Consider the following 70,991-nt stretch of genomic DNA (forward strand, 5'->3'; position numbering starts at 1 on the left):
GGTGGCTTATCTGGGAGGGCAGTTCCCACTGCTCCATGCACCCCCGGGGGAGGCATGGGGGCATGTGCCCCCCTCCCAGCACTGCTGCCACCTGCCCCGCCTGGCCCAGTTTGAGCCTGTGAGTGCTGGGAGCTGCACATACACCACGTGGAGCCCCACGCTATAGTAGCAGACTAGTTGGGCTGTACTCCTTGCCACCATATGCAGTGCTGGCCAGAGCCATGTGCTGCTGGGCAGCCGTGCTTTTGCGAGCCATGAGCACCCGCTTCTGCTGTCAGCAGAGGGAGGGCATGGGGGGGGGGGTGTTCCCCCTTCTGTCCTCATAACTGACAAGTGCCACACATCCACATCCTATGCCAACCCCCCACACTTGCACACAGCCAACGTACCCTATTTCCCCCCTCTGTACACCCCACCATATACATTGCACCCACCCCCCCAACCACACCCCACACATAACATACAAGAGTAAGACTTTATTGTTGCGTTATTGTGCAATTGCCTCTATATATACTATGCAAAAACAAATCATGACAAATTTTTGTAGTAAAACTAAAATATATTATAGAAGCTGTTTTTATTTTTTAGTGTGTGATTTGGTTTTTTTTCCGATTCCAACTTGAAAACCCTCCCCTCTCAAAAGGAGTACTTCTAAGGGGAGGGACTTCCAGTGCCAAGGGTCAGGGATTAGGGGGTGGGACTGCTGGTCCCAAGGTGGTGACTGGGGGCTGGGCACCTGTCAAAGGGTAGGACTACCCATGTGGCCCTCAACAGCTCGCCAAAACTCATTAAACAGTCCTCCAGCCAAAATAATTGCCCACCCCTGGCTTAAACTTTGGGTGGACCAGGAATCAAAGCAGGGTGCATCCTCAGCAGTGGCCCCCCACCCCCCAATCTGCCCCTGCGTTGGAGTGCCCCACATGTCTCCCTGCCCCTCAGTGGCACAGCCTGCCTCTGAATGGGCATACAGCTGCCTGGCACTTGGGAACTTTTGCCAACAAGTAATCAAAACACATGCTTTGTGCCTGTAGTAGAGGAACCCTACCTCCTGCTACTGGGAGGAAGCAGGGGGAGAGTTATAGTAGGCAGGCTGGGGAAAGACTGCTTATAGGGAAATGGGCTGTATGGTGCAGAATGCTTGTATTTAGGCAGGTAAGCAACCCCAGTGCTGCTAGCAGAGCAAGTATAGCTGGCAGGGAGCCTAGCTGCAAAGGCATTCGGGGCAAACAGCTTGGATAGGGACACAGGACTCACTCAGCCTGCAGGCAAGGGCAGGTGAGGCTGCTGATTGGAGATGAGTGCAGTGCCTGGGTCCTGTTTCCAAAAGGGGAGGAGAAAAGGGCCTTACAGGCCTGAGCCTGGGGCTAGGAGCTCAGATTGATCCTGTTCATGCCAGAGGAAGGGTCTGTGTTGGATTCTTCAGAGAGCTAAGTGGGTATAGTGTTACATAGCTGTTTTTCTTTAGAGTTGTGTTAACTGGAGGTCCAGACTGTGGCTATGGGGGAGGCATGCACCAGGGTGCCAAGGGGGAACTCTGTGTTTAAGCCCTGTATAGGGCAGGGGTGTAGTGGGGCTGGGGCCAGGGAGCCAAAGCCCATGATAGTGGGCTGAACTGAGGGCCCCAGTGAAATAGGGACCGAGACCAGAAGGCGGCCAAGGCTCGGACAAAGAGATTAAGGCCTGAGGGCTAGACAGTATGGACAAGGCTGAGAAGTCGCACAAAAAATAATGACAGTGACTCCTGTGAGGTGCGGGTGTGGCTACAAGAGTGGTTGGAAGTTGCAATTAATGCCCCAAAGGTGGGTTTAGTGCCTGAGAGCATGGATAGAGCCAATAGGTCAGCTAGACCACATGTGGCTCCAGGGGGCATATACCTGAGGACTTTGGGGAACAGCTTCCTAAAGTAAAATACAATTTTGGTCAAGGCATGGCAAGTGGAAAGGTACTGCAGTTACTCTGAAGAGTTGAGGGAGATGATTAGTTTGACTGCTAGAGGCATTATGCTGTACACTTGGGCAGTGACAGGACTGGCCCCCAAGAATGACCAACTGCCAGAAGACCAGGGGCCAGGTCTAACTTGTCTGAGTTTGGTGATTGTTGTAGTAACCCCTTTTTTCCTGCATGTGGCTCTGGCCCATAGCAGGCAACACCCTATCTGGAGCTGAGCCAAACAGCCCAATGGCTTCCAGCCTGGTTTGAGATAGAGGTCTGCATGCTGGGGCCTGTAGTCCTCTGCAACTCTACCTCCTTACTGATGATAAAGATCCCAAGTCTGTATTTTATCAGACTTTAAGGCAGCCTGGTGCCTTGCAAATTAAGTGTAATGGCAGAGTCTCAGCAGCCAACCAGAACTACCTGGTATGTTGTGAGGCACAGAGATAATGGATGCTATTAAAATATCCAGAAGGGAACAGGGCATTTAATTATCTTTAAGAAGACAAGACCCTGAATGTTAACATGAGCTATAGTCTAAGTAAAAAAACAAACAAACAAAAAACCCTTCCCCTTCGCACACTGGCTGCTCTGACTGTTTGTTTTCTAATCCACTTGCAAAATAGTAGTGAGGACTAGCATTTTCATTGAAAGCCTGCTGATTAATCCTCACAAAGGGCTCAAGTAGTAGTTATTTTAAAAGTCTGTTTTTATGGATGGGGAAATGGAGGCAGCAAGGTTAATGCCGAAGTATTTGTAGGCATCCAATTTTAGATCCTCTGGGCCAAATTTCCAAGGTGCCCAACATCTAACAGCTCCCACTGTTCTCAGTTGGGCTCCTAGCGGGGAGTCCCTGTTGTTCTTGGTGGGAATGAGTACTTAGTTTCTATCAAACTTGAATCCTAAGGTCTAAAGTTAAAGAACTGGTTTTTTAAGCAAGTCCTTTCTGGTTAGTTTTCTTTATTTTCCTCCCCGGTTGTGTTACAGGCAGGACTAGCATTTGAGGCTTGTCAATCCTTAGTCCTGCACCAAAGCTTCCTAGCTGTGTAGCTCATGCTGACATGTGTGGCCTGGTGAGCAGTAATTTCAGTTCTTGCCTCCTGTGAAACCTGTGCTCCACAGAACAATCCAATGCAGGCTAACATGGGGCAGAGGCAGAGCCCTGTGGTTCTGCAGTAAGGCAGGGGGGTGGCAGCTTCAGCTGGGTTGCTCATGGAGAGGCCAGGCCAGCAGTACAGGGGCTGATTTTTCTGTATTCTCCCTTCCTCATTTGTGCTCAGGTTGCCTCCCTGTACCTATGCACTGGTCATGGAGGGGCAGTGGGCATGGGGGGAGGGGATTCCAATGACTGGAGGCACCTCAACACATAGGCAGCCCAGAGGGGCCTCATTTTCAGAGGATAAGTGATCAGAACCGCATGGAAACCAACTCCCTTGAAAGAGGCTCCTGTGGGCCTTCCCCCATCCCACATTGCTTTGAAATTTGATAAGGACTTAATAACATACCTATAGGGCCAGAGGGTGGCCCTGCTAAAGCCCCTTTGAGCTGCACCCAGAGAGCTACAACCACAGAGCAACACAGCTGAGGACTGTGCTGCTCACAGATGGGCAAAGGGCTGCACATGAGTGTCATGGAAATTTTCTGAGTATGTGCTGCCAGTACAGAAGAGGTTAAACTGACATGCGAGGTTTGAAGCTGTGAGTGGAAATTTCCAAGGCTCACCCAGTCCTTGCCCCCTGGGTGACCTGTGGAGCTGTCAATCATTGTTGACCTACTTTCCCCACAGACGCATGCTCAGATTGTGTCAGCTCCTGACTGAGAGCATGCTCAGTCAGAACCTGACATGAGGTAATCGGACTAGAAATTTCTCTGCGGAGAGCACGTTGATTGGCTACCAAATTGATATAAAAGTTCTGTGAGCCCCTCCCTCGGGGGGAGATCCCGTGGACTAGAGATAGAGGCTGCTGCTGCAGGGACTGTTCTCTGAGTCAGGCTTCAAGGCCTATTGATCTCCTCCTTTGGCTCCGTGGCTTAGTCCTTCGTATTACTCGTTGTATTGCGGTTTTGACTATGTTCATCTGGCTCCTGACTTACCTTTCGAACTGATTAACGGCTTACGATTTCGGATCACCCTCTGGACTTTGTTTAACCCAGTTCTGAATCATCGACCTCGGCTTCCTTCACCAACTACGACTCTGCTCATCCCTCCAACTGACGTCTCCGCTGCTTCATCTTCTGGCTCCTGACCTCGGCTTCCTCATTCAACTACCCGATTTGTCCACTGCTGTGGACTGGCGTCACGCGGTTCATCATGACCGTGTTACAGTTCGTTTTTGTTGTTTGTGATCCCCATTTATGAGCTGTTGACCAGCCCTGGGACTAGGTCTTCGGACTGAACCTCGTGGGCCAACAGACCCCTTTGTTGTTAATCGTTTGTTTGTGTTCAGAACTGTAATTGAAGACCTTTCTGCCTACACCTGAAGTGTAAGTCAAATAAATTCACCTGTTTTTCTAAATCTGCTCCAAGTCCCTAACTCCAGACTCTACGCCGCTAATCCCACCTGTCTGTATTTCATTGCCACCCCGGCCCACCGTGACCTTGGGGCCCGATCCTTCGGTTTTCCCCGACAATGAGCAAAAACATATGATGATAGACGGAGCCACTTTTTGGGGTTGGCTGAGACGAGAGTAGCAGGAATGGGGTATTAGTGAGATCAGCGTGAGCTGTTACCTCCCCTGTCGGTCATGCTCTGTAGACATCACACACATGGAAGCATGAATGCAGCTATGGAGCATATGTGAGTGTCAGGTATGTATTTGAGTATATGTATACAAGTGTCAGGCATAAACATAAAGGTGTTTATGCTGGGCATACTGAAGTTGGACATAAGGTACAGAATGAGCAGGGCACTGTGGAGCTAAATAGTGAAGGGCTTTAAAGGGAGAGACTAGGGAGATCCTGGCCTTCCCAAGCTTTGCCACTGACTCTCAGTGGGACCAGGGTCTCCCCAGTGTTTGAGAAGGTGAAACCATTGGAGGGAACAGTTGTATCAGCAATCCTAGCACTGCAAAACTATGCTAGTAAATGCGAGCAGGAAAGAAACGAACCGTGTTAATGGGCAGACCAGCAGCCAGATCACTTGCATGTGCTCTTGATCACCAAAGTGACTCTCTCCTCTGATTTATTTCCCCCCATATATGTCAGGAGCAGTTTTGAACCAAACTTCTGGACCCTTAAGGAACTTGACTCATGGTTGCTGTTAGTCATGTAAGCATGTTCCTTTCTACTGTGCCTCCGAGTGATTGTCTGAGTACATAGAGCCCTCAGACAGCAAGTTATCTGTGCATGTCACCAGGCACATGGTTTGGAAAAGCTTTTGTGTGGCTTGAGGGGTTACCATGCCACACGTGGGCTCCTGCTTAGCTTCTTTGCTCTTACTCCAGTGATGGCTGGGGTCTCTGGGTTCCCCCTTCCTAGGGTGCAATAGGGGAGGCTGAGCTGCCCATCCTGCACATGCAGCAGGGGAGGGTGCTGGGCTGCACAAGAAGAGAGCCAGGCTGCCTGTGTTGCATGCTGCAGGGGGTGGGCTGTCTACACAGCATGCGCAGTGGGGAAGGGAATGCTGCGTGCATGGTAGAAGAAAGCCAGGCCACCTGTGCTGCTGGGCAGGCTGCCTGCACCATGCATGTGGTAAGGGAACTGTGCATGTGGTAGGGGAAGCTGGACTGAGCATGAGATAGGTTAGCTGGCCTGCATGCACAGTGGGGGGGAACTGGGTTGTGCATGGAGTGGAAAGTTTTTGGGGGGGCAGTCTCCCTGGCAAGTGCCCCCTGCATCTAACCCACATTTCATGAGGCCCCCCAGCTGCCCAGAAGCTGGACAGCCCTGACCTAAAAAGGGCTTTTGGGCTTTTAGACATTTAGCCATCCTGAAGCAGAGTTATGCTGTGTTGTGCGAGACCTTGTGGCTAGAACCCAGGACAGGCCTTGGACTTCCCTGAAGAAGTATCTGTTGTGGGGAAGAGCTCACTTCACTGGTGAGGCTGGGAGTTAAACAGATGCTAGAAATAAAGTTAACAGTGATCATTCTTTAGGATGCCTCCCTAGCCAGTATGGTCACCTAACTTAGAAAGCCCTTGACGTTTCATAGCCAGCTTAGCAGACTCATCCCAGGTTCATACTGACAGTAGAAGTTACAATATTCAACCTGAAAAAAGTATGAATATTTAATAGGGCAATGGGACTGGTCCAGACCACCTAAGGGATGTGCAAAATGTTCCACCCCTTGGGTACAAAGGGGAAACCGGGCAGCCCTTGCCAAAAGGTCCACCCAGGTTCAGTGGCATGCCAATGGGTTGGATGCAGAGATCCTGGTGGAAGGCTGTAACATGTGTTGTACAGGAGATTAGGCTGGAGGCTCACAGTGCTCCCTCCTTGTGGTGGAAATAAGAGTCCTACTACAGATGATCAACTTAATAAGCATAGGCAGAGCAGGCAACCTGACCTAAAGCAGATAATGTCTCAGTTAAAGAGGAGGCCTTTGCTAATGATCTCTGGCTCCTATGCACTGTTCCTGGTGATCGGTTTGGATGAGAAGCATGGAGAAAGAGAAGGCAGGGGAGAGCTATTGACAAGATTCACTTCTGTGTTGTTCTCTTTGCTAGCAGAAGCAGTGAAATGCAATACAGGAGAGGGAAGAAGCTGATGTAGGAGGTGCACAGTAGCCAAAGTGCAGAGAAACTCCTCATTTCCACAGCAACCATGATGTATGCAATAATGAGCTGAGTCAGGACCCAGGTCAGGGCTTTATACAGCAACCTTGTACACCGGGATTTTGTAAGGTTGCTTAGAAAGGGGTGAATCCGGTAATCAGCTTCCACCATTACTGCCCAGCACAAGAAGCCGAACACCTGCCCTGGGTGGAGGCCATGCCACCAGGCTGAAAAGATGAAAGTAGCCAGCAGAGGCTGGGTTGGGCTGCGCTGGAAGATTAGTCTCCTCAGCCACTGGGCAGTACTCCTGTTCCAGGTCCTGGTGAACAAGGCTATTCTGTGTGTGGTCTCCAGGGTCCACATAGCTGTGCCTGAGAGGTCTCCATGGGTAGGGTCATGTCCAAGAGCCAGCCCAAAGCCTGCTGCGTTGAGGAGAGATTCATCGAGGGCCCAGTGAGAATAATAGGCCAGTCTGAAGAGAAGAGCTGAAATCCATACAACATGCACACAGCCAAAGTGAGTACAATATGCCAGGCTGGTCAGTGTGCCCTCATGTCCTGTCACAGCTAGTCTCAAAAGCTGCAGAGTCAGAGCCCAAAGACCTTTCTGGCCAGCAACCCAAAGGGACTGTGTGAAGCATGGTAGACTTGAGCACCAGATCTGGGCCTGAAATCTCTTAAAAGAGCACAGGGGGCCTCCCAGCAGGGCAGGGAAAAATAGCAGGTAGCTGCAGAAAGGTAGTGCTCCCAGCAGGGGCTCCTTCCTCCTTCTGTGCTCAAAGGTCACTGTTACTGTCCCTTCATGGATGTCCAGAGCCAGTGATGTGACCCTCTGGGTCAGCAGCATGAGAGAAGAAAGAGCAATCGACAGCCTGAAAAGGAGATGAGTGAGTAGGACCTTCATGTGTGGAGTCTGTCAACATGCCAGCCTGTGAGGGGCTGCCTTCAGCTAGAGCTCTGTTGGCACTTTGGCTGTAGGCATCATCTATGGTGCTCACAGGGCCCCCTTTGCACTCTGAGCACTCGGTCAGCAGCCCCCACATTTTGCCTGCCCATTTTCATTATCCCAGGCAGATGGACAGATGGCTGAGCCAGCCTTTGCTGCTTATCTGCAATCTCCATCCCCCCCACCCCCAACTTCCAAACTCTGGAACCCCTGGACTGCAGTTGCATCAATGCTTCTGACTCCAGCCTGAATCCCCAGTTCGCACACCCTGAACATGAAACACAACTGTTGAGTTATTTTCTGGGCTCTTATTTCTGTTCCTGTATGTCACATTGGAAGCAAACAACGACAGTACAGCAGGGTGAAAAATGGACCCAGCACAATCGGTGCAAGCCAGAGCAATGCTCAGCTCTATGCCTGCTACTGGAGCACTAGGAATGTGGTGAATTTTGAATTTCACCCCTAAAAGCTAATCAAAGAGCTGTTAAGTTCTTGATTGCTATGCAAGGCTAATGCGTGACACCCAACAGAAAGCAAACTGTACTTAATGCTGGAGAGGAGCAAGAGAATCTCGTTTCTAAAATGTTAAAATGCACACAGCAGAACAAACTGTGTTGTTCTTCCCAGCGTGGTGCTGTTTGCTGTACTATTTCCTGTGAAAGAGCCTGCCTAGAACTAAGGGACACAGACCATGACTAACAGGGGTTTCCACCAGTAACAGGTTTATTCTACTCTGTCACCCCCTGCCAGCTGTAAAGTTAGGAAAGGTCTTGATATGATTTCACTATAAGCAAAAATCTCTTGGTGGAGGAGATGGACTTGTACTCTGGTACTTGTTACCTGATGCATGGGGCTTCCTGCAGATAATGCTCTCTGTAGTGCAGCCCAAGGTGGCAGAGTGTCTGCCAAGACATCTGGAAGACAAACACCCATGTGTGGACCCGCCGTGGGCTGACTGAGTGGAACATGGCCACGGAGCATAAGGCTGGGATGAAGAACAACAAGGCATACAATCCCATGGCAGCACATGCCATAAGGAAGCCTCCAACCAGAAGAACAACATACCTAGAAGGAAGCAAAGACATCTGTGAAGGTTGCTGTATCAGGTTCCTGACCCCCCCCTACCTTTACCTAACCAGTCAGCATCTCCTTGGAAGCAGGTAAGCCTGCCATGCCACTCTGTGGTGGTTGGTTTTTTTTTTTTCCTGCAGTGCTTGAAGAGGGCCATTGTTACAACACCAGAAGCCATGTACTTCAGGGTCCTTGAAAAATAGGGCACCTGGTCCAGTGTGTCCTACTCCATATCCATTATTTCTAACTTACCAGGGCTTATTGGAGAGAGCTGAACAATCTCTCTTCAGTAAGGAGGTCTACTTTCTGCTTTCTTCTGTTTTAACCATCTATTTGATACTTTCTATCCACCACGTGGGAGATGGGTGCAGCTAATCCAGTCCCTGAGGGGACTGAGAAGTTGGAAAATGCTTGTCCTAGGAGCTAGCCTTTGTGTCCTGAACAGATGGCAACAACTTCACTGTGACCGTAAGTGACCACTTGTAAGCCTTGTCCCATTGTCCAGACAGGCAGCCTTCTAGAAAGGATCTACATCTGAGATGAGGATACAGGTCCAGGTGATCCTGAAGTCCTGCAGTTTGAACAGCATATTTCTTTAGAGAGAGAATGATAGTGATGGCTTTCTCAGTGGCTGTACAATGACAGAGTACAATCATCACCTACTCATCTCTGATCTCCTGTTGGCAAGTCTTCAATGGAGGCTGTGGCCAAAAATCATTCAGCCTTGAGTACCTAACAGGGAACAACCTGATTTCCAAAGGTACAGGTGTCCCACAGCTCCTCTGATGTCAACTTTTCTACTTAGTTACATACCTTTGTTTCCTCTTTCTGAGGAAAATTGACAGCATCAAATGTAACAGAGAGGTTGGAGAAAAATGATTTAAGACAGGATGTAGCCATTCCCTAAAGTGCTGTCATTTGAATAATCTGTAAGAGAGATGACATAAGCGCCTGGCATCATCTGTCTGACTCTTCATTCTCTGAGACATTTGCTGATAAAGGGATTTCCTACAATCCAGCATAATTCAGATGTGGTACAGAAATGGGTTCCCTGAAGCATCAGACCCTCTAACTTGTAGAAGACCTAAATAAACCTAGTGCAGTTTTCTTTCTTCTTCCCTTCCTAAGACTACAATCCATAATTGTTGCCTAAATACCTGTCTTCAGAAGTGCTTGTAATGTAAAGGCTTTTTAAAAATAGTACAAGTCCACTGAAAGTGTTTAAATTAGGTGCTTATGAAACTCCCACCATAGAATCACAAATGTGTTTGCTGATTCATGATTCAACCTGTGATTTGTACTTGTACTTTAGAAACTTGGCAAATGATTGTTACTTTGTGTTTCATTAGGGCTTTACACTTTTTTACAAATTTTTCTTTATGAGGAAGCTGAGGTGCACAGAGGTTGTGGTTTGCCCCAAATCATGTTATGACTCAATAGAGGAGCAATGAATAGGCTCCAGAAGTTCTGTTTTCCAGGTCTTTGCTGTAACCAATTAAAGAAGTTGGCAAAATCCTCTTTTTTTGTGAAACCCACAGTTAACGTAAAACGTGTTTTTTATAAAAGATCAAACGGATAAACATAACATAAATACAAAAGCATACCTGGCACTTGGAGAGAGATACCCAAAGCTGCAGAGATAGTGAAACAGAACAGCAAACGGAAATGCCAGCATCTGGTACAAAATGGTAGGGTTAAGAAGAAAGGGATCTGCCCACTCCATGGAGAGTCCCGTTTTAAAGTGTCAGTTCTTCAGTAGAGTTCAGATCCTGTTGTACCTAGATAAAGAACTGAAAATAGCCTCTCATCAGCTGCTCTTTATAGGGAGCAGGAATTCCAGGTTAATGGAGGCAAATCAAGAACAGGACCTGAGATAAACAGAGCAAATGTCAGCCAGAGATCAAAGCAATTGTGCCTAGGAAACTGGAGTATTTGCAGTGACACACAACAGTATGCAAAGGAAAGAGGGCAAGGTAAAAAAGCACCTAGGAGCTTGTTGTCTTTAAATCCTGGTTCTGCTAAGCATTTATGTCTCAGGATTTGTATTTTATATGGAAAAATACATTTTCATACTTGTTCTGCTATGTTCCTGAATAATCTTCCTGGCTAGAGAGAACTAAAAACCAAGATAAGAGAGTTCTTTTTCAACACACATCTTAACTACCAAGCTATTTTAATGTCTTGAAAATGGAAGAAATTACTGCAGAGATTATTAGACTCCTGAAGCCAGCCTTTCACTTTGCCTTTGTGTTCTATGACACCCCCCTCACCCCCCCACAATGACTGGTATTACACCAAAGCTGTTGCAACAGCAGAGTGAGGCCAGTGGGAAGATAGTGGTAGCATAACTGTGTGACTAATGGAGAAAATCAGAGCAACAGTCAGGGGATACAGTACTTAAATCCCACCTCTCTCCCACACCCATCATGAGAACTCACTCCACACTGCATGGGCACCGTGATGTATACCTGTTTTAACAGTGGTTCCAAACTTTTTTGCACATCACTTTATTCCTGAAGGATGAAGGTTGCTAGTTCTCAGGACTGCCTGTGCTGCTCATGCCCCACCCCACCACCAAGAGGGTCACCACCAACCTGGCCAGTTAGCATTACAAATGACACCAAAACAGATATTGGCAAACCAGGAAACAGAGTTTCCTATTCACCCGTATGCTTGGACATACAATATGCTTACATAAGAGCAAAAAAGGACTGGACACATGTCAGAGTCCAACACCAATTATCCTGGGGGGGAAAGTCTAGGATAAATCTTACACCAGTTATACTGGTGCAGATGTCACACATCTGCAGCTTGCCCTCGAGTAGCCATTTACTCGAGGCAGGGCACAAGAACTGGCACCCTGCTACCTAGTGGTGAATCACTACAATAATCACATACTGGATACAGCACCCCAGATTGGCTGTTCTCCTGTCTCCTCTGGATCCTGGTGTAATAATTTATAGTGGTATACAAAACTGCTGCAAGTTACAATGATGTATGTATTTCATGTGTCCAGGCCTCTTCAGTCATGCAGCATTGCCTCAGTCCCCTTTGACTTATGCCCTGGCAGCAGTGCTCCGCCTTTTGGTCCCACAGACCAAATGAGTGTGGTGAGGCCAGTTTATGGGCAGGATCCAGCCCCATGTGCCAAGATCAGACCCTGGGGCTCAGCACTGCGCCTGCCATGCCTTAAGCACAGGAATTAGTCCCCAGGGGTGTGGATAACACAGCACTATGGGCTGGATCTGGCCTGCAGGCCAGTGGCTGAACAGCACCCCTGCCCCAAAGCATTGGGGTCCAACCTTTTTCATAGGTGTGCCACAGATATCCCACATCTTCCCTAATTGCCATTCTGGTCCCCTTCCCCTGCCCAATCAACTGCTCTGTTTTCTGCCCCTTGTCCTATGCTCCCTCCCTAATCTGTTCCTCTCCTTTATGATCTGGCTCCCTGCTCTCTGTTCCTTGCCTGATCTGCTGCTCTCCTTCCTACTGCCTGATCTGTCTCTGTGGTACCTGTCTACTTCTCAGTCTTCTGCATGCAACACACGGAGACAACGTATATCACAGGTTGGCCACTCATGCCCTAAGGAGTCCTGCAATGAGACCTTAGCATCTTTTCCCCCTCAGCCCCTGCCAACCTGCAAGGAATCAGCATGAGACTATGTGAACGGGAGGGCTGTCTTAGTGTGGTCTCCCTTGCCTCCACAATGGTAGGTGCTGCGTGGGGGATTCTGAGGTCTCAGTGGGTTCTGCTGTCTTTTCATTCCCACTTGCCTAATCCCCTTGGGCCACAGTTAGGGTTGAGTAACTGCACTGTATGTGTAAAAGTTCTGGTTGTGTTGGGACTTAGTTATGCTAAGCTATAGTAAGCTACGGTGCCAAAGAGTGGTATGGAGAAAGGGGCCTTGCGACTGCTGAATGACCTGGTAAGAAAGGAAAAAAAAATACACTAATGAGAAGAAAAACATGGAAGGGAGTATGAAAACAGAAGCTAAACAACTCAAAGACAAATATAAAAAGTAAGAACTTACTAATGAGATGGAGATATGTGCAGGTCCATAAACTTAGCAAATGAAACAAGTAGAGAAGAACATCTCAACAAAGAGATAAGAACTGGCATGAAATGGGGGCATGAGGGCAAGCAAGTATAAATAAAGGGGTTGAGAAGCATGTCCGTTGTAGAGACCTAGGGGAGTGTGAATAATGTATGGTGTCTCTACATGTCAAGGACAAACTGCATTAGGTTGGACTGACCAAATGATGTGCTGTCTGACAATAAACCTTTCTGGGCTTTTGCCACTGAACCCGTATCTGAGCCGTGTTTTCTGCATCATCTTCAGAATCTGGACGGTGGCTTGCTAGCATTGGCCTTCCACAACCCACAGACTCCACCAGCCTGTATATCAAAAGTGACAGCAACCAGGTACCACCTGAAAAACACTCCACATGCCTCCAAACAGCAACATGTGAAGTGTCAGTGCAACTCTGCATCTCCTACTTTGCCAGCAGTTAAGGGTGGCAATTAGTTTCCAGCTCTGGAAGGACAGGCACAACACTGAGTACCAGTGAATGCTGGCAACCTTCACTCCAGGGGAACTGTGGTTTTTACATGGAAATTGCCTTTTTAAAAGAAAGCATGGCATTAAATATGACAAAACAGTGGTGCAACTGGGTAAAGCAGATGGGTGCTAGTAGTAGGCTCTGAAGAGCACCTCAACTCCCAGCTGTAGGCACCAGTTAGCGGGGATTTAACAGGGGCCAAGTCCTGTTACAGAGAGTAGGACTAGGCGGTAGAATTTGAAAACTGCAGAGCCCCAGATAATGAGCTTGGAAGAATTAGATAATGATCTACTGAGGTGGCCCCAGCCCAGAAGGAGGAGGAACCAAGGACTATATAAGACTTGTATTAGAACCAGAAGGGCAGTCTGCCTTGGGTGGAGCTGGAGGTAGGAGCTCCTTGCTGGGAACTAGGCTGGCTCAGGCTGTTTTGTGTTTTTTTTTTAAAGGACCTTCTCTACACTGACTGAAGCTGTCTGGGAGACTAAGGAAACTGAACTGGGAATCGTCAGTGTGCAGTCACCTACCCTGGAGGTTTTCAAGATGAGACTGGACAGTCACCTCATGGGGGTCACTTGACCTGTTACCTTCCTGCCTGGAGTGTGGGCACTGGACCTGATGATCTGCAAGGTCCCTTACAGCCCCTAACAATCTATGAATACAAGCTGGGGGCGAGGCTGGGAAAAAGGCATCCCAGGTGCAATAAATTGTATTTTGGCTGGGATTTATGTTGCTGTTATGGCCGTGAAGCATAGGAGTGGCTGAATGAGCCTTTTGAGGGTGCATGCAGAAAGTACTACAACTGACATGACTGTTAGAGGCTTTTCCTGGGGCTCCAGGAATCCCAGATCCATTGAGGAGACAAAAGGATTGATAGCTTGCTGGGACTTTCTAGTGCTACAGGGTTTAAGTCCTTTAATCAAAGTCCATCAGAGCCCATAGGGATTCTAGGTCGGGGGGGGGGTGTGAACCTGGAGTCCCAGACAAAGTAATCATTGGGTTAACAGGCACTCTGGAGAGTAATGGTCGTAAATGCAGTAACAGCTTTTCAGGTGTTCCCGGGCAACCTGAATTGAATGGGTCAGAAGCAAAACCAGACTCCCCAGGATCAATAGGTGTGTCAGGCTGTCCCATCACTGAGCTGTACAAAAAAGGTATCCCAGACAAGGTCATATGGACTACAGAATGCCAGAGAGGTGGTTTCTGTTTGTTTGTTCCTTTATTTTTATTCTCTAAAGGACTTCCTAAGGAAGTATTGGGTGATGAAAGGTACCAGTGCCAAGCTGAAGTGGAGCTTAGCCCTACAGGACTACAACATGCAGGGGATTCACATTAAGAACAATAAGAATTTGATCACCAATGCTTTGCCTTGGAAAACAGTAGGTGTGAAATTCCCCGTTGCAGTGATCCAGCCCCTCAATTTTTTAAAGGTGGGGGAGAGGGGATGAAAAGGGGTTGTGTGTGCTGAGTCTTAGCTTGTAGTTCCTGTTGGGAACACTTTGGGGGGCTCAGTGTAAGTATATGTTGCTGTACATTTGTTTTATAAAGCAGAACATCTTCATGCTCTCTTCACCCCCAGAGGCAGGTGGCAGCAGGCCTCAGAGACAGCTCCCTACTTGGTTCCCCATAATCTCATTTCATTGGCTAAGTACAGACAGTCAAAAAGCCTGGGGCTGAATTGATTCAGTCCTTGCAGGTTAGTCTAAACTGCACAAATTAAATTGAATCGGAAGTGAACAGACATTTGCGTTTAATTTGGGAAATGCAGCCACATGCCTACAGTGGCTCAGGCCAGAGGCTGGGGTGGTGGGCTCTCTAGCTGTATGTTCACATCTTCCTGCTGCCCGAGGTCTCTAGGATTTGAAGTCCAGAACTACAGCAGCAGGACTCTGCAGAGTTCTTCATCACTCGCTCTTCCTACTTCCAGGTGCCTCTGGGATTTGTAGCCCACAGTTGCTGCCAGCCAGCCAGTAGTAATTTTTAGTGGGGGAAGAGGTGTTTAATCCCACACTGTGGCCCCAAACCCTGGCCAGGGTTTGCCGGGTGGGGGGGAGGGGCAGTCCTATCCCCATCCCTCTCCCTCCCAAACTGGGCTGCATCCCCATCTAGGCTTGCCCCCTGCCCCCCACTGTCAGCCAGCCCTCCCTGCTCCAAAGAGCACAGCCCAGTCCAGGGCTGGAAAGCATGCTGGGGGACTGTAATTTAACCAGGAAGGGGTCTGGGACAGAAGTTTCATAAACCGGTTTGACCCAAACCAGTTAAATCTGACACTACATTCAACCAGGTTTATCTTAAACCAGCTTCAGCTATTTTGAAATTTGTTTATGTGCACTCAGCTTCTGTTCTGTTAGAGGTTTAAACCAGTCTCTGATCACTTAAACTGGTTTACATGTAACTTCTGTCCTCAGCCCTTCATGTGTTTGGATGAGTGTTGTCACCAAGTCAATACTAGAGTTCTCTAGCTGTTTTGTTGCAAGTGGTAGCAGACTGGGCCTGAAGGGAATGAGTGAGGCTCAGAGAGGGAAGGTCCCAGGGAGGACAGGGAGAAAAGGAATGGAACAATAAAAACTGGTTGTTTTGAAATGGTCTACTGTGCTGTTTGAGATGTGGGCGCTCGGGCCTGTCCTCTGTAAAGAAGAAAACACTCCCTCTTTCCTGGGAGATGACCAAAAAAGGAGGTCTCGGGGGTGGGGGGCGGGCTGTTACAGATCACTGGGGAAGCCAGTGACTGAGAAGAGCCAGGGTCTCAAAGCCAAAGACTTGCCCTGTGTGAAACCATGCTAGTACTGACTGCTGGGGTCCTCTTGGGAGAGGGAAACCAAATAAGGCTGCTTCTTGGGGAAACCCGAGGAACAGCTTTCCTCTTCCCCCTCAAAAGGGGTGGTTAGATCCTATGCAATGCATGCCTTTTAGATCACCTCTTGACACTTTGTACTAGGAGTGGCATTCTTTTATACCTTGTGGGTACATAGAAAATGTGGGAGGCATAAAAAAGTTTTATGGGTAGGAGTCTACCCAACTTGAAGGTAGGTGGTTGACTTTTTTGTGGGCAAATTGCAGCAGGGCCTGCCCCCATGCCTTTGGAGGGGCCCTCGTGGCCCCACCCCTCACTGCTGATTTTTGGAGGCACAGGGTTGCAGACAGGCAGGCCTCTCACCCAATCAGCAGTGACGAGTGGGAGGGGCATCTTGCCTTTGTGCCAGCACCCCGCTTCCTTTCCCCGCCTCACCCCCAGCAGGCTCCCAGCTGAGAGGTTGCTGGTTCCCATGGGGGGAGATAGCACCTTTTTATTTTTAATAAGCCCCCACACACACCATGGATTTAGCAGACATTGCTGCCCAATTGTGATTTCTGCAAAATCATGATTTGAGCAGGCCCTTAGTTATAGGAATATCCAAAACTTAAGTGGCACGCACTTGCTTTCTTGCTCTGGTCTACTGACATGTACACAGATTCCCATACTTATAACAGGAACACCTTTGTGCCCACAAGGCAAAATGCCTTGCATGTGTGCATGGGGGTGTTCAGGGGTCCAGACTGGTTTGTGCATCTAGCTTCCCACAAGAGGGGGAGGAGCTATGCCCTGCCATCCACATATACACAGTGGTACTTTTCATACAGGAGTCTGTACAGAGCCTGAAAAATCTCAGGAGCCCCTGAGATGCACACATGGAGATGGACAGTATCTGTGTAGGTGTCCAAAGTTTAGCTGGGGTCAAAAAGGGCAATATGGACAACTAGACTAAATGGGCATTCTAGTGTCAGGTGGGTGCCTACATCTCTGGGTGACCAAACTGCTTTCCCCCCCTCCCTGTTTAGATGCAATTGTTCTGGATGTCTATAGACAGAATCCAGCCAGCAGTCCTCAAAGGCCCATCTTCAGTCCCAGACTTTCCTTTAAAAGGGCTTGCATGCAAGCTGTCCACTTCTAGCAAAGCAGGGTCCATGATGGAGGGCACACAGCTAGTGCAGAGAAGAGTAAGACACTGATGTGCACACCAGCCTCTTTCTTTCTTTCCCCTCCTCCCCAGATGCTGCTGACCACAGATGAGTTTGTGGCCCAGTACCTGAGGAAGCTGAGCAGGGAGAGGCTAAGACCCCCTGCCCCCACCACTGAGTGTGACCACTTAAAGGAAAATTATAGTACTGCATCAGCTGCAGGGGTGGGGAAGAGGGGCATGCTGCATGCCCTACCTCTATAGAGGGGAGGGGTGGATCCCAGGGCCCCATCTCAGAAGTGTATGGCTGGTGTAGTGTGGGGCTTCTGGCCTGCCTGAAATCGGACAGCCTTGTCTTAATCCTAGCTGCAGCTAATCTCTGCATTGCTTGTCTAGGATAGCATCAGGTCCTGGATATCTAATAGAAATGATGCAGATGACCAAAAAAAAAAAACCCACCTAGAGGAGTTTGCAGCCACAATCATCTGTTTAGCTCATATCCATAGCTGGTTTGTTCAGTGTGAACTGTAGTGGGATGTTTGTATTCATTTCTTATGTTTATACTCATGCAGTAGCACCTACTGTGCCTCCTACCATTTCCAGTTTACTAGGAGACTCAACCCCATCCTGGTAGACCATGCAGTGGCCTCAATTATTCATGCCATTGTTGTCTCCTGGTTAGGCTTTAGCAGTGCATTAGACCTTCCTCTCTTAAGAAACTTTAACTAGTTTGTAATGCTGTGGGGCATCTCCTTTGCAGTACATGCTCCTGCAAGCATGCCACCCCCATCTTTAGATGCTGATACTGGCTTCCCAAATACTGAATCAAGTTTGAAGCCTGTCTTATCCACCTGGCTTTCTCTGGCCTGGGCTCAGAGTTTCTAGAATGGAAGAGTCCAAAGATCATGGTCAACAGCACTACCTGTGGCATAGTATAGCTCTCTATGGTAAGGGTAAAGCTCTCTGGAGTCAGTCTGAGACTGCAAAATGGGCTCCCCATAAGCAAGACCCACCTTAGACCTCAACACTTTGTGCCCCGTGTACTTCTCTAAGTTGTATCTTTTAATATGAGCACAACAATGTGCATTAAAAAACCCAAACAAAGCCCTTTCTTCCTCTCCCCACCCAAAAGCCCTACTACACTGCTCTGAGTCTGTGGAAGTGAGAGATTAAATCATATGATAACTATCAATCAAGCTGCTCAATGCTCTAGTACAGTGGTGCCCAACTTGACTGGCCCACAAGTGCAGGACCCTATCGTCTGGCCTGTAGGGCTGAAATATGGCAGCAGCAGCAGCATTCATTGCTGTAGCCCCTGAAGTCACAGCAGCAGCTGCTGCTCCTTCCTCCCTCACATTTCCAGCCCAGCGGGCCAGTTGATACTGCTCTGTATTATAGATCTTGCCCAAGGGGCTCTCTCCAAAAGCTATAGCAATTAAAGCTGCCACCACTCACTACACCATCGAATTGCCTGTGGGGAGTCCCACAAACTGGAGGGGACAGGTTTGTGGGCTGAATCCAGTCTGCAGACTAGACCTTGATCACCTCTGCTCTAGTGAAAGATATTCAATTGCTGTAGCATTGTAGCTGATCCAAGCAGGAGCCTGGGCTTTGAACTGCATGGCCCTGGGCAGCTCACTCCTTAGTACCATGTACCTGGGACATGCCCTTGCTTTTATGATTTCCTTTCTTGTTTTGAAAATTTTTCACATTCCAATCCCAATCAGCCAAATCAATTCCAAATCTGTGAGTCAGTCAAGAACCGTAAGTGTCCCTACTGCTGGCAAACGTATTCTTTCCATCCTAGGCTACCAGCGTGCCTGTCTGTGCCATACTTTGAACTGGCCTGGTCTCAGCTGCATGCCTCATCTTCAGGAACCCCATCCTATTCATCAGGGTGACATGTCCCTTCTCAGAGACCTGCCATGGCTTCTGCTCAGAGCACTAAAAGGAGGTCATGCGGTCACTCAGGCCCCAGGCCCAAATGAGACCACATGCACAGTAGAAAGCCCATCCTGCGCACAGATGTGGAGTAGGCAGCTGTTGCACAGAAAGCTGGTGCCCTGTAGCTCCTCCATGGCCGTCTTGTGGAAGGGGCATGGCTGTGCCGACAGCAAGGCCAACTGCATGGTGCTGACACAGTGGGAGCACCTGGTCCCACAGCCATGCACCCCGCCACATGGCACAGGACTGCAGAGGAGCCACGTTCCCTCCCTCAAGCCACCGGGCCAGGAAATGCTGACAGCCCGTCCACCGGCTCGGACACTCGGGTCCACGTGGACCTGAGGCGGGTAGAGCTCGGGAGGGGCGCTCCTCTCTGTGCCGGTCTGTCAGCACAGCCACAGAATGGGAGGCGGCAGGGAGAGGCAGCCGGGCCTCGTAGTCTGAAATCAGTCAGCGGGCAGGGGGAGCAGTGGCGGGGAGTAGCGGGGGGACGGGCACCCCCCGAGAGCGCTGGTGCCCCTCCTGACCGGCTCTCTTTCTGAGATATAACAGTTATATATATAAGATCTCTCTCGCCTTAACAAACGTTGAGGTAGGGAGGGAAGGATCAAGCACCAGCCGCCCTCACCGGGCCACCCGCAGCACCCACTGCCGCGCCTTCCCGCTCCGGCGGCTGCAGAGCGCGCATGCGCGCAGCGCCAGGCCGGGCAGCGGAGCGCCGAGAGCTGCTGCGGGGTCCCCGCCCAGGTGCGTGGATCGAGCGCCGAGCGGCGGAAGATGTCGGAGAAGCTGCAGAAGAGGTGAGACCAGCAGCCACCCCCGCCTCCCGTCAAGGCCTGTGCGCACAGCCCCCGCGATTGGCGCCTCCCTGAGCAACAGCTGCCCGGCTCCGGGGGGCGCGGCGGGCGGCAGCCGGAGCTACCTCTGCCGCAGCAGAGACTCCCGGGGCGGGGCGGGGCGGCCTTGGCTCGTGCCCCGCCGCTGGGCTGGCAGCTTGAGGGGAATCGGCTACCACCCGCCCCCCGGCCGCGGGCTTCCGCCTTGGCTTTAAAAAGCAGTCTTTTAATCTCCTTTAACCTCACGTTTTTGTCGCAGCGTGAAAATTGCTCCCGGCGCCGTGGTCTGTGTGGAAAGTGAGATCCGGGGAGATGTAACTATTGGTAAGAGGAGACGTCACACCTGCCCTGTTATTTTTCCTCTGGTGAGCAGCAAGCGCTGCCTCTTTGAATCACAGCGTCTGCTCCAAAAGTGTGGCCCACCTGCCCTGGCAGCACCTTTCCCCCAGCGACCCGCTCCTTGGAACCAGTGAGGCCTCTGTAATTAGTATCCTGCCAGAAGAGAAAGCTGGTCCCCTACATCTTCCCTTGAAATGGCTGCTTGTCGGCCGCCCCAAGGCCCCAGCTGAAATGCGCATGTTCTTGCTTAGTAGGAAAGAGTTTGCCAGAGCCTTAGATATGAGATCAGAGAGCAGCCCCTTACAATGCCTTCGCGGTTTGAGCAGTTCAGGGCCTTACCAAAGTCATTACAGTTGCAGGTAAGTTTAGATCAGAGGGCTACTTAGAAAGACAAGAAACAAACTTCAAACAGTGGCCCCATGCAACGATACAGGCATGAATGGCTACATTGATGTTGGTATGTATGCAAAACTGCACCTGAAAGCTTTCTGCAGGAATGACAGCTACATTGCTGTTCTTCATATCGCAATATAAGATTTAGTGTAAACAAACTGGAGAAATGTGGGCTAGATAAAACTCGTATAAGATGGATTGATAACTGACTCAATAGCCACAAGCAAAGAGTAATTATTAACAGATCCATGTCAGAATGGCAGGAGGTCTTGAGTGGAGTCTGGTAGGTGTCTGTCCTTGGCCCAATGTTATTCACTGTATTGATTAACAATTTGGATGCTGGCATAGGAAACTTTCTTGAGTAACGTTGCAGACAACACAAAACTAGGAAGGATTGCGAGCATGTTGCAAGGTATGAGCACAATTCAGAAGGATCTTGACAGATTGCAAAGCTGGGCTAGAGATAACATGATGGAAGTTCAGTGTGGACAAGTGCAAGGTGCTACACCTCAGGAAAACTAACCAAAAAAACAAATACACAAGGGTGGACACCAGGCTAAATGGCAGCTTGGAAAAAGGACTTGGGAGTCTGCTGCACAAAAGACACAAGAGGTGATAGTGCCTCTCTGCTCAGCACTGGTTAGGCCACATCTGGAGTACTGGTCCCCACATTTTTAAAAGGACCTGGAAATGTTAGAGAGCATCTAAAGGCAGGCAACAAAGGTGATCAGAAGCTTGGAATGCAAGTCATGTGAGGACAGGCTGAAGGAGCTAAGCCTGTTCAGCTTGTGGAAAAAGGCACTTAAGAGGGGACATGATAGCAGTCTTAGTTTCATTGTTTCATAGTTTCTAGGGTCAGAAGGGGCCTGAGCAGAACATCTAGTCCGACCCCCTGCCATGGCAGGAAAGAATACTGGGGTCAAATGACCCCAGCAAGATGTTCATCCAACCTCCTCTTAAACACCCCCAGGGTATAAGCCTGCACCACTTCTCTTGGAAGTTGGTTCCAGACCCTAGCCGCCCTGACCGTGAAGTAGCGCCTCCTGATATCCAACCTAAACCTACCCTCTGCCAGCTTGTGACTGTTATTCCTGGTCACTCCTGGTGGTGCTCGGGGGAACACTGACTCCCCCAACGCCTGCTGATCCCCCCTGACTAGTTTATAACAGGCCACAAGATCCCCCCCCTCAGCCTTCTCTTTTGGAGGCTGAACAGGTTCAGGTCCCGTAGCCTCTCCTCATAGGGGCTGCCCTGTTGTCCCCTGATCATATGAGTGGCCCTCCTCTGGACTCTCTCCATGCTGTCAACATCCCTCTTGAAGTGCGGCGCCCAGAACTGGACGCAGTACTCCAGCTGCGGCCTGACCAGTGCTGCATAGAGGGGGAGGATCACCTCTTTAGACCTGCTCGAGATGCATCTGTGGATGCATGACAAGGTGCGGTTGGCCTTCCTAACTGCCTCTTCACACTGCCGGCCTATGTCATCTTGGAGTCAATGATGACCCCCAGATCCTTTTCCGCCTCTGTGCTGACAAGAGGGGAGTTCCCCAATCTGTAGGTATGGTGCCGGTTGTTCCTCCCCAGGTGCATCACCTTGCACTTGTCTGTGTTGAAACCCATCCTATTCTCGTCCGCCCACCCTTGTAACCTGTCTAGGTCTGATTGTAACCTGTTGCATCCTTCCAGTGTGCTCACATCCCCCCACATCTTAGTGTCATCAGCAAATTTGAACAGGGTGCTTTTTACCCCCTCGTCCAAATCGCTGATGAAGATGTTGAACAGTGCGGGCCCGAGGACCGAGCCACTACCCATGTCCTTCCAGGTTGAGAAGGACCCGTCCACTACCACCCTCTGGGTGTGGCCCTCCAGCCAGTTGGCGACCCATTTGACTGTATGGTTGTCTACACCACAGCCCCCCAGTTTCTTAATGAGAACGGGGTGAGAGACAGTGTCAAAAGCCTTCCGGAAGTCCAGGAAGACAATATCCACTGCTACCCCTGCATCTAATGATCTGGTGATCTGATCGTAAAAGGCCACCAGGTTGGTCTGACAGGACGTGCCACTGATGAACCCATGTTGGTTGCCCCTAAGCATGCAGTCCCCTGCTGGCCCCTCCTGGATGTGTGCCAGCATAATTTTCTCAAACAGCTTGCCTAGGATCGAGGTAAGACTAACTGGCCTATAGTTTCCTGGGTCCTCCTTCCTGCCTTTTTTGAAGATGGGGACCACGATGGCCCTCTTCCAGTCCTCTGGTACCTCACCAGAGCACCATGAGTGCTCGTAAAGCTTGTAAATACTTGAAGGGTGGCCGTAAAAAAACAGGGAAAGCACCTTTTCATTCTTGCTGTAGAAAGGAGGGTGTGGGCCAAGGTCTTGAAGTTGGAGCAAAGTAGGTTTAGATTAGATATCCGGAAAAAACATCTTCACTGTTAGAACCGTGAGGCAGTGGAGCAGACTGGCTAGGGAAGTTGTGAACTCTCCATCACTGGAGGCGTTCAAGAAAAGGTTGGACAGCCACTGGGCAGGGGTGATTTCGGCATAAGTCATATCTTTGTTCTGCCTTAGTTATTTCCCATGCTTTTGAGCTTTGCTGGTTACCCCCACACTCCACCCCTACCCCTTTTTCTACTACATGTGTCAAGGTATTTTTAAGCCTTCTCAGAGGCACTGGATGTTGCCTATAGCCAAGGCTGGGGACTTTGACTGGGGTGTGCCAGTGCTTATGCTGGGATCAAAGCTGGAGGTTCCTCCCTCCAGGGGGCCTTGCACCTCTGCTCAGGGTCAGACTAATTGCCCTATTTAGGATCAGGAAGGAATTTTACCCCATAGTCAGGTTGGCATGGATTGTGGGGGGTTTAGCCTTCCTCTGTAGTAGTGGGGGTGGCCCTATACCTGGGATCTCTTGAGTATATATTGACATTTCATAGAAGCAGGATGTTGGTTCCTGTATTTCCCCTGCTTTACCTGTGGCAGGTTAGGGTGTTAGGTCTGTGTTGCATCAAAGTTGAGGGCAGTTTTATATAGAGTTTAGATTATGGTTTTGATACGGATGATCCTGCCTTAAACAGGGGATTGGACTAAATGACTTCTGGAGGTTCCATCCAGACCTACTTCTCTGTGATAATCCCGCTAAAAATATTTCCCTACCAGAAATTAAGTTTGCAGGCATAGAACAGTGATGTGAGGGAAGGCTGCCTTTCACAAATTTTAGATTTTTTCTTTTTTTTTTTTTTTAAAGATTGGAAACCTAAGAAATGCTGAGGGAGGTTTGTACTTGCCAAACAAGAACTCAGCTACTTGAACACTGCCCCTGTGAAATGTTAGGCTGCCTGTTTTGCATGCAGAGTATCACAAACCTGGACTGCAGAGCATTGCTTTTATAATTACTATGCACCCATTCCACAAGATTACAGATGCTGGTTAAAGTAAAGGCCAGAATCATGTTAGGAGACATTCCAGCTCTATATCTAGTGGTCTTTGGAATCATTAGAGTCAGTTCCTTAAAGTAGCAGCAGTTGGGACAAGGTCCCTTATGAAAAGGTATTGTCTTCGGTATGATTTTCCCATGTGAGATCTTCTCTGGTAAGTACCTCATTGTATTCCCGCAGGACCTAGGACAGTGATTCATCCAAAAGCACGGATCATTGCAGAAGCAGGACCAATAGTGATTGGTGAAGGCAACCTAATAGAAGAGCAAGCACTTATCATAAATGGGTTAGTAAGCATCTGTTACACTACTGTTTAAGGCACACAAATCTTCACAACAGGATATACTCCAAGAGAATGATGTGTGTCTCTATCTAATTTAATCATTGATAGTTTGGGCAGCAAGAATAAGGCCTCTTTAAACACAGCAGATAAACTTCACTCTTAGCTGTATATAGTGCCCCTCCAGAACAGGGGAAGCACTTAGGAAGCTTCATGTATCTCTCCAGGTGTTGTACCTGTTCTGGACTAAGAAGAGAACTTGATTCTCTTGATCTCTCAAACAGGCATCTTACACGAGCATTATTATTCATTTACATAAAAATAAGTATGTAGGCCTGCCACAGCTTTGCACAGCTGTGCAGTTGGCTGGCTGGGGCTGGATAAAATTCATGACTTAAATTCTCTCAGTGCCATACATCTTTCCTTTTCACACTCAGATTTGTCCTACTTCTCAAACACAGCCATGTATAAAAAATCCATGACTACTCAAATGTGTGGAACATTTGGTCTGAAAAGTTTAAAGAGAAGGGAACTGTCCTTACCACATTAGAAAAGTAACTGTAAAGCATTGTTTCTAGAAAAAGATTCCCTGTAAATAGCAGCAGTTTAATGATAAAAAATGAAGTACCCAGCAAGAAAGGCTATAAGGAATCTGAAAACAGCCTTACTTAAATTAGTGCAGTATTTGCTTTGTTTTCCCTCATGTTCTGTCTAGAGAATATGGTTCAGCCTTGACTAACCAGCTGAAGATTGTTAGTGGAAAATCCATGATGTATCAAATTCCCACTTTTCCTGTATTTCTTTGGAGTAACTCCTTCCTCAAAAATCTTGTATCCTCAGCATTGTTGCATAAAGCTCTTGCATGAGAATTAGAAGTAAAACTGACTACTCTCTTCATTGCCCAGTCTGGAAGTATGTAAAAGTAAACACATAGCATTAATGTTTAAATCTGAAATCTAAAAGATTTGAGCAAAGAATAGGTGTTCTTTTTTCACATTTTAGAGAGGCAGTGCTCTTTTAATGTCAAATTCTGAAAACTTTTTTTTAATACTTCTACAGATTTCCTGAAAATATTACACCAGACACTGAAGGAATGGAACCAAAACCAATGGTCATTGGCACCAATAATGTTTTTGAAGTGGGTTGCTGTATCCTTGTTAAACAGTATTATCAAATTTTCATATTCTGTATTTTCAAAGCATTGTACAAATACTAACTTAAACAGCTGCCTTTAAGAAAGCTAAATCTTACTCTAATTTTACAGAAGAGGAAACAGAAACAGAAGCAAGTTAGGTCATAGACGAAGACTGCATGGGAGAATTCTAACTGGAATATGGGACTTTTTGTCCCTTCCTCAATTCTTGCTGCCTCATATAAATTAATGTATTTGGTATTTCTACTCAAAGTGCAGAGTGCTGTATTTTTGCATACCCCCTCAAATAAGACATGTGCCTTGTTTTTTGGAAGGCAGAATATAAAAAAAATTCCAGAGTCCTAGCCAACAGCATACAGCAGCTTGCTCAGTCCTACCCTTCATGCTAGTTGTTTCAATAAATAAGGCCATGTTTCTACTCCTCTGTACTTCTATTCCAGCAAAGAAAATCAGCTTCCCTGCTTAAGACAAGCTTCCTGATTTGGGGTGGAAGGGGAGGTACATGTGGTAGTCAAGTCAATAGGGTATTTATATTCAGTCCTTGTGTATTTTCTACAACAGCCTGATACAGGGGAAGAATTGGAAGGAAAACAAACATAAGAACAGTTGAAACTTTTGGCTGTAAACTGACTCCACTTGCCTTGTTGAAAATTCAAGAGGTTCTCTTTTTATAATCCAAAGAGGTTGACACACTGCTACAATTCCAAACAAAAGTTAGTCCTTTAAAGGCTCAAATTTTTTTGAAATAACTTAGGGATTTTGTAGCCCTTAAGGATCCTGACAGTATAAAATATCTTTTGAGATTGGTTGTGACTAAGGAAAAAAAGACATTTTATAGTACGGGCAGACCTTGACTTACGACTTTGAGTTTTGACACCCCTTTCGATGTTCCGACATGGGTTTCGTCTTTATGATGACCGATACTGCATGCACCTGGTAAGTGGTGCAAGGGAAGGGAGGTCGGGGGGCAGATAAATGTCCCGTCATGAGGGAGGGACTGGGGCTGGGACCGGAGCTAGGGCCAGTGCTGCCTAGCCGGGGGTGGGCGTGGTGGGTGGGGGCAGCAGCAGCTCCCAGTGTTGCATGCTGCTTGTTTGGTGGTTTAACTGGCGGTTCCCACCACCGCCACTGCGACTGGTTTTGTGGGGCATGCTCCCCCAGATCTGTGCAGGATGGTGCGGGGGGGCTGCACTGATCAGGTGGCAGGAACTATGGTGAATTTTTGGGTGGCTGCAGCCCCCGCCTCCCCTCCCGGCCCAACAACCCGCACTCCGCCCCCACCCTCCCACCACTCACCCAGCCAGGGCAAGATGGGCATGCGATGGAGCCACTGCAGACAGGTGGTGTGCAGCAGTAGAAGCCTGCCCCCTGCCCAACGCCTCCCGGAAGAGCCATGGCTTTGAGGGCACGGTGGGGCAATGTGCCCCCAGATCGGGGCAGTGCAGGCGGCAGAGCGGGGACTATGGGGGGTCTGCAACCACCCAAAAATTCGCCATAGCCTCTGCAGCCCGTTGCAATCCCAGCCCTGCCCAACCCAGCCCATGCAGGTCCAAGAACACATGGCACCCCGCTTCCCCATCATGTTCGCCCAGCCCTGTCTGGGCTGTGTTTGCCCCAGTCCCTCCTCCTCCATGGGGGGGCATTGATCTGCCCCCCCACATCCCTTCTCTTCCCCTCTCCTTCCACCACTTACCAGGTACAGGCACTAATCGACCATCATAAAGGAACCAACCCCCAATGTGTAACACTGTTCCTATGGGAAAATTGGTTCCAAGTTATGGCGTTTTGACATAGGACGTGATTTACAGGAACCAGTTGCGTTGTAAGTCTGAGGAATGCCTGTACTTTTAAGCTGTCAAACTGTAAGCCTTTTTGGGTGTCTCTTGAAGAAAATAGTTATTAACTTTGCATCTGGCTTTGGTAATGAAAATCAGTCTAGTTCATATACTTTCATTTTCCTTCTTGGGCTGCGATTTTATAGTTTCGAGTGAAAGTGTGTTGCTGGAACTAAAACGCTAAAAATTATATGTTTCTTTAACTATGCCTTACAGTTTCACAAGCCATGAAAGTGGGTGATAACAATGTAATTGAATCAAAAGGTAAGCAATAGTGACTTTTTTCCAGGGTGAAGATAAAAATGCTCCCTTGGTAGGTTGGATGCCTGTTACATTATGTTATATACTGTTAAGACAGGATCTATACCAGGAGTGGGCAAAATAGCAGATCGTGCAGGTGCTGTACTCCATTTCCCAGTAGCCCCTGCCCCCGGGTCTCCCGGGTGGTCTCTATGGAGACCCTGGGAGTGTGGGGCTGTGATAGTGCAGGGCTGCAGAATTGGGGCTCTGCCCCAGCGCAGCCCCATGCTGTCACAGACCCACACTCCCAGAGTTTCCATGAATACTGGATGGGAGTGGCACAGACAGGGTGCATGGTTGGGCAGGTAGCTGCTCCAGGACTGGGGCCAGGAACTTGCAGCAGTGACAGCAGGGGCCAGGGCAAAGTTGTGATCCTTTCCCTGGATGCCCCTGTCCACAGAACCCATGCCCTTTGCACAGGCATGTGGGCAGCGGATCATAGCTCAGCCCCAGCCCCACATTGTCACTGCCTCAAGATCCCAGGGTCTCCCCAATCCTGCCTGCCCATCTCACTCTTGGCTGCCTGTCCATCCCAGCCTCCCAGCCACAGACCCTGCCCACACAGGTTGTGACCCTTGTGGAAGTTGTGGAGCAGATGGCCTGGGGTGCCTGGGCAACAGGGCTCTGGCAGCAGCAGTCAGAAGGAACCACTGCTGCAGGGGCTGCTGGGAAATGGAGTCCCCTGTGGGCCTAATTTGGCCCACAGACCAGACTTTGCCCACCCTGATCTATACCTTTGCCTCTGCTAATATCTCATTCAGTATTGGTCTACTATCCATTAAGTCTTTTTTAGGCCACATCTCTGCTAGGGTAAAAATATTTTTTGAAATGTACGAGCTAGCTGAGATACACGCAAGTAGGGAATTTGACCGAGTGATCTACGTTAAAACTACACCTGCCTGGCTACAGTTTTAGTATGGACGTGAATATGAAAATGATGTGGTGCTATCTGTCTCCTGCCCTTACAAAATGAAGGATTCCAGTATCTCTGCCATGCCTAACCATTGTGATCCCAGCCAGTTAGCAGCATTTCTGTTTAAAAGAACAGAGCCCAGCAAATATGAAGGCAGCATTTAATCGAATTTTAAAGTATAAAGACATGAATGCAGTTGGGGACTCCCTTTCCAGTGTCTGAACAAGTTAATTGAGATTGAAAGGTCTTGTAGCTAATTTTAGTGACGATTATTTTTTAATTCTGTACTAGTCCATAAAAGCTAGACTCTATTTTGTTTGCATGGAGGTGGATTTAAGCAAGTGTCCAACCCAAAGAGAAGTGGGAATGAAATTGTAAGATTATTGTAAGAGTATATCTACACTGCAGTCACAATAATGATTTCTCCGTTTTCTTGTAGCATTTGTGGGGAGGAATGTGATTCTGACCAGTGGCTGCATCATTGGGGCCTGCTGCAATGTCAACACATATGAAGTTATCCCTGAGAACACTGTGATCTATGGAGCTGACTGCCTGCGTCGAGTCCAGACTGAGCGTCCCCAGGTGAGTGTTCCACAAACCACACGGGAGCGTTTGTCCCCTGCCAAGGTGGCCAGACTCCATAGGGGTTTTGACCCTGTTCCTCTAAAGAATGGCCACTACTTTAAAAGCAAAAAGGGACTGGGGAGCTACTGTGTACATGTGGTCCAAGTGGAGGGAAGAGAATTCCTAGGTCCCAGTTTGCCTCCTATCTTTTTATAGCAGGAATAGTTTGTTTACTGATAGAGTGGTCCCTCATATCCTTACAAAGCACCTCCAAGGCTGTAGGCAGGGGCAGCCTTCCAGGTCCGTCACTCTTGGTCTCTTGGTCTCTTCTGAAAGTTTTCTGAAGCAGCTCTGTAACCAACTATGCTTTGCTCCTTCCCTGGGAACACTGCTTTTGTTGATTGGCATTATGTCTTCTTTTCTAAATATAATTCAGAATTAATTGCATCATTACTCATTCTGAAGCCAACTCATGAAAGAAATACCTAGTGGGTGCTCACCTCCCTGTCCATTGCCTGCCTGTAAGTGCAAAATGCCTTCATGTAAGGCAGCGTTTCCCAGAGTTTTTCATGCCGTGGCACACTTACATGGCCTCCCCCACCCAATGGCACACCGCAAGGGGGGAGGGGTGGGGAGGGATGGGGGATTGGGTGGCGTGCAGCTGAATGCTGCAGATGAAGGAGTGGGGTGCTGCAAGCGGCGGAATGCTTCAGAGCTGCCCCTCTATCTGGCTGCTGACCACTGTAGCAGCAGGTGTGGGGTGTGGCTCCAGCCCAAAATGCCGCGGCACACCTGGACATGCCTGGCAGCACACCAGTTGGGAAATGCTGATGTAAGGCATTTGGGCACATAGCTTCATCCTGCATTGTATGCAAGCCCCTGAACAAGCATGCATTGGACAGACTAACTAGTTTTCTCCAAAACGCATCATACTGTTATAGTAAGATGACTGGGCCTGAGATATTTCTTAAATGACAAAAATGATGTTTAAGTGCCTTGTTTTATCAGAAATTGACTCACTCTGCACTGTCAGACTCCTGCACCAGGGCAGAGATTCAGTGTGAATGTGCTTATCCAGTTCATGTCAGGAGTGTCACCTGTGCCATGTCATGAGTACATCTCTAATGATGTGGAGGGCCAGCCAAATGGTGTTCAAGTGCCTTGGTTTCTTACACCTTCCTTTTCTAATTGTTCACTGTACCTTCTAGCCACAAACGCTGCAGCTGGATTTCCTGATGAAAATCCTGCCAAATTATCACCATCTAAAGAAGACTATGAAAGCAGCATCTACTCCTGTTAAGAGCTAAGAGTTCTCCCATCAAGATATATTTCCCTCTTCTGCTCCAACTGATTTAGGAACTTTTCTTCCAATTTCCAGCTCTATGTGCACAAAGAAGTCACTGATTTTTTTTTTCTCATTGTTCATTCAATTCTAGTCAAACTGCTTGTGGCATTTCTTTTGTTTGTAGGGTTTTTTTCCTTTTAACTATTTATATTCAGTAAACAGCTGAAAAATAAACCCTGGATCCCAAATCTGAGTAGCAATTCTTCTGGTTATAATATCGTGTATAATTCTTTCTAAGTAATCAAGTCTCGCAAGGTAGGATATAAATTACCTTTCAACACGGCACAAAAAGTGGTGAAGGATTAGAAAATATTTCATCACATATTCTGTGTTATTAATAAAGATATTAATGTCCTTGTCTTGTTATCTTTAATTATTAGATTTTCTCCAGGATGTACAGCTAATGGTAACACCATTCTGTCACCGCATTTATGTGGTTATCATCACTGGCAATTTACGTCAGTGCAAACCTGGTTATATCAGTGTAAGAAGACCTGTGCCTCCATGACAGATGCAAATAGTGAATAAATAAGTTTAATTTCCCAGTGGAGTGAGTAAGTTATGGTGCAGTAATGTTTGTGGTTATATCTTGATGGTCTTCCAGCAGTCTTTCCACGCTGCTTTGCACTGTGTTACTGGTCATGGTTTACCTGCATGTTCCCAACTGCTCTAGGGTCATGTTGAGTGGATGCCACCTGCTGTTCAAATGCTAACATGCAGCCAGATTTTGTGTTAGGAAGCCCTAAGTGTCAACTTAACATCTGAACATACTGAGCTTATTTTTATAGCTACCTCTGTGCCCTCCCTGCTTTTCATGCTTTTAGCTGGTCTTGTTGAGGTCATGAATCTCCTTAGCCTGTGGAAAGAGGCAAGGGTCTAGAAATTCCTGGTGTCTAGACATGGTTATATAGGCATATTTCATGAAATTTCCTCAGTGATAGCCTCATGGGATCGTAACTGGGTGCCATCCAGTACCATATCTGAATCAGATCTTGGAAGGAGCACTGCAGGAGATTATGGACAAAAATGGGTAATTCACCTATTTGTCCATACTGTGGAAAGCTTGACAGAATTTTGGCAGGAGACAACAGCATTAAGTTGCATTGCTTCTCAGGAAAAGCCAAAGGAGAAGAGGGCAGAACACTACAACTGATGACTCCTAAAATGAGCCTGACAGCCAGGCACTCCCAAACATAAGGCCTTGCACAGACCAATCTGCTCTCCTAAAACTTTGGTTCCCAGCCACCCTGTCCTATGAGCACTTGAGCTGTCACCAAAGGAAACCAGTAAGCATCACAGTGTCTGCCTACCCCAGGGGTCAATTTTTTGGCTAGCTGTCCTTCCTATTCCAACAGTGAGTGCTCTTCCCCACCCCTCTACTATGCCTCCGGCTCAGCTCTTGACTACTCTATGTTTATAAGAAGAATACAGATGATCCCTATCAGGGTGGTCGGCACCCTGATTTACAGTCCATTGCAAAATTAAAGATAAGCCATTCAACTGTCCGCGGTGGCTTTTATTTCAAAACACAGTGCTTCACTGAGCTGTACCTTGTCAGCAGTTGTCCACTTGTCAGCAGTTGTCCACAGCCATTTACTGGTGCTCTTTACACCTTTAGCTATTTTGCAAACCCTCACCTTTGCAGGGAAGTAAGAAAGCTAATTCTGTTAAGTATCTCCATTCTAATGCACTTTACTGCACAAATGCATTTGTTGTGTGCTGAGCATTTTTAAGTTCCTTTACACAGAACATGCTGTATTTTGATCATGTAGGGAATTAATTGAGGAAAATTAGTTCAAATGTGTTAGTACAAATCTTAGTAAAATGTTTTCTCACTGCATGTGCCTTATGTTGATTGACTTCTGCCAGGAGGGAGCTTGCCCAAGCGAGTATGGATGATAAAGAGGCTGTGAACCAGTACAAGGACTGTTTGGTGAACTAGTTGACTCTGAACCTGCTACAATACCCCTAATCAAGACATTTTCCCCTTGAAATTTAAGCAAGGTATTTGTAAATGAGTTTTAGTGTTTTTAAGATATTTGTAAATAAGTCTTAGTGTTTTTTAGCAGTAGAAGCCTTTAAATATGTTTTTCAGTCTACTAAAAATCCACTAGCAAACAATAAGCAGGCACCATCTGGCTAACTGCACAACAAATTGACCAGATACCAGTTTTTTCCTGAAATGCTTAACATACATTACAAAAGAGCATTAATGGTACAATGAGTTTTGAGTACAACTGATATAAAATGGAATTTTAGATACAGAAAGTTCTCTAGTAACATTCAAAAATGCTTGGGAGCCTGCCTTCTCCCTGTTCCTCAGGAGGCAATGCTCTTCTGGCCACATGGAAAGCTAGGAGGAATCAATCTAATAAGTGACTGCCATGCATAGCTTGTTGGATTATCTTTAGCTTGAATAAATGGGTAGTTTCCATGAGATTTCATCAGGGATATATCCTCCAATATATGAATTGCTTGTAGAAGTGCAAATGTATGTGCAGGGACGACCGATATACTTTTTCTAGTGGTACACTGAATGCCAAACTAGTGATACACTTAAATGCATTGTATGCTTTATACCACCTTGTACAAAGCTCTAATTATCTTTTTAACATGAATTGTAACCCCATCCAGCCTCCTTAATGTGGAATGAGATGCAGCACAGGCACGATCCTTCATACCCTTTGCTGCAGACATTTGGCCTGGTCCACACAAGTAACAATTTCTTGTGAGCTGTGGTGGGTTGCTGCATCATGTTTCCAAAATGCAGCTGGAAAGATGGAAAAAGATTTGCCATCTTCCGTCTCCCACAGCTCTGTGGATGGCATTCCACCTTTGGGGATGAAAAACATGTAATGTGCTACTCTATAAACACTGAGCAATGAACATTAATTGCTTGTGTTTTTTCCTGCCTTGCAAAGTTAAAGCCAATCCAGTCTTAAGGATGTTTGTTAGTCACTACCAGCACCTAGTTAATGTCAGGTTTAGAAAATGAGAAAGAGAAAAAACAAAGGAGGTAAAGTTTGGAGAACTGGTTCGAGTCCTCAGCCAAACATGGGAGGGCAGCTCAAGCATGAAGGGCCTCTCAAAGACAGGGAACTTTGGAGAGTACAAAAAAGAGGGCACTGCAATAGCCAACAAGTTCATGAAGAAGGAGCCACAGCTGAACTCTGGTCCCTCTGGTGAGTAGGTAAAGGGCTTCAGGGCATTATGAATTGATCTAGGAAGCAGGCAGGTAGCTGTGTAAAGTCTGATGGGTATGGGGAGCTGGTCCAGGAGTGGCAGAGCATTTCCAGTGATTCTGGGTAGGAGGCAAGGAGCCTTGGAGTGCTTCTGAGGGGTTCATGGTGTGGGTGGGTGAGTGGGAAGGAGTGGGGTGTACAGAATGTTTCTGATGGGCCCAGAGAATGGGGAGTGGGTTGCAGAGCATATCTGATGGGTCTCTGGGGTAGGGGAACTGTTGAAGATCTGGGGACTGGTCTGGGAGTCTGGAGCATCTCTGATGGGTTTTGGGAGCAGACAGGGGGCAGCAGAGACTCTCATGACCTGCTCTCAGGGTACTTTCCAGTCAGTGCTGTTGGCATGTAGCTGCCTATGTGCAGGAGTGGGAGGTCTGAGCACAGACAAAGGGGAGATATATTCAGACAGAGGAGGGAAGGCTGTATGCAACCTGTGGAATAGGGTCAGGGGGTCCCCTGGTCCAGCTAGTACGGGGAGTCCAGCCCTCAGTTTGGCCATTCTCAATGGGTAACTGCTTTTGAAATAGTTGTGGCACTATAATGCCAAAGGTAGGTTGCATCACACTGGCACACCTTGGCCTACAGTAACATTTAAACACAGTAAGAAAAGGGAATGATTTCCATGGGGTGGAGCAGTCACAGATGCATCCAGCAGGTCTGTCTGGTTGTTAGCCCTGCAGTCTGCAGTGCAACCAGGGAACTGAAAAAGCTATGGATTGCAAGTGTTATTCCGTGTGGGTTTTCCAGAATGAGGGATTAGCACTATCTAGCAGAAAATACTGAGATTGCAGTTCTTCAGAAACAGGAGAGGCATCTGCCCTAGGGCTTGTACTGCTATAACTTCATATGTGAACATTCACCCCTAGCCAGTGTCCTTCCCTCAGTGTAACATATACTAGAAAGGATACAGGGAAGAGAAACAAGGATGATTGGGGATATGGAACTGCTTCCATCCAAGGAGAGCCTGAAAGGACTGGAACTCTTCAGACTGGCAAAGAGATGAGTGGTGGGGGGGATATGATAGAGGTCTAATAAATTAGGAGTGGTATGGAAAAAAAGTCATCAGAACTGTTGTTCACTCTGTCTCATAACATAAGAACTAAAAAAATGCTTAGCCAAAAGGTTTAGAACAGACAAAAGGATGGATATTTTACAAAAGCTGCAATGATCATGTAGAATTCGTTACTACCGGACATTGTGGACGCCAGTAGTGTAACCTGGTTCAAACAGGGATTAGACACACTTATGAAGGACAGCTGTATGAGGAACCGTTAAACTCAATGGTCAGGGATGTAATCTCAGGTTTGGGACATCTCTAACCCCATGACTACTCGTGACTAGGAGGGTCTGACAGGAAAGGGATCACTCTACACTTGCCATGTGTCTAATACTTTTTCTCTAAAGCATCCCCTATTTGTTACTCCTAGAGACAGGTCCATTTGTTACACATTTTCTGTAGGCTTAGGCCCACCAGGATCTACAAGCTCCCCCTTCAATGGCTTATAGGAGGCCACTCAATATACAACTGAACACTTAGGACAAAGGGTGGTAAAACAGGAATGGGAGTACAGGTCAAAGGTTAATAACTAGGGTGTCAAGACTGGACACCAACCAGAGAATCCCTGCTAGTGCTCTGTGCACCTCAAACATATCTAAGATGTATTTGAATGCTGCCCAGTAAAGCTCTGCTCATACTTGTGCATGGACAAGTGAAAAGAAGATACCCTCGCAGTCATCTAGGTTCCTCCCAGCCAGTGTTTCCTTCCTAGACTGGTAGATAGGGAGCTTGACCAGGGGCAGGAGGAGGTTGACCAGAAGGTCCTGGGATGTAGTGGGGTCTTGGATGGGATGTGCATAAAACAGAAGGTGTGGGGGAAAGGGTAGCCAGAACCTCAATAAGAGGTTCCTGAAGAGACAGTGGAGGGGCTGAAGCCTGGTGCACTCAAGGTAGATGTGCTCCAGGGTCTCCCTCTGACAACAGAAGGGGCAGATGTCAGGGGAGTCTGAAAAGTGTCCCAAATACACACACGTACTGATGGCTCTGTGGGAGCTGCCAACCTAAATCCTTGCAGGTTTATAGGATTAGGGTGGACCATAGTCTGGTTCACTGAGGATTCTCGTCTTCAGCAAAGGTGTCCTGCCATTGGTGTCTGGGTGGGATATGAGGGTGAGCTGGTGAATGGTACAGAGCCTGAACGTATAAAGCTGGTGGGGATAGGCTGTCTGGAAACGGGCCAGTTTGATGTGGAGAGTGTTAGGGGGACTGTTGAGGCAGGAGCACCACAACAAGCTCTGGAGGGCTGGGGGAAATATAAGCGGGCAGGAACTACCTTTATGCAGCACCTGTTAGATACAGACAAGAAATGTAGGTAGCAGGGCAGCCTGCCAGAGACAGGATTTTTTGATACGTTCAAGGGATCATGCCCACCAAGAAAAAATATAAGCCTCCATTACAAAGGAAGGCCACTGAGACGCAACTAATTTCTTGGGACAAATAAAAAAGAAAATGGGGAAGAGAAGGAGGTCCCAGGTTAAAAACAGGGGAGCCAGAAGGGGGACACTGAGCAGAGCATGCTGTCTCTTGAATGAGTCAAGGGACCTTGTGGATGCTGACCAATGAAACTCTGCCTGGAGATGTGAGCAGAGGAGTTTGTTCCCTCTGGCCAGATTTCATTCCTGATCTGGTAGATGGTGAGCTTGGCCAGAGCAAGGAGGAGGTTGACCAGGAGGTCCTGGGTGTTGGTGGGGCCACGGACAGGGCATGCATAAAAGGTGCTGGGAGGAGTGTAGCTAGAGCTTCAGCAGAAGGTTCTGGAGGAGGCAGAAAAAGGGCTGCAACCTGGCACACTTGAGATAGGCATGTTCCAGGGTCTTCCTCTGTTGACAGAAGGGGCAGGTGTTGGGGGTGTCATTAAAGCATGCCAGATGCATGCTCATGGTGATGGCTCCATGGAAGAGTCACCAGCTGAGGACCCCAGTGGCTTGTGGGATCAGGGTGGACTACAGACTTGTTCACCAGGGACCTTTGCCCCTGCCCACATTTATGCTCCACACACTTCGGCATCCCAGGATGCAAGGATGGGATGTTGAAGTGTGTGGAGCATAAACATGTAAGAGATGGCAGTGGTGGGCAGTTCAAAGGTGGACTGGTTTGGGATCCCCTGGCCTGCTGAAGTGATGGGGTGGGGAGCGCTGCAGGACCTGCCAAGGCAGCATCCCCATGACTAACTCTGGAGGGCTGAGGGATACCAGTGGCCAGGGGCTGCTCTCACGCAGGACTTGTTCAGTATAGGCAAGGAGAGTGGGCAGCAGGGCAGCCTGCCAGAAACAGGATATAGGGTGGGATGGCATTTTGGTCTGATCCAGTACAGCAAATCTTATGTTTTTATGTTCTTATGGCTTGTTTAACTTAGCAAAACAAAGGTTGAGGGGGATATGATTGCTCTTTATATGTACATTCAGGGATTCGATACCAGAGAAGAAGAAAATCTGTTAAAGGACCATGTGTGTACAAGGGCAAATGGGTGCAAAGTGGTCATAAATTTGGACTGGAAACTGGAGGAAGGTTTCTAACCATCAAGAGAAGTGAAATTCTGGGATGGTCTTCTGAATAAAGTCATGGGGGTAAGGAACCAGACTTCCTTCAAGCTAAAGTTGGATTAGTTTATGGAAGGGATGATCTGATGGATGATCTGATAGGTGTTATTAGAGCACTACTTAGTCAATGTGTTATGAGACTTGAAGTATTCATTCTCCCCCCAAGGGAGGTGGAAAGAATGTTTGATCACCTTATGGTAGTGATTCTCAACCAGGGTGCCACAGAACCCTGGGGTGCCTTGAAATCATTTCGGGGTGCTACAGGATGCCACACAACATTAACACCGTTAGGTTTACAAACATAGGATGCTTGTACCCACGACAGGGGTTTAATCCCCTAAATTGAAACAGTAGTTTTTTAATTGTAACTATTAAAAACCCACTGTTTCAATTTAGGGACTTTCATCACTGTTACAGCAAGGGGCCCAATTCTTTTTTTTTTTTCTACGAAGCCTGCCCGCCTCTCTTGGAGCTAGGCAGGGGAAAGGGGGTGGGGGGCAAGCTGCTGGTGGGCCCCTGAGCTTCAGGGGGCCCAAGTCTTTTCCTCCATGGTGGCAGAACCCCTGGGGCTGCCAGGCAGCCTGCCAGTGGGTTGGGGGCTGCCCCAGCTCAGAGGTGCCTTATCCAAAACTCCCCCTAGCACACCTGGGATTCCAGCACGCCATAGCAGCCCGCCCAGCCAGCCAGGGGGGACACCACCACTGCAGAGGGAAGGACTAGCCCCCGCAAGCTCTCACAAGATAAACCCAGAGATTTCAAATAGAAATCCATATATGTGGTATTTTTGAGTTCTTTGCAACAGAGAAACTGCTGTTTTTTGTAGTTGAAAAAGAGTGAAAACTGAGCTGGCATTTTCTGAGTAGTGCCTCAAGTCTATCCAGAGGTAACTTGAACCTGGTCTGTCCAGGTTAACTTGTTAACCTGATGGTGTTTAACACCGAAAAATGCAAGGTTCTCCACCTTGGGAGGAAAAACCTGCAGCATCCTTATAGGCTCGGCAGTGCTACATTGGATAGCACTACAGAAGAAAGAGACTTGGGGGTCATCATTGACCACAAGATGAACATGAGCCTGCAATGCGATGCTGCAGCTAATAAAGCGACCAAAACGCTGGCTTGCATCCATAGATGCTTCTCGAGCAAATCCCGGGACGTCATTCTCCCCTTGTACTCGGCCTTGGTGAGGCCACAGCTGCAGTACTGCGTCCAGTTTTGGGCTCCACAATTCAAAAAGGATGTGGAGAAGCTTGAGAGAGTCCAGAGGAGAGCCACGCACATGATCAGAGGTCAGGAAAACAGATCTTACGATGACAGGCTGAGAGACATGGGACTCTTTAGCCTGGAAAAGCGTAGGCTCAGGGGTGATCTGATGGCCACCTATAAGTTTATCAGGGGTGACCACCAGGATCTGGGGGAACGTTTGTTCACCAGAGCGCCCCAAGGGATGACGAGGTTGAACGGTCACAAACTCCTGCAAGACCGTTTCAGGCTGGACATAAGGAAGAATTTCTTTACTGTCCAAGCCCCCAAGGTCTGGAACAGTCTGCCAGCAGAGGTGGTTCAAGCACCTGCATTGAACACCTTCAAGAGTAAATTGGATGCTTATCTTGCTGGGATCCTATGACCCCAGCTGTCTTCCTGCCCTTTGGGCAGGGGGCTGGACTCGATCTCCCGAGGTCCCTTCCAGCCCTGATGTCTATGAAATCTATGAAATCTATGAATCTAAAGAGGTTAAGGATTGTTGCCATAGGAGTTGCATGCATATGTGGGAAGTGTCTGGCAGTACAAAGATTCTTTACACCCCTGAGAGCCAGGTTTGGAGGCAGAGAATGGAGCTGGAAGAAATGGTCTCAGGGTGTGCAATGGGTCTCCTACTTCTCAGTAAGATGAGAACCCTGAGACTGCCACAAAAGAGGTGCAAGTCTCTTTAAAGATGACACCTGTATAAGAAACAAACATATGGGAGCTATCAGCAGATTCTCAAACTAGCCAGAAAAAGGACTTCTCTTCATGAAGCTAGTGGTGAATTCTCTTCACGAAGCAGTGAGGACAGTCTGTAACTAAGAGGGCTGCAGGGCAGAGGCTAGTGAGGTGATCTCATACTGTAGAGGGGAAGGCTGAGAGATTGACAGGCCCAGCGCAATGGATAGGCTATCTTCGCAGCAGCCAGTTATGTAACGACACCAGAGAGCTGCCTACCGAGGTCTGAATCATATATGGAAGTAGTCTGGGGAGTCCTATATTCTGAGCTATGGCCAAGAGTAGTCCACGTAGCACAACTGCACAGTCAGCCAGGGCCAGGGAAAGTGGATGGGCCTAGGGGCCCCCATCCCATCTCCTGTTACCAAATTCCAGGAGATCTCCGCTCCTGCAGAAGATGGAAAAGGGATGTTGGGCTCTCCACTCTGCTGCCTTTCCCTTGGGAGCTCTGCACCAGCCATGTGCCTTCTGCCCTCCTGACAGCAGTGTGGGCGGTGAGTTGTGCCCCTCACTGTCGAGTGAACAGGTGGCATGCAGCCAACGCGGGGTCCCCAGGGCAAAGGCAATAGAGCAGAGACTCCTGAGCCCACAGTGGGCAGCCTGCATCCGCCCATTATCTGTGCAGCTCTGTTCTGCTCTGGCCATGGCCGGGGGAAAAAGGGGGTGTGGAGCAGGGAGGAGAGAGGGGCATGTGCCACCCCATGCCTGGCCAGGTCCACCCAGCCTCCCCCTTCTTCTTCTGGAGTCCATACATTTATGTTTATAATGAGGTGTGGGGGGCCTCCAATTTTTTGTTTGCCCAGGGTCCCAATAAATCTTAATCTGCCACTGGCACCAAGGGGCATGGCAGGTGAGATCTGAACAAAGGTCACATGGCCCCTCTCACTTGGCGAAACACAGCCTCCTCATGCACAGGAACTTGGAGCATTGGAGCAGTTTTGTGTTGGGGCGGGAGGCAGACTTGCAATGTCCCTGTGCTCCAGAGGGAAATTCATGCTTTAGTTTAGATGACAGGTAATGCTTTGCTTTGTGTATGTGTATAATGCAGGCCCTACCCCATTACCAAGGAGAAGAGGGCCAAGGAGCCACAGACTGGCTCCAGGTCTCTAAGAACGGCTGGGAGTTAAGAGGCCCTGAGAAAAGCAGCTGCCTGCCCCAGGTGTGGGAAGTTCAACCAGAACCTGAAAGCAGAGGCTGCAGGACCCTGGGCTTTGATTAATAGGCCTGAGGAGGGAAAGTGGCTGGTCAGGAGGGGGTATGGCTATGGGCTTTATAAGGCCAGGATCCTTTGCTCAGACTTTAATCTGGTTTGGGTTTGCTATGAGGAAGGAGTTCTAGACTGCAGGGATTGAAGGCAACTCAGTGATGCCCTGCACTGAAATTAAGTCATGTGTTGCATGTTTATCTTTCATTGCTGTGTAAGACCAGAGGATGGGAGCAGTGGAGAAGGGAGGCTTGGAGGCTGTGGGGTGTGTTTGGGGGGGGCAGTGCCACTGTGTGGGGCATGGAGCCAGGTGCAGGACACTGAAGGGGGCTCGGGGCCTGCAGCCGAGGATAGAAAGGGAATGAAGCTCCGAAGGACTGTGAAAGAGGGCCTGACTATGCAGGCAGACCCAGAGCCCAGGAAGGCAGAGAGTGAGAGGGGACCTGAAACCCCAAAGGACTGGGTGAGAGGGCATCGTGCCTAGGAAAGGCCCTGAAGCCTTTGGGCTGAACGAGAGAGCCTGAGCCCTACCCGGGTGGAGACCAAACTAGGGAAGGCTGGCAGCTTGGTGCTGAGGGAGGAAGAGGTATCCAAGGACTAACTGGCTTCTGAAGACAGCCTCCTAAGATGCAAAGGAATTGGAAGACCAAAGATGTGACAGGTGAAGAAATGAAGCTGATTCTGGCAAACCAGAGCAGGGGTACAGGCCTAGTGCAGGTGTTGTGGGGGCAGCAGCATGCAGTGTGTATGCAGCATACATACCAGGTCCATGCGAAATTTCACCGAGCGTTTCGTTTTGAAGCTGTTTAGACGCTTTTCGAGCTCGAAATGGGAATCGAAACAAAATAAAAAGCTTTGGTACAGCTTCGAAATGAAAAGAGGGGACTTGAAATGTTTTGAAACTTTGGAAACGTTTCATGTTTCTGATATAAAAATCGCGGTTCGTTTCTCGGGAGGTGGAAAAAAAACCTTCAGCTACAGACACACTCTATTAGCAACACAAAAGGTATATATTTGCAAATAGGGTCAGAGAGAGAGACAAAAGATCAAACACTCTGCCCCCCCCCCCCCCCGGCACAATCATTAGCAGGCTTTTATCCCCTCTCTCCTGACCATGTGTGCAGAAGGAGGAACTTTTACAACTCATTTCCGGTTCATACAAACATATATGTAAACATGTCGCTTCATACGTCCCATGTGCATTATAATTAACTACTTAAGTATGCGGGGCGGATAGGCTTAATATGCATTAGGTTATCACGCGTGCGTAGAAGGGATCCAAGGTTACTCAAGGTTCAACCTGAAGGCTAAAATGGCAATTGCTCTTATCTTAGCCTAAGAATGTGGGGGTCATGAAAGAAAGTGTGATTTAGTGTAACAAAGAGATAGTAAATTTGCAGAACAAAGAGAGAGTGATACCTTAGTACAAAGGGCCTTTGGTGGTTTTCCCTTCAATTTCCAACCCCCCCCTTCCCTCTCCCATTAAGGAGACAAGGAGGGCTAGCAGCTGTGTTTTTTTTTCTAAATCTGCTATTGATAATGCATTTTTAATAATATTTCTAACAATATCCCCCCTCAAGATGGTTTCTGATCTTTACTTCATTCGGGCATATCAAGATAATTACGAGGAATTTTTCTGAGGACCATGACCTTTGCAGCAGTCTGTGCTTTTAGAGGGACTGCTGCGACCTGCATTCCTTCTACCGTGGTGGTTATCAATCTAGTGAGACAAGGAATAAGGCAAGGGATAAAAATCAAACCAGTTAGAGCACACAAAAGCACAAACCCTACCTTTTTCCACCAGGGTCCTCCAAATAATTGAAACCACCAGTCCTTATTCCATGTGGTTTCCCACGTTTGTATTGGTACATGGGCTATTTTTCTAATCTCTTTGGCAATCTCTAAGACTGCTTTCCCGTTGTCATCTATTTGGAGGCAACAATTAGAAAGGTTGAGCTTTCCGCAGACTCCGCCTTCCTCTGCAAGTAAATAGTCTAAGGCCATCCGATTTTGGTATATGGCTGCTCTCATCTGAGAACTTTGTCGGGCCAATAACTCGAGAGCAGTGGCGGTCTGGTTAGTAATTACTTCCAAGACTGCCTGCAACCGGATGATTCTATTCAGCATATATATTGGTGTCCGGTATCCCCAACTCCCATCATTAGCCCATGTAGCTGGTCCATAATACTCAATAATCCTCTGAGGAGGCCACTCATCCTCCTTCCACTTTTGGGAGCTACCCTGTGTCAAACTTACATCAATACTTCTCTTGGCCCTTTTCCAATCATCATACAAAGAGACTCCCAGCTTATTTCCAACCTCAGACGGTAACAAAAAGAAAGCTGGTACAATTACTCCCATATAGCAAGTTCCTGTCCACCCCTGTGGTAGTATTGTATAGGCCCGTCGTCCGCAAATCCAATAGTATCCTCTTAAGGCCCTATTTTCTCTATTGGTGGCATTTGGAGGGGCCCAACCATAGGGCATCTCGGGAAACCCCAAGCCTCCTTCTGGACCCAAAGGACCAGCAACTGCGTGGCCTCCTTTCATGGAACATTCCCATAGCCCATCCTGGTTCTTGTCTGTACAATCTGTCCGATCATCACTTTGATTTGTGGCACTCCAATACTTATTAAACCACACAATTGTTCCATTGGGATGCTGCCACACTAGCCGATTATACCCTGGGCTATTAGGATAATAAAGCCGTTCTAATCTTGTAAGGTTCATCCACCTTACTTTTAAAGTCCATATGCAACAGCTGTGTCCCAACCTTTTTCCTGTACCATTATTACTGATGCAATACTCTCCTAACGCCACTTGGGAAAGTTCCCAACTGTGGTTCTCATCCCATTTTTGACTAGTACTTTTAACATCTGCCTTACTACTTACTAGCCATTTTGGGGCCAAAGGAAAAGCCCTCCAAGGCCACTGGCCTCCGGCCTCCCGAAGCCCCCCACAGGCCCAGCATTTGGTAAGATTAAAAGTACCTGCAATTCTTTCCATCATATCAACATACAAATTTGTCCCTGGGGGAGCAATTTGGGAAAGCGAGGGTGTGAGCCAGCGGTTAAGGCTGCTCAATTCTGCTTCTTTCATTATGCAGATAACAACAAGGCACATTAAGATTCCCACCATATTTTCCCTTTTACTTTCTTGTCTAATTTTCTGAGCTTTGATTAAGCCGTCTCAGGCGCACTTGGAGATCACCAGTAGGTTCACAGCTCCACTTGCTGGCTTCTTGTTCCGAAGACGACTCAGCTTCCGGAGTGAGTTCGTCTTGGGAGATGTTGTCCTCTGACGCTTGTGGATGTCGTTTCACACGGGTATGGTGTATCCAACGATCATGGCCAGTAATCTTTACAGCGGTGTGGGTTGTTAGAAGTACCTGGAAAGGGCCACTCCACCTCTCAGTCAAAGGCTCCTTTTTCCACCGCTGCACCAAGACCCAGTCTCCCGGGGAGAAGTCATGTACCGGTACATCTAAAGGCAGACGCTGAAAGGAGGCTGCATACCTGTGAAGAGAAAACAAGACAGACTGCAAGGCAATAACATATGTATGAAGCTCACTATTACCTAATTCAAAAGTTACATTCTCTCGCATCCCAGGAGGTAAGACTCAAGGCGGCTTGCCAAACATAATTTCATATGGGGTCAATTTGAGGCCCCGTCGGGGAGTGTTTCGAATGCAAGTAAGAGCTAGTGGCAATGCTTGAGGCCACTTAAGGCGTGTTTCAATACAGATTTTGGTGAGCAAAGTCTTTAAAGTTCTATTCATGCGTTCCACTTGTCCTGAACTCTGTGGTCTCCATGGTGTGTGTAGTTTCCAAGTAACCTTGAGAGCTTGTGCGACTTCTTGAACCACTTTTCCCACAAAGTGGTGTCCTTGATCCGACTCGATGGACTCAGGCAGGGAATACCGGGGAATGATCTCCTGTAACAAATACTTCACTACTGTAGCTGCAGTGGCAGTCCTGGTGGGCCAAGCCTCGACCCAACCAGAGAGCTGGTCTACCATGACAAGTAAAAACCCGTGATGTCCGGACCGTGGGAGCTCGGCAAAATCAATCTGCCATGCCTGTCCAGGGTACGCTGCCCAGGGTCTACCTCCCATTGGCACAGGGGGTTTCCTTTGAGGGTTTACTTTCTGGCATGTAATGCACTTGGTAGCAATGCGCTGAGCTTCTACATATAGCCCTGGGGCTACTGCTTGGCGGATCACTAGATCACCCATGGCCAAACCTCCCATATGGGTTCTTGCATGGAGCTGTTGCAGCACCTCCCGAAGCAATGGCCTGGGTATCATGACTTTCCCTCCTGGTACTATCCACCACCCCTGGGAGTTCTTTTCTGCACAAGCTTTCTGTGCAAATTTATCTTCTTCAGGGGAATACTGTGGGACTAAATCCTGAACGTATGGCCATATGGCATGGGACATGGCCTGCTTGGATACCTCTTCCGCTTCTCCCCCAATAAATGCAGCTTCCTTTGCTGCTGCGTCAGCCTTTGCATTTCCAAGCTTATGCTTTTTCTCAGCAGCCTTCCCATGGGCCCGCACATGAATGACTGCTACCTCTTTAGGCTGGTGGAGTGCCTCTAGTAGTTTGATAATCTGGGGGCCATTAGCAATCTTATTCCCAGAGGCAGTAATGAAACCCCTTTCTTTCCACAATAGTCCGTGCGCATGGACTGTAGAAAAAGCATAGCGAGAGTCAGTGTATATATTAACTCACTGGTCTGTCCCCAGCTGTAATGCTCGGGTGAGCGCAGTGAGTTCTGCGGCCTGTGCCGACCATGAGCTCGGCAATGACTCCCTCCATACTACCTTATCCAAGGTTACCACTGCACATCCTGTTCGTCTTTTTCCATCGATGACAGAGCTGGAGCCGTCCACAAAGTATTCAACATCTGGGTCTTCAATTGGGTCCTCAGCAAGATCAGGTCGCACCTGCGTGGTCTGATTCAGGACCTCAAGGCAGTCATGCGTCGGTTGCCCTGGCTCTGGCAGCAAGGTTGCAGGGTTTAAGGCTGTAGTATGTTTGAAAGTAAGTCCTGGATTAGAGAGCAAAAATATCTCATACCGTGATTGTCTGGAGGGGTTAAGAAATTTCCCTCCCTCAGTCCCTAGGATCTGGGGAACTCCATGAGGAGTGAGTATTTCCATATCCGCACCCATGACTATCTTCTGGGCTTCTTCAACAACCACTGCTGTGGCTGCCACAGCCCGAAGACAGGCTGGCCACCCGAGTGCAACTGGATCTAGAACCTTTGAGTAATATCCCACGGGTCTCCAGGTCGGGCCCGATGGCTGTGTCAGCACCCCTGATGCAACCCCTCGATTCTCATGAACATACAGTCGATATGGCTTTTTACTGTTTGGGATGGCTAAGGCTGGGGGCTGGGTTAATGCTGCCTTCAACAGATCAAAAGCATGCTGCATTTCTTTATTCCATTTCCATCTAGTGAGACTCTCCTTAGTCAGGGATTCATACAGTGGTCTAGCCTTCCCACTGTAATCTGGTATCCATAGTCGACAGAACCCAGTTAGCCCTAGGAATGCTCGCAGCTCCTTGGGTGACTTAGGTGGGGTTAGACCTTGAATCGCCTGTATGCGATCTGCACTCAGGGCTCTGACTCCTTTTGAGAGCTTATATCCCAAAAATGTGACTTCAGGCTGACATATTTGGGCTTTTTCTCTAGAGACTTTATATCCTTTTTTTCCCAGAGTGTTTAGGAGTGACCTGGTGGCTTCCTCGCAGAGCTGCAAGTTTGGGCTTGCAACTAGCAGGTCATCCACATACTGGAGGAGAGTCACTGCGGGGTGTGATCCCTTCCATTCCCCCAAGTCCTTCTGAAGGGCAAGTCCGAAAATATGGGGGGCTGCTATAAATCCTTGTGGAAGAACTGTCCACATGAGTTGGGCTTTATGGAAAGTATCTGGATCCTCCCATTCAAAAGCAAACAATTTTTGACTCTCTCGGTGAAGAGGAATAGAGAAGAAAGCATCTTTCAAATCTAGCAGTGAAAATATTTCAGCTTCCCCCGGTACTTGTGTCAAAATCGTGTGAGGGTTCGGGACTACAGGATGGTCTGAAAGGACCTTCTTATTTACTGCCCGTAAGTCTTGGACCAGTCTGTATGAGACCCCATCTGCCTTTGGCACTCCAAGAATGGGGGTGTTATAGGGTGAAGACCCTTCCACTAGCCATCCGTACCTCTTGTATTTCTCTATTAACGGCTTGAGTCCAGCTCTGGCCGCTCGGCTGAGTGGGTACTGCTTTACCCGAACGGGCCCCTCCCCATCCTTGAGTACGATCCTTACCGGGGAGACGAACTTAGCTCGCGCAGGGGTTCCATCAGCCCATACTGAGGGGTCTACTCCAGTCATGTGATCTTCTGGACTTACTGCAGGGCGTCGGTCCTCCAGGAGAGCCATCTGATAGTTCGAGCTCTGCTTGACAGGTAGCTGGACCACCATCTGATCGTCTCTGAAAAAGATCTCAGCTTGCAATTTTGTGAGTAAGTCCCGCCCAAGGAGTGCAACCAGGCAACTTGGAGAATACACAAAGGAGTGCTCGAGCAAATGGTCTCCCACCTTGGTGAGGAGTGGTTTACAAACAGGGAGTCGGGTTTGCATTCCCTCAATCCCTTCTACAAGTACATGCTGTTCACTAGTTCCTGCACAGGGGGGTTTTTCTGGAATCATTGAAAATGTAGCCCCAGTATCCACCAAGGCTTCAAAGTTTTTGCCACCAACCCTAATGGTTACCATGGGATCTTCTCGGGCTCCAACCCGAAGGGTAGTGGTCTTAGATCCCTGTCCCCTTCATTCTGAATCCTCACCCTTGTCTTCTGCCCGCATGAGGTGACCTCTCGGTTCCCCCTCTCTCTTCTCCTTCAACTTCGGGCATTCCCTCTTCCAGTGTCCTTTCTCCTTGCAATAAGCACAAACATCTGCTCCCACTCTTTCTCCCTTCCTCTTCTGTATCCCAGCCTTTCCAGGGTTCCCTCCAGTTATAGCAGCTGCTAGTGCTGCCATCTGTTGCTGAGCCTTTTTATCCTCCTTGCGCTCCTGCACTTGCTCACGATTCCCATACACCTTATATGCAATTTCCACCAGCTCTGAAATCGGTTTCCCAGCACCTCCCTCAGTTTTCTGTAACTTCTTACGGATATCAGCAGCAGATTGACCAATAAACATAAGATTTACCATGCGCTGGTTATCTGGGGCTTCTGGATCCAGATCCGAAAACCTGCGAAACGCCTCATACAGCCTCCCAAGGAAAGCTGAGGGATCCTCCTGTCTTCCCTGTCTCACCTCATACAATTTAGACAGATTGGTAATCCGAGGCACTGCCTTTCCCATTGCTTCCACTATAATTCCCAAATACCGTGCACTCAGCTCTCTGCCCTCTGCAGTATGATTGTCCCATCTCGGCTCTTCTACAGGGCAGGTATCACGCAGAGTACGACCAGCAGCACCCTCTGACTCAACTCTGGCTGCCGCAATACGCTCTGCTGTACCTAACACTAATCTCCTCTCCTCCGGGGTTAGGAGGGTCTGGAGCATCATCTGGACATCAGCCCAAGTGGGTCGATGAGTCTGCCCAATAGATCGAAACAAATCCCTCATCTTTTCAGGGTCTTCACGAAAAGAGGGGCTCTGATTCTTCCAGTTAAATAAATCTGAAGTGCTAAATGGGGTGTAGACAAAAGTTGCAGTGCCTCCTTCCCCAATAACCTCTCGCATCGGACAGTTCAACACCGGCTGTGACTCTACAGGCTTGCGCAAATAATAACCCTTATTTCCTGATTCAGATGAGGCACTTGGCTGAGGCTCACGCTCTAACTCATTAGGTATGCATTGGTACGTCGGTGGTGGTCTCTCTAAGGGAGGGGGCGGTGGTGCAGAAGGACTGGATGCCGAGGAGGCATCTGACTCATCTTCGCTACCCGACAGGGCAACCGGAGCACGGGTCCGGTACTTAGCCAATTCAGAATCCCCCCCCTCATTAGACTCAGGAAGTACAGGCGGCCCCCCCCGAGCCTTTTTCTTAACAAGCATCACATGAGACTTTGCTAAGTAATTCTTAATCCAAGGTGGCTGATTTTGAACCACCCACAACCAACAATCAATATAAGGAAACTGATTCCAATACCCATTTTGCATAACAATTTCATGGATAGCTATCACTTCTTTTAGCACAAAGGATCCTTTCGGGGTCCAGTGGACCCCAAATGTTGGCCACTCGAGTTGACAAAACTTAGTTAAATCACCTTTTTTCATTTTTATTCCATAATCGGCCGGCCTTGCAAATTTATTAAAATGACGTAATAAGACTTTTAGAGGGGTATCAATATTGTTTTCTACACGAGAGCTACTCGTACCCATTTGCCCACAAAAATGCGCCCAAGGCACACCAAATACCAAAAAGATCTCAACAACAGATGATTTACAATGAGAGCTAAGCTTAGAATTTCTCAGCAAACTTACACATCCTTTGTTTTAGATCCGTACACCGGATTGGGCAAAGGGAATTCGTATACTCACTCAGATACCCCAGAGATCTCGATCCAAATTCCAAAGTGTGTCTGCCTCTCCAGAAACTCAGAATTTACATGGGATACTTCCTTTAACTTCCCGGATATTCGGACTTAAACCTCAAATTCCAGGGGCGAGTCCAAAGTCGGCTCGGTGCGCACAACCCCTGGTACCGGAGGTGCTCCGTCACTGAATTCCGGGGTAGTCCTCGAGAAGCCCCACGTTGGGCGCCAATTATTGATATTAAATTCGCGGTTCGTTTCTCGGGAGGTGGAAAAAAAATCTTCAGCTACAGACACACTCTATTAGCAACACAAAAGGTATATATTTGCAAATAGGGTCAGAGAGAGAGACAAAAGATCAAACACTCTGCCCCCCCCCCCGGGCACAATCATTAGCAGGCTTTTATCCCCTCTCTCCTGACCACGTGTGCAGAAGGAGGAACTTTTACAACTCATTTCCGGTTCATACAAACATATATGTAAACATGTCGCTTCATACATCCCATGTGCATTATAATTAACTACTTAAGTATGCGGGGCGGATAGGCTTAATATGCATTAGGTTATCACGCGTGCGTAGAAGGGATCCAAGGTTACTCAAGGTTCAACCTGAAGGCTAAAATGGCAATTGCTCTTATCTTAGCCTAAGAATGTGGGGGTCATGAAAGAAAGTGTGATTTAGTGTAACAAAGAGATAGTAAATTTGCAGAACAAAGAGAGAGTGATACCTTAGTACAAAGGGCCTTTGGTGGTTTTCCCTTCAATTTCCAACCCCCCCCTTCCCTCTCCCATTAAGGAGACAAGGAGGGCTAGCAGCTGTGTTTTTTTTTCTAAATCTGCTATTGATAATGCATTTTTAATAATATTTCTGACATTTCAAAGCAGCCTGGTAGTGGGAGGCAGGGGAGAGCCAGGGCCGCGCTCCAAGTGGCTCTGCCAGCCCCATGCAGCTCAGCCTGGTGGTGGGAGGAGGAGCGCAGCCTTAGCTCTCTCCACCTCCCACCACTGGGCTGAGCTCCATGGGGCTGTGGGCCCCTGCATCTGTGCTGAATGAGAGGAGGCTGCCTCTGCTGCCTAGGACCAGTGGTAGCATCAATCTTCCTTGGGCCTGGGTGCAGCCCCGCAACCCTTCCGGGAGCACGAGCCCCCAGATCTGCGTGCTGGATGTGAGGAGGCTGCTGCTGCCAGCAAGTGTCAGGAGTTTTGCTTTGAACAATTTGAGGTGCAGTTTCTGAGAAACTTCTGCACCTATCTCCTTGAAACTTGGCAGGCTTCATGCTGTCAGGGGAGACTACCATCCCTGCAATTTGCATCTGAATCAGGCACAAAATGACATTGTTTTAGGCATTTTCATGATTCCCTTTTATAGCCTATGGGCGAAATGTTGAAACAGCAAAACAGTTTCAATGAAACGAAGCAGAACAGTGCTTTGAAATGAAATGAAATGATACAACAAAACAAAATGCTGTCTCTTCGAAGTTGCAAAACAGACGTTGAAATGAAATGGTGGTGTTTTGCACAGCCCTGATGCATACAGTGTGCATGTAAGGAAAGCTGTGCAAAGTATCTGACAGCCCTTTCTAGATAACTGTTTCTGTTTTTTTCTTCTGTTCATTTTGCTCTTGAATTTTTTAATTTGCTTAAAATGCTTGCTGTACCATATTGGAGTCTATTAAACCCATGTTTTGGGGTTTCTGCAGAGGCCTAGAAATATTGTCCTTCCCTCCCCTTGCTGTTAATGCATTGCATGATTTCTGGCTTTCTTTTGCTCTGAAGCATTGGGCACTGGGGAGGATGGACCAGGGCACTTAATCTTACAGGAAATCTTTCCAGTGTCTGTGTGGAAGGTCTTGCTCATGTGCTCAAGGCAATATAATTCTCCATATCTGGGGTCAGGAAGGAAATTTCTCAGGGTAGACTGAGAAGACCCATTTGGCTGCGCAGTGTTTTTGCAGGGGGATTGGAGGCGTGTGTTTGTTTTCCTGTACAATGTGTAAGACAGGTGACTTCATAAGATCCGTTTGGGTTCACTTTACCAAATGCGTTCGCTGCTATTGTACCACCAAAGTACTAGTCATGCCCTTGTACACAAACACTATCATATGACTATCATAAATTTCTTTATTTATATTTGAGTATGATTGATATGGCACCCTTCCCAACAAAGGCTCATGGTAGCTTACAGAATAGCATTAACAGGAAAGTGACAAGATTATATAATGCTGGGAGATTGTTTTGCAGCTATAGTGCAAAAGAGGGGCTGGAGAGGATATTCTTGTTGACTCTTTAGGGCCAAGAGAACCTGTGGCTTCCTGAAATCTCAGGTGACTCCTGGTGTGTCTTTTCTATCCCATATAACACTCATGGCTCTTGGCACACATATTCAGCCAGTGGCATACCAATGGGAGGGGGCCATGGCCCCTGGGCACCTTCCCTTCTTCTTCCTGGCTTATCTTATAGTGCCAACTACCCCCTTAAGAGAGTCTGATCACACCTTATTTCACACACCCTCAAACAGGGACAGGCCCTTCCCAATGCTCAGCCTTCAGCATCTTGGCCATATCTTTGCCACCTAGCTTAGGCTGTACCGTCTCTTCCTTCTCGCTCTGAGTTGGGATTTCTAGCGCTGGGGCAGTGGGGGATGCAGCTGTACCCAGCTAATTTGTGATGCCTCTGGGGCTACCTTGCCCATGCCCCCATCCTCTAGTGGCATCATTGGAGGACACTGTCTTAACTCTGTCCCAATGCTGGACCACAGCAGCTCACCTGGTTCCATTCCTCACACAGTGGCACTGCCCCCCAAACACATCCCACAGCCTCCAAGCCTCCCTTCACCACCACTCCCATCCTCTGGTCTTACACAGTAAAAAAAAATAAAAATCATTAATAATTTTGGCAGGTATGCCTGTAATTAGCCATGCATCCTCCCTGAATGCTGTTCTGATCTCCTTCCTATGCTCAGACTGCTACTCTGCTCCCTACCTGATCTGCTGCTGCACTGCCTGTCCACTCCCCAGTCTGCCTATGCTGCTTGATATGCATGCCACAGGTTGCCCACCCTTGTTCTAAGGTATTACCATAGCTACACCCTCAAACGGTGTTATTGAAGTCATTTTTTAAATCTGTGCTTAGGATCAGGGCATGGCTTTTTGTCATAGTGGTCAACAGGGCTTAGTCATACCCAAAACTCATGCTGAAGCAGTGAGATGACTTAGCACCACTGTAGATGGGTCAGGAGGCATTATACAAGTCATAGTGCAGAAGGATCTGCTGATGCACTGTTTGGGGTGTCTGTACCCTGGACTGTAGTGACCCATGTCCAAGGCAATGCACTTATACCTGCCATGTGTAACACTAAGCATTAACCTTTAACACACAAATATAAATGCGTTTTCAATTTAAATTTCTCTCCAGTTGTAGCCTTTGAAGAGAGAGCTGGTGTCTTATTAACCCTGAACTCTTTAGTCAGAGCAGGCTGAACATAGATCCCACAGTTCTTTGTGCATGCAATGTTTGGGTTTTCTTCTGCAGAGGAGAAGCTAGAGGGCTGTGGAAGACTTGGTACAGCAGCAAATCCCTCTTGGACTTTGCCTGATTTGTTTGGCTGCAACTAATCGGAGCTCTGACGTTGATCACGGTTTTTGGCTCCCCTTTACTGGAAAGTAGCTGGAGTGTTCTCATTAGCCGTCTTTCCTGCCAGTCAGCTATTTGCTGCTATTACTATCCATCCCACCATCAGTAATCTTGACTTTCCACAGCATGCTGCCAGAGCCCTGGTGTGTATCACACTGACACTTTGTCTGCATGCCAGCCAGCATTCATTCTCTCTCTCTCAGTCTCTCTCTCTTGTGCTCCAGATGCATTGCAACCCTCTGTCCTTCTTTCTTCATGTCTTTGTGTAACAAGGTATTTAGGGATTCACAGATTGGTTGCAGTGACATGGCAGCTGGGGAGGGGGAGGTGCAGGAGCAGGAGAGGTGCCTGGCTCCTTCCTATAGGTACCCATCTTTTGCAGCAAGTGTCAGGGGAAATGGGACAAGTTCCAGGCTCTGGACAGCTGTTGATCTGAGAATGACTTAGTCCAATGGTGCTCAACCTTTTTTCTTCTGCAGGCTGGACGGGCATGAATGGTCCCTCAGCAAGCCAGATCCAACCCAGTAGACCCAATATGATGCCTGGGGGTGGTGTGGTCAGGACCCATCTGGCTGCATGGCATGTGGATGGGGTGAGGGGGCAGCCCCAACCTGATCCAGTTGTACAGGAGAAGGGCTTTATGGGCTCCAACCCAGTCCCACAAGGGGGCTACGGATCATGACCTAGCCCTGATTGAGTCCGGGGGGAGGGGGAGGCAGGTGAAAGGCATGTGGCCTCATCCTGAACCAGCCATGCAGGGGAAGGAGGCATGGGCAAGCCCTAAACCAGTTATGCAGGGTTTGGGATATTGGCAGTGGGGAGGGGTGGCTGTATTAACTGCCACTGCTCTCCTGCCACCAAATTTCCTGACCATTTTGGAGCTCCATGGCCTGGATTCATGGGCTGCATTTGGCCTGCAGGCTGGAGGTTGAGGACTCCTGCCTTACTCTGTGCCTCCAGCTCCTGGTGAATGGGTTGTACACCCTGGAGAAGATGAGAATGCAAAGAATCATGTCAGCTGCCTCCTGGCAGAAGACATCCTCCTCCTGAGAAGCCAAAACAGGTGCAAGAAAGGGCAATGGCTACCTGTGCCATCTTTTCCTCTCTGGATGGGACCAGTGCTAATGCTGTGGACTCCTTGCAGTTGCCATGGGTCACTAGGATCTACTGGAGCTTCCTCTTACTGGCTAAGGGAGACCCTGATGCACATTTCTTTAGAGCACACTAAGCTGCAGCCCCCATTCCAGTTCCTCCCAGGCCTCCTACTGAGGTTCCAGCTCCATCTTTCCCTGTAATTCTTCATTTATGCACACCTTACCTCTGTGTCTCCCAGTCAACAAGTAGGCCTTCATCCCAACTCCCACATGGACAAGTGAAGATAATGATGCTGTGTTCATAGTGAAGAAAGCATGTGGGAAGCTCTTGAGGAATTAAAAGACTAAAACTAGATAAAACTCCCCTTGAAAAGATGCCTATATGGTGAGGAAGCCCTGCTGGGCAGAGCTGCCTTTGGCATTCCTGGGGTGCTTGTTATGGATGCCCATAGGAACAAGTTATAGCTCTGTGAGTGAAGAAGCCCCTTACCAATGCAATTACAGCTTTTTGGCTTGCAAACATGGTTCTTCACGTTGCACTAGCATGTGGTGCTTCATATTGCACTAACATTCTTCTGGGGAAGTGGAAAGGCTGTATGTAACTAGCATTTTCTGGCTTGCTAGTGTTTGCATTTGACATTCTGAAGCTCCACATAATGAGAAAGCATGGAGTGCAGAGGGTACAGTGTAGCAGAGACCTTGGCAACATTTTCTGTTCTCAGAATGGGAGTGGGGAGAGGGAGCTTGTTCTAGACCTGGGGCAGGCAAAATGCAGCCCATGGGATGGATTGGGTGGCCAAGCAGTTCCATCCAGCCCCTCCTAAGCCATGACCCTGGTCTGTCCCTCTGTGCAGCTCTGGTTGCTAAGCCTGGCCTGACCCACCCCAGCTAGAGACAATAAGCCTCTGCTTGGCAGAGGCTTTCACTGGTGAGCTTATGGCTGCTTCCAGCTTCTGTCCCTGCCAGAGTGGAAATTCAGGTGAGGGCCCTGCCAGGCCAGGCCAGGGACTCGCACTGGGTAAAAGGGGGTCAGAAGTGCAGGGAGCCATGTGCTGTGGGGTCAGGGTGGGTTGGCCCCGCATGCTGCAGGAACTGCATGCTGTGGGGCTGGGTCAGGCTGGCCCTGCACATTGCCATCATGTGTAGCTAGGCACTCAAGTGGGAGTATAGGAGCTGCAGCTATGAGGCTGGCCACACACGCTGCCACCATGTTTGGTCAGGGACTTGGGTGGGAGTGCAGGAGTGGCACACTGTGGGCCAGGGCAGGGCTGGCGTGGCTTACTCTCACCATATGCAGCTCCAGGGACTCCAAGGACCCCACCCCCAAACACACCCACACCCTAGCACAGTCCCCACACACTCTCTCCCACACCCCACCCACCATACCCACACCCTACCAGCACAGCCCCACACCCGACCACACACATACCCACTCCCTAACCACACAGCCCTTACATGCATCCCCTTATCCCCCATACACAATATACAGGAGTAAGACTGTATTTTGAACTATTATGCAATTGCTTCTAGAAACACCATGCAAACACATGAATTAGGACAATAATATTTTTTAAATAAAATTAAATTAAGTTATTGTAGATGTTTGATTTGATTTTACTTTTTAAGTATATGATTTGGGGGTTTTTTTCTGGTTTGAAGATGGTAACCCCCTCTCCCAAAAGGAGTACTTCTGGGGCAAGGGGAGGGACTTCCAGTGGCAAAGGTTGGAGGATTAAGAGGTGGGACTTTTGGTTCCAAAATGGTGAACGGGGGAGTGCACCCATCAAAGGGTGGGACTACCCTTGCAGCCCTTTTCAGCTCACCAAAACTTGTTAAGCAGCCTTCCAGCCAAAATAATTGCCACCCCTGTTCAAGAGGTTTCCCAGCCTGCACTGGAGGGTGGGGTTAGTGAATTGGAGTCCATCTGGGGAGGAGGGGTGGCTTCAATACACATGCTCCACCTTCCAGCAGGGCTGAAAAAGTGCAAATTGAACTCCCTCTGCTCCCTTTTCCCCCTCTGATTCTGAAAACAGCTCGGAGGCTGGCAGGCAAGCAGGCCGACACAACTTACAGAAGACACTATGTTCTGAAACATCTTCATTGGAACCTGGTTCAGTTTTTTTGCCTGATCAGCTATTTTTGAAGCAGTCTGCAGTCATGCACTTACATTTGGTCACAGCTATAGACTGCTCTCTGTGCCTGCTGTTCCCCAAGGTATATAACCTGGTGTCTTCTTTCAAGAAAGACCCAAGTACTGTCCAGGTCAAGGTCTGAAACAGTCAAAGTGGGGACTCACATAGCACTATGCCACTGCCACCAGAGCCTGTGCTCACATGGTGGAATTTGTGGTTTAATGCAGTCTATTACCATGCCAAGTCACATTTGCAACTATTTGGGGAAGATGCTGATGATAAATTCTATTGATGTCCTAGCACTTCAGGAAACCCATGTCAAGAATGAGGTGCAAACCTGCCTCTATAAGATGGATGGATAAGCTTGCTACCAACACTTACAACCCAAAATACAGCCTGGCAATCTATGTGAAGAATGAGATATCTGACTATACAAAACTATCATCCATTGGAAACCAAGACATCGGCATGACATCCATCAAGCTAGGTAAATTGACAATTGTTAACATTTACAAGCCATCCAGTTGCCCCATCAGCTCTACCAACTCCTGAACACCCATCTATAAATGTCAGAGACTTTAACAGTTATCATATGAAATGGGGGTATGAGGCCAACGATGAAAATGGGGAAGCTTTGATGGACTGGATGTCAGCAGAAGATGTACAGCTTGTGTACACTGCTAAACAACATGGTACTTTTAGGTCTGTGAGGTACGGACAGGACTATAATCCATTCCTCACCTTCATTTTGATCAACAGGGACAGTGCCCCCTCCTTGTGTCTAGGAATGTGCTTTCTGACTTCCCACACAGCCAACATCGGCCAGTAATCAGCCATGTTGGGATTGAAATCCCTGTTATTCAGTCAAAATGGATAGCAAGGTTAAACTTGGACATGGCAGACCTGTCTAGGTTCACAGCTGAGGTTGAAAAAATTATTCATCAAATCTCCCCAATGCCAAAGGAGTATGACTGCTTTGCAGCCCTTCTCATCATCCAGCATGGCTTTGTCACGGGTAGGTCTTGTCTTACCAACCATATCTCCTTTTACAATAAGGTGACTTGCCACCTGAATAACAGAAAGGAGGTTGACATTATATACCTCAATTTGCAAAAAACTTTTGATCTGGTCTCCCATCATGTTCTCATGAAAAAAATTGGAAGACTGTGGACTTAACTGCAAGACAGTCAAGTAGGTAGGAAGCTGGATGCGGGGTAGGACCCAGAGAGTTTTAATGAACATATCTGTGTCATGTTGGTGGGAAGTGGCCAGTGGTGTCCTGCAGGGATCAGTGCTTGGTCCAGTGCTATTCAACATCTTCATCAATGATTTGGATATAGGGGTGAAGAGCTCACTGGCCAAGTTTGTGAACGACACCAAGTTATGTGGAAGTGTGGTCATGCTTGAAGATAGGCTGCAGATAAAGGTGGACCTAGACAGGCTGGCAAGTTGCGGAGACTAGAACCAGATGAAATTCAACGTTGAGAAATGTAAAGTGATCCACTTGGGGACAAGCAATCCCCTGTACACATAGGCAGAGGGAGGAAAATTTGGGGGGGTTGCGCACCCCCTGCTACCTCCCCCTCCCCCCTGCAAGGGGAAAGAGTGGGGGGAGGGAAAAGGCTGGGGGTGTAGGGCTGCAGCAGTGAGGCATGGATGCAGGGAGCAGAGGCTGAGCCCAGCTGTAGCCTGTTTGTGCCCTGTGCAAAGGTTGGGGGCCCACATACCCCCCCCCCCCCCCCCCCCACCTTGGCTCCCTGGTGCCATGCCAACTCTGGAGGAGTCGCCAGGCTGCACCAGGCTTGGGATCGGGGCCTGCTGCGGTTGCGAGGCCACCCCTTCCCCCACACCTGGGGTCATTGTGTGGTGTCAGTGGCCCCCACAAACCACTGCCCTGCACTGGCCTTAACCCCACACCACCTGGGGCCAGGCTTGGCTGTACCACCAGGCCAGAGAGAACGGAGTCCCCAGGACCTGGCGCCTGCCCTGAGTTGTCCCTGGAAAGAACCCAGCACAGCCCAGTGGCTCTTCCAGGGGCATGGGTGGGTGCTCCTGCCACTGCGTGTACCATGGGGAAGACAGCAGGAGGGCAAGCACATCCCCCTCCCCTTGTCTCTCTCTCTCGTACCATGCCCCTGAACGAGCTGCTGGACTCTGATTGCACTATGACCTGGCCCAGCCAAGGTCCCTGTTCATGGTGAATTGGGGCCCCAGCCGGGCTGGGTTGGGGGGCAATAGGAGCCTGTCGGCTCTTCCAGAGGCAGTGTGGCACTGGGGAGCAAAGGGGGAGCACACAGGCCCCAGATCTTTGCACAGGGCAGGGGCTGGCTGCAGCTGGGCTCACCCTTTGCTCTCTGCAACCACATCACACTGCTGCCACTGCTTTGAAAGTGGAGTGGTGGCATGTGCATCCTGCCGCTGGACAAGCCTGGCAGCAAGGCACATGGCGCTGCAAAGTGCCACATTCAAAGCAGAAGCAACAGTGTGGCACAGGTGCAAGGAGCAGAGACTGAGCCCAGCTGCAGCCCACCCCTGCCTTGTGCAAAGATTGGGGGCCTACACGTGCCCCACTTCACTCCCTGGTGCCACACTGGCTCTGGAGAAGCTGCTAGGCTCTGATTGCCCCATGAACCGGCCCCGGTCATGGCCCAATTCACAATGAATGGGGCCCCGGCTGGGCTGGGTTGTGGGGCAATCACCACAGTGCAGGAGGGAGTGCGATGGGGTGTATGATTCACCCTGCCCCTACCTCACTCTCAATCTGCCTGCCCCACCCCAACCCAATTAAAAGGAATTTACCTGCCTGTAGCTGGGCCCACTGTGATCCTGGCTGCTAGTGTGCAGGTATCTGAGTGTGTGCACGCCACTCCCCCTGTAGCTGGAGCACCCTCTGGCTGTATCTTCTGCCCTACGTTTGGGCATGGCTAACCCCGTTAGCCTCCTCTTCCACCACCTATGCCTGCACACCTATAGGCTTGGCAACGCCAACCTGAGCAGCACTATGAATGAAAGGTACCTGGGGGTAATAATAGACTGCAGTATGAAGATGAGCCAGCAGTGTGATACTGTAGCCAGCAGGGCTAAAAATACCCTGGCATGCATCAAACGATGTATCTCCAACAAAACCAAAGAAGTGATTCTCCCATTCTACTCAGCATTGGTAAGACTGCAGCTGGAGTACTGTGTCCAGTTCTGGGCCCTGCACTTTAACAAGGCTGTGGTAAAGCTTGAGAGAGTGCAGAGAAGAGCCACCTGTATGATCAGAGACTTGAGCAGCAAGCCACATGAGGAAAGGCTGAGGGATCTGGGACTCTTCAGCCTGAAAAAAAGAAGGCTGAGAGAGGACTTGGTAGCAGCTTACTGCTACATCAGAGGCATACATCAAGGGCTCAGTGAACAACTGTTCACCAGGGCACCCTTGGGGAAAGCTAGGAGGAATGGTCACAAACTCCTGGAAGACTGTTTCAGGCTTTACATTAGGAAAAACTACTTCACAACTAGGATGTTCAGACTGTGGAATAAGCTCTCTCCAGAGGTAGTGCAATCACCTACCCTGGAAATCTTCAAAAGACTGGACCATCACCTTACTAGTGTTAGAAATATTATTGAAAATGCATTATCGATAGTGTTGTTAGAACAGCACAGCTGCCAGCTCTCATCAATAGTGTTGTTAAAACAGCACAGGTGTCAGCTCTCTCCCTGGAAGGGGGGAGAAAGGTTGAAGGAGAAGCTACAAAAGGCTCTCTGTATTAAGGTATCACTCTCTCTTTGTTTTGCAAATTTACTATCTCTTTGTTACAGTAAAGCTTATACTCCTTAGCGTTCTCATGCAGATAAGAGTAATTGCCATCTTGTCCTTGGGTTTGAACTTTTTGTAACCTAAAGTACTTTCTGAGCAAGCGCAATTAGCTAATACATATAAGCCTATCCGCCCCGCATACTTAAGTAGTTAATTATAATACACATGCGATGTATGACGTGACGTCATTTCATATATGTTTGTATGAACCGGAAATGAGTTGTAAGAGTTCCTGCTTCTGTACACGTGCTCAGGAAAGAAGGGATAAAAGCCTGCTAAGAAGTGTTCCCCACGGGCAGAGAGTGTGGTCTTTTGTCTTCTCTCTCTAACCCTATTTGCAAATATATACCCTTTTGTGTTACCAACAATGTGTGCCTAAAGGATCATTATTATTCATAAGCCTCCAAAGAAACGAACCGTGATTTTTACATCACTAGGGTCACCTGACTCCAGTTGTCTTTCCTGCTTGGTGCACAGGGCTTGACCCGAGGGTCTTCCAAGGTCCCTTCCAGCCTTACAATCTATGAATCACAGCCACAAAAAACAACATCCCACATGGATTGGATACAGGGAGACATACATTTCTTGCTGGAAATCTGAGTGTGAGAACCTCTTCCTACAATACCAACAGCTGGGGGATCCTGTACTGGCAACAGCCTTGCTTGGGTCCCTGGACACTGCCAGACGCCAGAAATGGGTCGAGCGTATGGAATCCTTGGAATTTGCACAGTCAAGCCACTGAGCCGGGAACCTTCTGAGGAAACTTGGAGCAACTAACCCTGCAAATGCTGTGAACTTGCAGGTCAAGCTGGACACTGTTGCCACAAAACTAGTCACCAACTCAAAGGGACTGCTTGACAAGCATTACAAGCTGGATGTCAGGCAGCAACCGAAGGAGTAAATAGCCAAGTGCCCCAAATCCTCCAAACTCTTGGGCAGTTTCTCTATCAAGGAACATAGGGCTGGTCTGACTGCAACAAAAAGATGGAAGGCTGCAGGGAAAGATAAAATCCCTCCAGACTTCCTCCATCATTTTGGACCAATGGGTCAAAAGTAGCTTCTGCGCCTGTGTTCAAATGTGATGGAGAGCGCTCAAATTCCTTGAATCTGGTGTAAAGCAATGGTTATTGCTTTGCTGAAACTAGGAAAACCAGCCAGCAATCCTGGGAGGTACAGGCCAACAGCATTGCTTTGTACAACTTACAAACTACTGTAGTGGCTCATCCTCCAAAGGATTAGCCCAGTTGCCAAGGTGTCCATCCCAAAAGAACAAGCCTGTTTTATGATGCACAGTAGTTTCTGTGACCAAATGCTTGCTCTCACCACAAACATTGAGGCTGGCTTCCAGCACAACTTTAAGAGCAGTGCTGCATTTGTTGACCTTTCCACAGATACTGTGTGGAAGCACAGCCTATTGCTAGAACTGTCCCACTTTCTCTCATGCACCAGACTGCTCCGCCTTTTGTGGACATTTCTAGACAACCAACGGATGTGTGTCTACCTCTGAGAAAGTGAGCAGACCAAGGACTCTAAATAATGGCCTCCCGCAGGGAAGTATTCTTGCCCCAACTCTCTTCAACATTTATATAAAAGAAATGCGGGCTGCCTCTTAGAGGAAATTTGCATATGTCGATGATGTGGCAGTAACCACACAGGCAAGGACCTTCAAAGAGATTGAAGACATGCTGATGTTAGACCTGTCAATAATGGCAGAATCTTTCTCCAAGTGGAGGCTATGACCAAATCCAACTAAGTCCATCAGCTCAGCATTTCAATAACCACAAAGCACACATTCATCTTAATGTTACTTTTTGCGGAGAAAAATGACAACACGATCCATCTCTGTCCTACCTACATATGACACTTGACTGCACCTTAACTTTTCATAATCATTTTCGAAAAATATCTGTGAAAATTGAAAATCAGGGGAACAGTGTGAAAACTCACTGGAATCAGCTGGGGTGTACTCTGCACCTCTGCTATGAGACTGGTCTTCTCAGCAGCCAAGTGCTGTGCCCCTGTCTAGGATGCTAGCACTTGTACCAAATGCGTGGATGTCCAGTTAAATTCTGCAATACATGCTATCACTGGAACCTTGAAATCTACACCGATTCAGTGGTTACCACTGCTGGCCAATATTGCTCCTCCAGACATTTTTCACAGTGAAGCTACATACAGAGAGGTCATCCACATGAATGACAACCCAAACCTCCCCATCCATAGAGCTTTAACAACCCTCCCAGCTCACTGCTTGGTCTCCTGGAAACCTCTGTGGACACATGTACAAACCCTTATAGGACATGAGAGTGCAGCAGCTTGGAGCAAAGTGTGCAATGAAACCACAATTTGGAATAAACATATAATTTCTGACTCAGCAATAAAGCCTCCTGGTTGGGACCTGTGAAAAACATTGGAAAGTGCTAAATCAGATCCAAACTGAGCATGCCTACTGCAGTCACTGGATACACAAATGGAATAGTAGGAGTTCTGCAAAATGTGACTGGGAATCCTGATCAAACGATGGACCACATAACACTTCGCCCTCTATACAAATTTGACAGTGACATCGCAGAGATACATTCCCTTTCCTCAAGAGCATGAGACTGGTTAGTTAACCTTAAACTGGACTTAAAATTGTTGGTCTAAATCAGCCATATGAAAAAAGAAGATCACACCAAGCATATGCAGCACTATCAGCGGTTTGAGAGTGAGGAGCTGGACATCATACACAACACACTGCATGTTCAAGCTTCATGATCTCATAGGAAAAGGTGACATTCAAGATCAAGTGACATTTGTGGCTGACAATGCCACCCAGTTCATGGAGCTCCTAACACAGTTTGAAGTCTGGTAGGCTGTGATGCACCACACACACAAGGCGATGGATTTGATAAGTTGGGCTGAAGACAGGGCGCTGCAAGAACTGTCAAGCTGTGCTTGTGAAAAAACAGGGCAGAAGGGACCTGTTCTGGACAACAGCTGTGAAGCTGAACCAGTACTACAAGTATAACCTGTCACTGCCACCATGGTTTGGAGAACTGACCTCCCCCTTCCTTAGTGCTGTTCACATTTTGGACCCCAACCTGGTGTCTTTGCTGAGTTTTGACCCTCAGCTCCTGCAAAGAATCCCATGATGGGGGAAAGTGCATGACAGTGAATGTACTGCTTACATGGACTTTGTCAAAGAGTGCCAGATGCTTGTGTTTGTGTTCTGGGACTCTGTCTGTGACCAGATTGCATATCTACGCCCTGGCAAGATGCTGCCTCACTATTCCAATGAACTCAGTGGACACTGAGTATGCCATCTCAGTGTATGGACAAGTGCTCACCCCACAAAGACAAAGAATGTTGCAGGGACTGTGGCTGAGTGCAGCATGCTTGCCTGTCTTAAAAAGGCTCAAGGTTTGATCAAGCCCCCAGAAGCCATTAACAGACACTTAAATTAATGTGTCAATTAACATGCCAATTAATGGCTTCCACAGGGTTAATCAGGGGATTAAGCCCATGGAAGCCATTAATTGACATGTTATTAGCAAGTGGTGGTTTGGGGCCATCTGTCAATCTGTGGGAAGGGGTGGGACTTCTGGGCCCCTCTGCTAATCAGAGGCATGCGAGGGGGCCTGCTGCACTGGGCCTGCAAAAGTGGATGCCCGGCCTGTGATCTGCATGTGAAATCTGCTGGGAGCCGTCTCCATTTTGATAGACCCCTACTCATAGGGAAATCTTGATACTTTGGCCTTTAACCACTCTCCTTTCTAGCTTTGCTTTCTTTATAGCTTCAAAGTGACCTCTTGCAGGTGAAGCAAGTTTGGAGAATGTCTGGGCCTGTGGTCCACATCTTTGGGCCTCACTCTTTGCACTATAAAGAATATTTAAGAACTTATTTCTTGACTATGCAGAGGCAAAGCCCTTGCTCTGATGTCCTAACCCAGCCAAGTTGCTCTGTTCCAGATGTGGCATGGTTAGGTCAGTCCTGGTTGTTGCAGAGCTGAGATGCCCCACTAGGTGGTAACTACAAGTTGCTTTGTAGGTAACAGTTTGATCCAGAATTGGCTGCCTGCTTATCTGATAATAGAGCAAAACCAGAGACGACAAACACAGAGCTGCCTTTCTTGTGCTTCAGGCAATTTCAGTGGTGGTGGGAAGGGTCGGGGGGAGGGAGTTAGTCACTGCCTAGGCCGGGGGCAGGCAGTTATTTTGGGCAGAGGGCCGCTTACCCAGCTTTGGCATGCTGTTGAGGGCTGCATGTGTAGCCCCGCCCCTTGACAGGTGTCCCACCACCTGGTCACCATCTTGGGACCAATGTCCCAAGTCCAACACTGGTGGGGCCCAAAGTGGGGCTCAGGCTGGCAGGGGTCTGTGGAGCCAGGCTGGGCTGCACCAGTGGGGAGAGGGGGTTGCTGGCCTGGCTCCATATAGTCCCTGCTGGCCGGGACCCTGTACACCTGCTGCCCAGCTGGCGCTGACCCTGAGACACTTGCTCCCAGCCTGCTGACTCCCAGTGCCCCCCAGCCCCACAGTACAGGCAGGGGGCAGCTTGCAGCCCTGACCCCCTGCTTGCTAGCAGGGAAGGAGCTGGTGCTTAGCACAGGGAAAAGCAGCCCCTCGCCCACCCTGTGGCCAGTGCCCCGTACTGCAGCCGATCGCAGCCCATGTGAGGCTGCCTGTGCCTGCTCAGGACTGCCCCACATGGACTGCGAGTGGCTGCAGCAGAGAGCACTGGCCATGGGGCAGGGGAAGGGCTGCTTTTCCCTGTGCTCAGCTTTTCCCTGGACTCCTACCCTGCCCCAGGTCCTCCACTGCCTTCTCCCCCCGCCCCCCCCAGCTGAGCTTCCCACCCTGGCAGCCACATGGTCCCAGGTCAGAAGCCTCTGCTGGGGCTTCCAGCTGTGGGGGTGGGGCTGGGCAGCCCTGCTGTTGCAGGAGCTCTTCAGGGTTTCCCCTGGGTCCTACTGCCCCTGGCTCCTGTCAATTTTTATGGGAACCAGGGGCAGATAAATATTAATTTTCTAAATTTTTAGGGGCCCCGCAAGCTGGATAGAATGGCCTTGTGGGCTGGATCTGTCCCACAGGCCATATTTTGCAAACCCCTGACCTAGGTCTTGCTAGAAGCCAGTTGATAAAAGACCTCTAGAAGTCCCTCCCCTCTGGCTTATCAGACCCTGAGCTGGGGCCTCTTCCAGAAGTGCTTTTTATTTGGGCAGGTGTTTAGCAACCCTGGTTAAATTGTGATATTGTTTAGGGAATTTATATCTTATTTAACATTTAATCTGTTTTTATAATTTTTACTTGTAAACTGCTTGAGTCTCTTTGAGGAAGGGCAGCATATCAATCATATAAATAAATTATATCCAGAGCTGGCTACATGACTTAACCCTGGACAGTTTTTGTCTTTAGACCTTGGACTGGGATAGGAATTGCAGCAATGAGACATTGTGGCCTAATGAACAGGATACGGGGCAAGGAGGCAGGACAACTGTGTACTAGTCCTTGCTAGTGACCCTGGGCAAGCCACTGACAACTCAGTACTTCTTCCCTTTAACCCATTTTGCTTATTTTGTAATCATTTGAACAGATGGGGTTTTTTTCGCCTGTAATGCTATGCCCTGCTTTGCTGGAGATTGTAAGGGGATGGCAGCATAGGAGTACTGATGAGTCACAGCTTTGGGGGCCAGAGCGTGCCTTGCTCTCTGACATACTTCAACCCTGAAGTTCACTAGTAAGGCTGCTCCAGGCTTGTCAACAGCAACTGCTTTCAAGTACATTGGAGACTGAGGGCTTGAGAGGGGCTGCAGATAGATGAGTCTAGTGTGATTTCCCTGGCAAACTTGCAAGTCTGGACCATGTCTCTTTCCATGATGTACTCTGTCATGAAACTTGCTACCACCACAGCAAAATATCTGGCCAGATCTCCATTTTTAAGACCTCATTTTAACTATGCCAACTTTAACTGTTGTGGCTGAAATATTCTGTACCTAGTGCCTGTCATAGGCTGCTTTTTCTCTTTCTTTTAAGATTAATTATTTAAAAGTTTTGGCGAGCAAAACCAGGCAAGAAAGTGTTTTGCTTGTGTTTAAAAGTTTCTCTTTCTCCGTCTTTTCTGCAAACTGTTCTTGGCCTCCCTTCTTCCCTCTCGTACATACTTGCTCAAGCAGGGACTACATTTGGTAAATGGTTGCTCTTTGTTAGGGATGTGCCTTTTTTGTCCTGTAAAATCCACCCCTTCTGGTCAAATCATAAGCCTTAACCCATAGTTTCCACATGCTTCGTAGAGATTTACTAGAACGTAAAAGCTTAAGCCTCAGAAGATTTTGCCCTTGCTGAGCAAGCTCCTTCCTTTCACAGCTTTTAAATGTGATCAGACTGTGAATGCACTGTCCCCTCAACGGGGTTGAGCATGCCCAGCTCAGACCTATGGGATTCTTCTTGTGTTCTGTCTGAGATTATTGATGACAGGTTCTTAGCAGAATTCACAGATTCATTAGAGTCACAATGTAAGTGTTTCTGCTATGGACATTATGGCAGTTGGAATTGTAACTTATAGCTGATCGATGGTGTGAAATAGGTCTTTGAGATGAGAGCGGGGCTAGGCACCAGAGCTGAGAGAATGCCTCTCTTGAAGTTTTCAAAGATGCCCAGGCAGTTTGGAAGAGGATAAACATGAAGGAAGGTTAAGCAAATGGACAGGAAGATGGACAGGGAGGCAAGGACTGGCTGAGTAAAGGGAAGATAAGGCTAGGTAGGACTGGGTACCAGTGAAGGAAAGAAGGGGGTGTAGAAGCCAGTTAGCTGGTGAGGGGACACTGAGATTCCCAAGGAGCTACTAGGAAAGGTTGTGGCTGATTGATTGGGCACAGTGACTGGGTACTCATTGTGGGAAACAGCAGTGGAGGGAAGAGAGACAAATCTGACGAATGTCAGAGGAAGTGGGGAAGAGTTCTTGGAGCATCTGGGAAAAGACACCTGGACAAGGAGTCCAACCATAGAGGATCCTGGGGAGGGATGCTGGGACTGGAGGCCCACTTCAGGGAGTAGAGACAGATTAGAGGAAGAGGGGAGTTTCTGGGCCTGTCTAGATTAGGAGACTTGAAGTAGATGTGAAGAAGGGGAGAGGCTAGAATTGTGTAAGCACAGAGACTGGGGCTGGGCAGCCGAGAGAACAGTACTGAGAGAGAAGGGTTTGGGCAAAGGGAAGAGACAGGACTGGGACAGACAGGATGGCATGGGACAGAAGTGTGCAATCTTGGAGCAGTAGGTAGGGCTTGCCCAGCAGAATATGTTTCCTTCCACAGCTTGGACTGGAACCCAAGATGTCCATGATGAAAAAAACAAAATCGAATGCCAAAATGCATAGGTATTTAAAACTGATTTTATTATAATGATTGAGGCACAGGTAGGCTTCCAAATTACTTTAAAATTGTAAATATATCAATAAAACATTGTGGTCAACAGATATAGTAGTGTTTCATTTTAATTGTGAAAAAAGCAGATTTGAGGTTTTTTTAATTGGAGAATTCTGGGTTTTTAAATGACAGAATTTTGGATTTTTTAACATAGAAAACCAGGATCCCTGGTCATCAGCCATGGGGAAGGAATACATGGGAGCTGCAGGGTCACATGACCAGATGGGGCAGGACTTAGGGGGGACATAAAGCCAGTGCATGAGAGCAGACAGAGCAGTCTGGCCCTGCAAGCTGCAGGGTAAAGAGCTCCTGGAAGGAATGCTGCAAGGGAATGCCTGGCTGACCACTGAGCTGCCATGGAGCTACCAGTAAGGCTGAGGGCTTGCAAGGAGGGGTGTAGCCTGGACTAGGGAAAACTTTACACATGTAGCTAGCAAGTTGTGATTTATGTTTGGACCTAGTGTGGTGATAGATTGAGTTACAGCGAGGGGGCTTACGTTTTGTTCTACTGTTTAAACCAGTGGTTTGGGATTGGTACTACTGGGGAGGTGAAGGTCTCACTTGCACTTGAAAGGCAAGCAACTACCTTGAGACCTGCCAGGGGTGGGGCTTAAAATTGTGAGAGTAGCAGAGATAGGGCCTGGACCCAGTGCCCAAGCAAGGCGTGAAGCAGGGAAAAGGAATTGCAGCCTAAAAAAGGTGAAAAAAGTGCCTGAGAGGAGCAAGAAGCAGGGCCAAAGACCTGTATCTTGAGATGGGCAAGACTAGCCCAGAAGGACAGAGAAAACAAGGCCAGGGCCCAGCACCCCAGAAGCATGAATTCTGGGGTCCAGAGCAAGAGACATCAGGGCCAGAGGTACTGATGACTGTCAGGGCTGAAGCCAAGAGACCCAGACCCAAATCAGTGGGTGAGGGCTTAAGGCTTGCAGCCAAAAAAAGGGAGGCTGAAATTGAGAAAGCCAAAACCTCTGCAGGGGTTCCCAACCATTTTATGTTGAGGACTGGCAAACCATGGACTGGAAGTGACCATAGACCATCAAACTGCGGACCAGAAGTGATCACGGACCAGCGGTGACTGGCATAGTGTGGGCTGGCCAACTGTAAAAAAGGGATGGCTGACCAAGTGTAAAAAAGGGATGGCTGCTGGTCCGCAGTATGCCAGTGACTTCTGGTCTGCAGTTTGCTGGTCTATGGTCACTTCCGGTCCATGGCAGCCAACCCTCCTGTGGACCAGCAGCCAATGCTTCCCAGCCCAGTACCAAGCTGTGTCCCGGGGGTTGGGAACACCTGCTCTACAAGATACAGGACAGTACTGAGTAAAACCCGTGAGGCATGGGCACAGCTGTAAGGGAGATTGGAGGCTGTAAATAGCCCATAAAGCAATAGGTGCCCGAGGGCATGTATGGACTGGGAGGGCCCATATAGAAAAGGACTTATTGGAAGCTAGTGGGGTCTGAGAGGGGAGCCACTAGCAAAGGTAGGATAAGGGCATGTTCTAGGACTTTTGGGCAGCTTCACTTTGAAAAATCAACCATTGCATTAAGGTGTGGCAGGCGAAGGTACCTAGAGTAGCAGGTAGTAAATGGAAGGTACCTAGAGCTAGTGCAGGGCAGTAGCTGTTGGGCCACCATGAGGCATCATGGTTGCTCTTGGGGCCTAGTCCTGCTACAGCAGGGGTGGGCAAAATGTGGTCCACGGAGGAACTGTCTGGCCCACAGCAGGTTCCTTGGTCCTGCCTGGCCCAGGTGCCATCTGGCCTGTAGTGTGTCCTACCACCCCCAGGCAGGCAGCAGGGTTGGGGCAGCTCTACAGCTGGGCTGCATTTTTAGGCAGCCCAGGTGATGGCAGCTCCTGGCTGCTGCCGCCGCTGGCCACTGCCACCGGCCCCAGCCCGATGGTACTGGCAGGGACCCACGTGCACAGTCTCAGCCTGGACTTGGCCCACCCCTGCCCACTCTGGACTCAACCCATCTGGAGCAAACCAACTCCAGATCAGCTGGAACCCGGGCACACAGCCTTATCCCAGCCCACCCTACTACACTCACTCTGGACTGCTTGCCCAAGCTGAGCAGTATCAGCTGGGCAGAAGCTGCTGCTAGGCATGGGAGGAAAAGTAGCTGCTTTTCCCTTGCTGCTGCCAGGCCCTTCTTGCTGCATCTGTCCGGAGTTCATGCCCAGGTTCCCCTGTAGCTCCTCTTCATTTCCACTAATGTCCCACTGCGGGGCCTAGAGGTAGTGGAGAGGAGCTGCAGGGCAGCCAAGGCATGGGCTTCAGGCAGCTGCAGCAAGAAGGGCCCAGCAGCAGTGAGGGAGAAGCGGCCACTCTTCCCCCACTACAAGCAGCAGCTACTACCCAATTGCTGCTGCTGCTCAGTGTGGGTGGGCGGTCTGGAGCACGCGCAGGAAAGGCCAGGGTTGGGGTTGTGCGCACAGATCCCAGCTGGTCCATAGCTGCTCCACTCTGGCCAGGGCAAGTCTGGAGTGGGTGCGGGGTGGGCCAGGACTGGGGCTGTGTGCTCATCTGCTGCTTGGAGCGCTGGTGGCAATCGTGGGGAGGAGCTGCCAGGTGTTCAGGGTCTGGGCTGTTGTGGGGGGTGTGATAGGGGTTGCTGACCAGCCTGCAACAGTTCCCCAGAACTGCCTACGTGGCCCACTGCTCCTGTGGTACAATGTCTTATAGTTGTGTTTGAGGATTTGAACTGGCAATCTGGGGTTTCCTTGGGTATGTGAATGCAAATGCAGGGCACCAGGCTTAATAATCCAGAAGATCTATGATTCTATGTAAACTTAAAACAGGTTTGAAGAGTACATCAAGTTCTCTTCATTCCCAAGGAAGATCTGGGGCCTGAGATACCCAAAGCAGTGAGCTTGTAGGAGGTACCTCTTGTAGAGGGGCTCACTAGCTAAAAGCAAGAACAAACTGGCAACTTAACAGCATGCTCTCATATTGAGGTAGACCTCTAGATCTGGTGGATGACAATGGGTACAACCAGGCAGCAAACCCATTCAGAAATCGTATCAGATGCCAGAAAGAATGAAAAAGGGTTCTGGTAAGAGACACTTAAATCAGTGGTGACTGAGGAATTCCATAGCACCTCCCAAAACTTGGTAAACCAACTGCCAAAACCAGAGGACCATCGGATTTTGTGTGGATTTGTACCACACAAATGTCATCTTCCATTACAATACTTACCCAGCTGGCTTCACAGTGCTTCACAAAGCAGTGGTGATATTTATGTCCCAGCAGTTCCATGGCCAAGAACATGATATCATACCCAGAATGATAGAAATACAAGATGGGAGGGGACCTCAGGAGGTCACTTATTCCACCCCCCTGCTCCAGGTAGATTGATCCCTTTCTAAACTATACCAGACAAAAAGAATTATAGAAAATTAGTGTTAGAATGACTTCAGAAGGTAATCGAGTCCAGCCCCTGGTTAAACCAGGACAACCCCCAGCTAGATCATTCCACGTAGGGATTTGTTGAGCCAGTCCTTAAAAACCTCCAAGGATGGAGATTCCACCACCTCTCTAGATAATCCATTCCAGTGCTTCATCACCCTCTGAGTGAGAGAGTTTTTCCTAATATCCAACCTAAACCTCCCTTGCTGCAACTTGAGACCATTGCTTCTTGTTTTGTTATCTGCTACCATGGTGAACAGTTTAGCTCCATCCTCTTTGTAACCACCCTTCAGGTTGTTGAAGGCTGCTATTAAATCTCCTCTTTGTCTTCTCATCTCATAAGCATGGATCCTGGTTTCCCTGATTAAAAAATCACAAATTCTCTAATTAAAACCCCCCAAATCTGTGATCAAAATTAAAGTTCCTCCATAGCCCCCCAGCCTCACTCGTGCCCTTCACCCCTGACCCACAGCCCTGCCC

The 70,991-nt window shown here is 48.5% G+C and overlaps 2 protein-coding genes across 2 annotated transcripts; one reads left to right on the top strand and one right to left on the bottom strand.

Annotated features, from left to right (window-relative positions):
- Positions 1-6,542: 6,542 nt before the first annotated feature.
- On the bottom strand, positions 6,543-10,383 carry MBOAT4 (membrane bound ghrelin O-acyltransferase MBOAT4). The gene is made up of 3 exons (XM_090034806.1): positions 10,265-10,383; positions 8,430-8,654; positions 6,543-7,515 (listed from the first exon to the last, which is right to left on the bottom strand). The coding sequence occupies exons 1-3, from the start codon at positions 10,381-10,383 to the stop codon at positions 6,570-6,572; spliced, it is 1,290 nt and encodes a 429-aa protein (XP_089890932.1). The 3' UTR covers positions 6,543-6,569.
- Positions 10,384-19,792: 9,409 nt separating this feature from the next.
- Positions 19,793-30,838, top strand: DCTN6 (dynactin subunit 6). Its single transcript, XM_090032030.1, has 7 exons — positions 19,793-19,899; positions 20,195-20,259; positions 24,275-24,380; positions 25,434-25,522; positions 27,579-27,626; positions 29,015-29,157; positions 30,348-30,838. The coding sequence occupies exons 1-7, from the start codon at positions 19,877-19,879 to the stop codon at positions 30,444-30,446; spliced, it is 573 nt and encodes a 190-aa protein (XP_089888156.1). The 5' UTR covers positions 19,793-19,876; the 3' UTR covers positions 30,447-30,838.
- Positions 30,839-70,991: the final 40,153 nt, after the last annotated feature.

This window comes from Crocodylus siamensis, chromosome 2, assembly GCF_052110815.1.
Source record: "Crocodylus siamensis isolate JL-2025a chromosome 2, ASM5211081v1, whole genome shotgun sequence".
In the NCBI taxonomy this organism is placed as follows: Eukaryota; Metazoa; Chordata; order Crocodylia; family Crocodylidae; genus Crocodylus; species Crocodylus siamensis.

Coding starts and splice junctions, on each gene's coding strand:
- MBOAT4 (XM_090034806.1), bottom strand. CDS start 10,383: ATGGAGTGGGCAGATCCCTTTCTTCTTAACCCTACCATTTTGTACCAG. Junction 8,655..10,264: donor TATCTCTCTCCAAGTGCCAG/GTATGCTTTTGT, acceptor GCTTCCTTCTAG/GTATGTTGTTCTTCTGGTTG. Junction 7,516..8,429: donor CAGGAAGCCCCATGCATCAG/GTAACAAGTACC, acceptor TCTCCTTTTCAG/GCTGTCGATTGCTCTTTCTT.
- DCTN6 (XM_090032030.1), top strand. CDS start 19,877: ATGTCGGAGAAGCTGCAGAAGAG. Junction 19,900..20,194: donor TCGGAGAAGCTGCAGAAGAG/GTGAGACCAGCA, acceptor TTTTTGTCGCAG/CGTGAAAATTGCTCCCGGCG. Junction 25,523..27,578: donor TGTTTTTGAAGTGGGTTGCT/GTATCCTTGTTA, acceptor TATGCCTTACAG/TTTCACAAGCCATGAAAGTG.